At 33.1% G+C, this 69,192-nt stretch overlaps 10 protein-coding genes, 1 non-coding gene and 4 pseudogenes across 14 annotated transcripts; 6 read left to right on the plus strand and 9 right to left on the minus strand.

Moving 5' to 3' along the window:
- Positions 1–1,584: 1,584 nt before the first annotated feature.
- On the minus strand, positions 1,585–3,107 carry LOC147924148 (uncharacterized). Its single transcript, XM_087496644.1, has 7 exons — positions 2,970–3,107; positions 2,576–2,840; positions 2,375–2,492; positions 2,120–2,241; positions 1,926–2,013; positions 1,754–1,831; positions 1,585–1,654 (listed from the first exon to the last, which is right to left on the minus strand). Exons 1-7 carry the CDS (start codon positions 3,105–3,107, stop codon positions 1,585–1,587), a joined length of 879 nt encoding a protein of 292 aa, XP_087352770.1.
- A 5,605-nt stretch (positions 3,108–8,712) lies between these two features.
- Positions 8,713–10,064, minus strand: LOC147924149 (uncharacterized). The gene is made up of 6 exons (XM_087496645.1): positions 9,930–10,064; positions 9,589–9,859; positions 9,390–9,504; positions 9,124–9,266; positions 8,956–9,040; positions 8,713–8,861 (listed from the first exon to the last, which is right to left on the minus strand). Exons 1-6 carry the CDS (start codon positions 10,062–10,064, stop codon positions 8,780–8,782), a joined length of 831 nt encoding a protein of 276 aa, XP_087352771.1. The 3' UTR covers positions 8,713–8,779.
- Positions 10,065–15,561: 5,497 nt separating this feature from the next.
- On the minus strand, positions 15,562–16,718 carry LOC104759574 (putative F-box protein At5g42430 pseudogene; annotated as a pseudogene).
- A 5,277-nt stretch (positions 16,719–21,995) lies between these two features.
- Positions 21,996–23,603, plus strand: LOC104757490 (protein UNUSUAL FLORAL ORGANS). The gene has a single exon (XM_010480236.2). It carries the CDS (start codon positions 22,130–22,132, stop codon positions 23,459–23,461), a length of 1,332 nt encoding a protein of 443 aa, XP_010478538.2. The 5' UTR covers positions 21,996–22,129; the 3' UTR covers positions 23,462–23,603.
- On the minus strand, positions 23,530–25,999 carry LOC104757491 (GTP-binding protein ERG). The gene is made up of 7 exons (XM_010480237.3): positions 25,352–25,999; positions 25,102–25,191; positions 24,848–24,993; positions 24,389–24,547; positions 24,121–24,295; positions 23,887–24,026; positions 23,530–23,785 (listed from the first exon to the last, which is right to left on the minus strand). The coding sequence occupies exons 1-7, from the start codon at positions 25,886–25,888 to the stop codon at positions 23,701–23,703; spliced, it is 1,332 nt and encodes a 443-aa protein (XP_010478539.2). The 5' UTR covers positions 25,889–25,999; the 3' UTR covers positions 23,530–23,700.
- A 241-nt stretch (positions 26,000–26,240) lies between these two features.
- LOC104757492 (protein SUPPRESSOR OF FRI 4) lies at positions 26,241–29,660 on the minus strand. 2 transcript variants are annotated; one of them, XM_010480239.3, is made up of 7 exons: positions 29,238–29,660; positions 28,541–28,641; positions 28,182–28,305; positions 27,538–27,944; positions 27,320–27,462; positions 27,164–27,217; positions 26,241–26,638 (listed from the first exon to the last, which is right to left on the minus strand). In XM_010480239.3, exons 1-7 carry the CDS (start codon positions 29,429–29,431, stop codon positions 26,567–26,569), a joined length of 1,095 nt encoding a protein of 364 aa, XP_010478541.1. In that variant the 5' UTR covers positions 29,432–29,660; the 3' UTR covers positions 26,241–26,566. The 2 variants fall into 2 exon arrangements, with proteins under 2 accessions (XP_010478541.1, XP_010478540.1); XM_010480238.3 differs by having other exon boundaries at positions 26,241–27,217; positions 29,238–29,657.
- Positions 29,661–29,804: 144 nt separating this feature from the next.
- On the plus strand, positions 29,805–29,888 carry TRNAL-CAA (transfer RNA leucine (anticodon CAA)). Its single transcript has one exon. It is a non-coding gene; the product is annotated as a tRNA-Leu (tRNA).
- A 1,525-nt stretch (positions 29,889–31,413) lies between these two features.
- On the plus strand, positions 31,414–31,939 carry LOC104757493 (uncharacterized). The gene is made up of 2 exons (XM_010480240.2): positions 31,414–31,667; positions 31,784–31,939. Exon 1 carries the CDS (start codon positions 31,469–31,471, stop codon positions 31,664–31,666), a length of 198 nt encoding a protein of 65 aa, XP_010478542.1. The 5' UTR covers positions 31,414–31,468; the 3' UTR covers position 31,667; positions 31,784–31,939.
- A 170-nt stretch (positions 31,940–32,109) lies between these two features.
- LOC109129909 (putative F-box protein At1g31000) lies at positions 32,110–33,395 on the minus strand (annotated as a pseudogene).
- An 11-nt stretch (positions 33,396–33,406) lies between these two features.
- On the minus strand, positions 33,407–35,566 carry LOC104757494 (protein OSB4, chloroplastic). 2 transcript variants are annotated; one of them, XR_015586202.1, is made up of 6 exons: positions 35,098–35,499; positions 34,498–34,769; positions 34,301–34,404; positions 34,068–34,203; positions 33,860–33,981; positions 33,407–33,759 (listed from the first exon to the last, which is right to left on the minus strand). XR_015586202.1 is itself a non-coding variant. In XM_010480242.3 (6 exons), exons 1-6 carry the CDS (start codon positions 35,421–35,423, stop codon positions 33,649–33,651), a joined length of 1,017 nt encoding a protein of 338 aa, XP_010478544.1. In that variant the 5' UTR covers positions 35,424–35,566; the 3' UTR covers positions 33,407–33,648. The 2 variants fall into 2 exon arrangements, 1 of the variants encoding a protein (XP_010478544.1); XM_010480242.3 differs by having other exon boundaries at positions 33,860–33,927; positions 35,098–35,566.
- An 88-nt stretch (positions 35,567–35,654) lies between these two features.
- On the plus strand, positions 35,655–37,594 carry LOC104757495 (thioredoxin O2, mitochondrial-like). The gene is made up of 7 exons (XM_010480243.3): positions 35,655–35,889; positions 35,989–36,097; positions 36,342–36,407; positions 36,518–36,568; positions 36,672–36,751; positions 37,130–37,174; positions 37,293–37,594. Exons 1-7 carry the CDS (start codon positions 35,860–35,862, stop codon positions 37,389–37,391), a joined length of 480 nt encoding a protein of 159 aa, XP_010478545.1. The 5' UTR covers positions 35,655–35,859; the 3' UTR covers positions 37,392–37,594.
- Positions 37,595–43,769: 6,175 nt separating this feature from the next.
- LOC147924150 (uncharacterized) lies at positions 43,770–46,099 on the plus strand. Its single transcript, XM_087496646.1, has 5 exons — positions 43,770–43,923; positions 44,044–44,775; positions 44,889–44,933; positions 45,039–45,466; positions 45,518–46,099. The coding sequence occupies exons 1-5, from the start codon at positions 43,770–43,772 to the stop codon at positions 46,097–46,099; spliced, it is 1,941 nt and encodes a 646-aa protein (XP_087352772.1).
- A 2,404-nt stretch (positions 46,100–48,503) lies between these two features.
- On the minus strand, positions 48,504–49,309 carry LOC147924151 (uncharacterized; annotated as a pseudogene).
- A 9,919-nt stretch (positions 49,310–59,228) lies between these two features.
- LOC104757496 (protein RGF1 INDUCIBLE TRANSCRIPTION FACTOR 1-like) lies at positions 59,229–62,318 on the minus strand. The gene is made up of 4 exons (XM_010480244.3): positions 61,861–62,318; positions 60,549–60,623; positions 60,335–60,472; positions 59,229–59,797 (listed from the first exon to the last, which is right to left on the minus strand). The coding sequence occupies exons 1-4, from the start codon at positions 62,074–62,076 to the stop codon at positions 59,486–59,488; spliced, it is 741 nt and encodes a 246-aa protein (XP_010478546.1). The 5' UTR covers positions 62,077–62,318; the 3' UTR covers positions 59,229–59,485.
- A 1,764-nt stretch (positions 62,319–64,082) lies between these two features.
- Positions 64,083–65,624, plus strand: LOC104757497 (F-box only protein 12 pseudogene; annotated as a pseudogene). Its single transcript, XR_015586204.1, has one exon. The product of XR_015586204.1 is annotated as an F-box only protein 12 pseudogene (transcript).
- The last annotated feature ends 3,568 nt before the right edge of the window (positions 65,625–69,192 follow it).

The raw sequence follows: 69,192 nt of genomic DNA on the forward strand, positions 1-69,192 counted from the left end.
ACCCCTAGACGTCACGAAGCTTCCCACAAAATTTCAGCACGATCAGACACTACACGAGACCACGATCTCAGTTACAATCTCCGATGGTCCCAACTCGCGTCTGAGAAAACGTGTCTCACGAAACTGCCAATAACTCATCGAGTTTAAATCCAAATCTACTTCTGTAAAAAGGCGAATGACGATGAAAGACTTGGGAATAAAACCACCAAATTTTATTACCTTTGAGAACGATTTGATATGCCGAAACTGTTTCCTCTCAAACCCTAACGATTCTGATCTTTCTCCTTTAATCTCCTTCAACCACAATAGGCTCTCTCCTCTCTCTCTAACTCTGAAAACGGCGACCACACACCCTAAAACCCTTCGTTTGTCGCTTCTCCACTTATATACTCGGTTTAGTTAACTAAACCAAACCAACCAAACCAAAATTGCGAATTAAAACAAACCCGACGAACCCAGACAAAGGGGTGTCGATCGATGCCACAAGGGTGTCGATCGACACTCCTTCCAAAAATCACAGAATCTGGTTCGCGGATGTTACAAGATTACTTGCATATAAGAACTTACCAACACAAGAGTTCTTCTCTTCTGGTGAAAAATTCTGCATCATTGATGAATCAATAAGACGGTAGAAATTGTCACTGCTTCTTGGAGGTATTGGAACCATGTCTGTTTGGTTCATGAACTTGATTTGAAACGGATGGTTAGAGTTTCTAAGTGATTGTTGGCCTTTAATTACTCTAACATCTGATAGCACGTACCAGTCTCCTTCCTTAATCTTACCAAGAAACTTTTTTATATATAGAGAAACTTCTATTTTGGCATCAATCCTTGCTCCCTAAAATTAAATTTATCATTATTTCATGTCATAATTGAATTATTGTTATATATGAAAAGAGTTAGAAAGATACCTTCTCGTCTACCAGAATTAAACATTCATAAAAATGTTGCCCATCATTTAAATCCGGTAGCCATTTTCTAAGTATTTTGACAGCAACACTCAGATTATGTACTGTAGGATTCAAATCTCTTACGTACACGACCATTGTTTCTTTTGAAGAATTAGAGATACAACAGAGAAAGGAAAGGAAATGGTTAAGAAATTTTCATATTTCATATATTTATTCAAAAACAAAAGAAGCGGATAGTATTATATTTTTAAATTTGTGTGGCTTGAATTAAGTCTTGTGTATTACACAGGGAAAGCTGCATGCGTTACTGATTGATAAGAATGAACAATATTTTGTTGGTTTTCAAGATTTCTGTAATTGGTGTGTTGAAAATATGATGTTTATATCGAGGCAATATGTTTGGAATCTTCTGCTTGGATGCTGACCTTTATTAGTTTAATTCATTGAGTTAATGCATAAACATTTGCAATCAACATCCAAATAAAAATATGTCTTTTTAAAATAAAACAAAAAATAACGACTGAAACCATAAAATAACAACTGTTATTTAGAAATATTTCTTAAGTAAAAATTAAAACTAATATTTAAGTTCATGTCTTTTGATCCCAAAGAAAAAAATACTAAAAACATGTCTTCGTGCAAAAGCAAATTAACATTAAATAGAACAGAGTAATCAAACGGGGATTCGATGCTTGTCAAAAGAGTCCTCAGCAGCAGGATGAATAAAGGATCCGAGTGTGTCACTATAGACAATAAAAAGTTATAATCAGTTCTATTCAAGTTATAATCAGTTCTATTCATCAATTAGATACTTAAATTGATAAGTTTTATTTCTTATTCACCTCAAGTCCATAACGAAACGAATGTCGGTATCATTCAAATCCTGAATCCTTGACTCTCCATGTTCAATGAAATTGTACCTAAACGTTATTCGAAATTCAAATATAACTTTATATATGTGCACATGCTTTTTTTTTTTTTTTAAATGAAAACGATCGATAGAATTTAACTTACATGTACATGTACTCTGTAAATTCTACACCCTTTGGATCCTCAATTATGTCCGAACATCCATCACCGTTGGTTAGAAGAACATTATCATCTAACGTTACCAATTATAGTTAAACGAATATAAATCGTTAATAATTTCTCAATCACAATTAACAACTTTAAGTTTAAACGGACAATATATTCACAAATGTCATTACCTCCACATTTGATTCCTTTCCACATTTTGAACAGACAAATCCTCTTCCCGGTACCCACCTTGAACAGTTTGAACATGTGATTTGCATAACATCCTGTTGCAAAGCAGTCAAGTACATTTCCCCTAGGACAAAAATAAAAGGTGATTCAACGTATTATGCCAAGTACATATAAATTTTTATAACGATTTTGCATCCAATTTCCAAAGATTCTTCTATATTAAAGTTACTCGTGCATGCAATGATATTTTTACTTACTCAATTGACATGATTCTGAACCTAATGTAGCGGTCCATCAGACTCCAACGATCACCAGTGTCTTCTTGTTTAAAACTCTTGATTTCCCCCATATTAGTGATGCATCCGATCAAATTAACTGCATAATAAATCACAAAAATGTATTATAAGAAGCATAATTTTAAAATTAACTTAAACAATACATTCTAAACTAAAACTTACAGTAAGGCCAACGTCCATGAAATTCATTATCATAAATACGTTTAAAACCAAAGTTAGTAAACGGTTTGCAAATTATAGGGTCGCTTGCAAGACGTATGATAGTCTTGTCCGTGAAAAGAATCCGATAACCAAGATTAGTTTTGTGGATCTGCTCTTTATCCTCCTCGACTTCGAACCACTCTATAACATAACTCTGATTCTCGGTCATTACAAAAGACGGAAGCCCATTGAGTGCTGCCGGAATCATATCATGTCCAAAAGATCCCTAATTCACAGTGTAAGTGTAGTTAAAATTTTGAATACATCATGATTTTATGCCAATCCGTTTTGACAACGCATATAATCTTTGAACATGTAACTATTATAAGATTTTCTAAAAAATAGAAAACAATACCTCTTCGTCGACCAAGATTAGTTCTTTCGAAACATCATTGGAACAATTTTTAACTTTCCACGAATGAAACACCTTGACACAAATCATCCACTGCATGGTCGAAGGATTCAACTTCTTAAGAAACACAAAATTCGCCATTTTTTAAAAAAAATTGAAGAGAGATGGCAAATAGATAATTTTGTGAAAAGGGTAAAAGATGAGGAAGTTGTAAAGATAATATTTCAGTTTTATGTTATATATTTCGTCTTTAAAAATTTTAGGGTGTGTTTAAAGGGTGCATTGAAAGTTTCGACTCGAATCGTTGTTTCCAGTCACATCTATTAAGTAAAGCATTGAAAATACATAAAAATATATACATCGAATGTAGAATTAAAGTTCTATTAAGAATATTAGTTAGGTGATTTCGCAAATATAAATATAAAACGAAGACATAACATAAAACCATAAACTAATCTTGAAAGATTAATAATTTTATGTAATATAAACCGTTCATACGGTTTTACATTTTTGAATCTCAAAATATAGATAGTTGAATATAATCATGGTGATAATGACAACGCACATAACAATGCCATCTTCAATTTCAATTGAACATTAAGATAAATTACATTATTAATATAATAAGTAAACAGTATTTTTTTTTTTTTGTATTGTATACAAATCTCACTCTTCTCATTCAATATCAAAATAAAGTTGATGTTGGACGTAAATAAAGCTTTCAACATATCAAATCTAAAAATCAAAATAAATATCTTTTGATCAGAAATTTAAATCTGATATAATGACACATATCCAAATCTATAGAGCACGAAAGGACACCTATGAAAGATGATAAAGATATAAAGTAATGATGTTGGATAGAATTATGAATTCATGTGTAGTAAGCATTGTAGTTCCAAGAAGTGTACTCATATCTAAATTAACTATAATAATTCAAAACCAAAATTCATAAATAAAAGAAGAAACCAAAAAAAACATAAAATCATAAAGTAAAACCATAAACTAATCTTCAGAACCTTCAAAGTGAGTTTGCATATTCAAAACTTCAAGACATGGATAGTTGAATAGAATCTGTGTACAGGTGCATGCGGTAGTAATCATTGTACGACCTGAAAACATAACATAACATTAGTATTTACTCTCACAAAGTTACCATAATAGTTTAATTTTTCACTCACCTTCAACATTATTAATTTGACCGAATCTGACTATGCATATGATGATGCCTTCATCAATTTGACGGAGTCTATCGTAAAAATACTCCAAATACCCTCTTCTCAGATGACATCTCAAACGTATACCACTTTAATAGGAACAGGAAATTAGTAAAAAATAATAAGAATATGAAAGACTTAAATATTGTTTGTATAAATAATTAAGAAATCTTACTCTTCGTTTTCAAGTTAAAAAAAAAGGCCGGTGTGCACGTTGTTAGCAAAAATGTATTCAGATTTTTCCACACGCAAAAGACGTCCAATTAAATCTAAATGAGAATAATTACTAACTAATCACTTTGAAATATTGAATTAAAAATATGTAAGACAACTAAAATAATTGATACACTACTTACCAATACACATATTCGGATTTATCGAGCCAGAAAGGACATTTATGAAAGTTACGAATGAAAAATAATCTTTTTCATTCAAAGAGGGTATCAGCTGCGCTGAAGTCATGCCACTTGAGACTATTTTGAATTGATGTGTAGTAGGCATAAAAGTTCCAACAACGGGTGTTATATCAAAATTAGATAAGATCAACCAATTCCCTTCGTTAAAAAACGGTTTGAAGCGTTGAACCAAACTCCTTTCAAAAGATCCATGTATCTTTGAACCCTAGTGTGAAAACATATCAAATATTAACATATCAAATATTATTATAATTGCTTATCATTCGAAATAGATGTTTGTATTATTACCTGCTCATGGGATAGCACAAACTTGATAACGTTATTTAACGCAGTACTGCAAACAAATCTTCTGATAACCTTTACCTTGATCCTTCTTTGGATGAGTAAAGGATGTAAGTCGGCAATATAAACACAGGAATTAGGATCAGTGGTCATGTTTCGGCGTGTCAAAAGAAATTATAATGCTCTCAAAGCATCTAATGAACACACACATATATATATATATATACAAAATAAAAATACATATAAAATATAGGGAGTTTATCATTAGAAACATTTTAAGAATTAAAATATTATCTTGTGAGATAACGATTGATTATATTGTATTTTATCCAATTTTAGTTTAAGAACATTATAGTAACATATATCACTGCAATATTTAAATAAATTATTAAGTGTGAAAATATATTTTTTAGATTTGCTGTTTGAGAATCATATCTTTTTGTATATTTCTTTAGCATATATTTGTTTAGTTAAGTCCGTTTATCTAAATTCGTTTTCAATTATATTTCTAAATTTAATTTCGTGATTTTATTATTTTCCATTTCACAAAAAACTCAATATCTTTTAATATAAACACGTTTAGTAAATTATTCCAGATTCGTTAGATCTATTATAAAGATATATGGTAATTGTATTAAGTAAATATTTTACTCGAATTTTAAAAATGTTTAAACTGAAATTACAAAGATTGTTAACCACTAAATGGAATACGAAGTTTATCCCAATGAATTTCAGGCACAACACAATCTTTTACATCTTTCTCAAGAATATCCTTAACCCCTTCCAGCCTCTTACACTCTTCAATCAAATCGATGCGCCCTTCCAAAATATCATTCATTAGCGTCAGTTGAGCATCGACGGTTTCAAGTTGACAGGTGAGTTCGGTCGATTCTTCTTTCTTCTTCATGTGCTCTTTCACCATGTCGATAATCGCAGTGAATCGTTTCGACGTTTCCTTCTGTGAATCATCTCTAGATTTCTGAAACGCCTTCTTAACGATGTCGATTGCTTCGTCCTCCCATTGATAATCGGACATGGGTTCTTTGCGTTTTCTAGAACTTTCACCTTCCATCGCGGAATTCGAACCTATAAAATTTTAAAATAGATTTGGTTTGCAAGTTAAAATCTGAATAAACATAAAACTTAATAAATCTCTGATAACATACCTGAAAGTTACGGATGATAATAGGTGGATAAAGAAGTTTAAAAGACTTTTTTGGTTAAGAAGAGACAACGAAAGGTCTGGAACTCACAATATAGGAGAGACGTAAGTGCTTAAATATATGTCCAAAGAGTCGCGAGGCCTGTGCATGTTGGCGTCTCATGAGATTAGGCCCATTTAAGTTTATTAACACATACTGTTTGTGCGTTTTTACTTACGTAAAGAAGAATTCAAACCTTATGAAGTCATATACATTAATATATCACTGGAATTTATTTTTTAAATATTATATAATATAACAGATAATTTTATAAATTTAAATAATATAAAATATAAAAATATGAGCATTCTTGACCATAGTAACAATAATCCAGTATTGAAATTTGAAGATTCGAAACTAAAGGTGAATAATTTAAAACATAGAGACGTAGACATAATAAAAAAAAACACATGTTGATGTCTTTTTTGGCTTTGTTCTTGGTGCAAGATGACTTCCAGGTATTCTTACAACAATTCAATCATTTTTTTGTGCGTGCTCTCTTCCTGGTGTTCCTATAACACAAATCATAAATTAAAAATATATCTTCAGAACATTAATATAAGAAACTAACAATAAAGTGTAACATACGATCGTCTAAATATTTCAACTTCTGGAATATCCGGGTTAAGTCTGACTTGAGTACATATAGTGTTCGATACAGACCTCCTTCCTACAACACATTTGATTTAGAATTCTGATTAGTTATGTATTATCAAATATAATTTAAAACATTCTAAACGAATGAATAGAGTATATACCTTGGAAGACATCAATTACACCCCATCGAGGCTCTCACCTATAGAATCTTTGTAAGTCTTATAGAAATCGTCAGCCGCTATTCCGGTTAACTCACACCGCAAAAGCATACCACTAAATAAAAATATTTAAAATATCAAACGTTAATATATTTAAGGAGTGTCCATTGGATAATATGTTTAAAACCAAATACCTGGAATCACGAAGGTCAAAGGAAATTCTATGGTACATAGAGTACTCTAGTGTTTCGTTCCCTTTTGGAGAAGAAACTTGCTTCTTATACTCTTCTTCTTCAGTCTCAGCATCTACACTTGTTTCAGAATCATATTCGTCGTCTTCAATATCATCTGTGTCATCCTCATAATCGCCTTCATCTTCTTTACCTTCCTGTTCTTCACAATAATCCTCATCAGAACAATTTCCGTCATCATATTCAATTTCGGATACATCAGAGTCGACATCATCCGAGTCAGTGTCATCTAAATCATCCACATCGTTTGAAAAAGTATCTCGGCAGCACATCTTTAGCAACTTACGAATATGATCACTTTGTGATCTAAGCTCATACTTTTTGCCATCATTCGGACCCATCGAGTCTTTTTTATCATTCCAAGTATCCATTTTACCAACATTGGTAACTTCTCCAATGACATCTTAAAATATAAGACGCAAACTCATATCAAAATAATATATAATATATAAAGATACCAATTATAAAAGTTTCTAAAGTAGATAAATAAAATAACTCACCGATCAAGTAATCATCACAATAATAACCATTTAATATTCGATTATAATCGATGAATTCAAAATATTCTTCACCTCCAACAATCGAAGTCTTACTAATCTTGGTCTTATACAAAATAATAATCTTGTATCGATGCGTGGTAGCTCTGCATGACCCATATTGATCGACAACTTTAAAATTTTCAAGCTCAATCCAATCGCCAAGATGAAATTTGGACACAAATCTGTCATAAACATCACCACGAAAACTACACTGGATCTTTATACCCTATTTAAATAAAACAAATATAATTAAATTTCTATCAAAATTTGGAAAACCTGATTACCTAACAATTTAAACAATTAGCAAACCTGATTATCACTTAGGACCATCTCTAGGGTTGAACCAAGACGAAGAGATTTTTCTTCCCATAAACACAAAATCCTAACACGAATTTTCCATTCGTATTTTGAAGGATTCAAACGTGAAACACGATCAGTCGGACAATTCGTAGCCATAATTTAACCTGCAATAAACTAAATCAATTATTATATACAAATTATGATTTTGAAACATCACTAAAGAATTATGTGTACAAAGTTTTAAAGAACCTTGGAATATTCAAGAGTTTTGGATATTGTACTTAAGATCTGTCAAACGTCTCTGTATATATATAACCTTAGAAATTACTATATTTTCCTAAATACTAAAATAAAATATTATGAGATTCGTGTATTTATAATTAATAATAGATATATACAAAAATATCAGATATATATCTATTATAAATTTTTATTTACTTATTTAGACAATATTTACTTGCATCATAATCTCTATATTATGTAAAATCTAATTAATATATTTCATTTCCAAAATATAATTATTTTCATGTTTATCACTCTAAGTTTTCAATAATTATTATCATTCAGATAATGATCCGTATGAAAAGAATATATATAACATATTATAAAGATATATATGTCATTCATCTGATTATATAAATGGCATGCATCTGTCATTCATGAAAGGTACTCTGTCAAAAGTATCTTTAAAAGACATATTTGAACATAAATTAAAAATCCCATAAGAGTTATTCGCATAATATGCGAAAATATAGGTCCAATATTAAAACAACAAACAGCTTAAGTTAATTCAATAGTAAGTAAACGAAAGTTTTTTACGAAATTTAGGAATAGGCGAACAAATCTTAACATTAGATCGAATCATTAGAATCACTCTCATCTTCTTCTGAGCCGTTGTAATCTTCATCGTCTGATGATTCATGGAAACAAAGACTGCGAAAGATAAAGGAACATAATAACTAAAACATCTTATAATAAAGATTCCATATTAATAATCTGTCATAGTATAGGAAATTTAAGAACTTACAGTGCAGGATCTGTAGTGAATGCTCTTGCTTCATTGCCAAGTAAAAATTTAGAACATCTTATTTGAGACATTAGACAACGCCGACCTTTTACAAAAATAAGTAAGTTCCAAATCTTTAATTTGATATATTGGCTTATCTAAAACAAATGCTTATATATTGCTTAATACCTCCAAAGACAGAGATTCTCCAAAACGTAAGCAGACACAATATTGGTTCACTGGCATAGGAAGGACTTGCAACATGTTGTTCCCATTTTTCACGAAATTCCGAACATGTATCACCGACGGCAATACATTCAACCTGTTTGTTACTTTGCATTTAAAAAAACAACATTTGACAACTTCAGTCTTAATAATTATGTACTATTTTCATTGGCAAAAATAAATCAAATGAGGTAGTACTTGTTTTTAAAATTTTAAAACTATAAACTTACTTGATGTCAATTACAGTAAAGGGAAGAACCTCTTTCAGACCATTGAATCCAACTTCATTTTCTAGGAAAACAATTTTACGACCTTGCCTTACCCTTACCACCGTTCCACAAAAATCTGAAAAAATCAAAAAACTATGAATCTAAGGAAATAATGTTTTATAAAAACAGTAAGTTAAACAGTATATTTAAATTAATTTACCAACACAACAATTACTCTCATCTTCTGCAGTATTTTCCACTGTTAGTGCATCTATTAGATGAAAAAAATTGTCTCCACATCTAGGTGGGATCGGAGTGATGCGAGTTTGGCGAGTGATCAATATTTCAAAAGAATTGTTACAATTCCTGTAAATATTCTGATTTTCAACAACTTGGAACTTGTAAAGAAGAAACCATCGTCCTTCTTGCAACACGTCTATGTACTCAGCAAAGTAAAGCTGACTTCTGAATTTAGCTTCAATTCTTTTTCCCTAAATTATATGAAAAAACTAATTTCAGATTTAAACTTTAAGGAGATGATGGATATAAATGGATTGTTACCTTCTCATCAACCAAGATCAAACAAATGTAGGTAGGCTGCATTATAATGATTTCGGGTATCCACAGCCTCAGTACTTTAACAGCAACACTCAACCTATCTGTTGATGGATTCAAATCTTCTATGTATGCAACCATCTCCTTGTTTGGTACTTGGTTATTTTTTAGAAAGAGGAAAGGTGAGAGGTTACACGTTAGAAAGAAGAAAGGAGAATAGGAAGAGTGATTGGAAGTTACGTAAAACAATTATGTCAATTTGGTAATGTCAGTTCGAAATTGTTTTAACCAATGCGAAGACTTTGAAAATAACAAAAAACTTTTTTATTTGGACTTGCATCCATACATGCATTCGTTCATATTCTCGGTTTGAATTTTGTTGTTGCTTGAATTAAAGTTGTTACTAATCGCATATACCATAATTTTTTCAACGATCTCAATTTCTATTGAAATAAAAATATGAGAAATATGACGATAACAGCTTTATATTGTCTTCCATATAATAGCTTTATGACGATAAGTATTTTATATGTATTGAGAAGACTGTATATCATACAAAACTCATTAAAGTGAAATAATTTCAAAAAGATGAAAGATAAATATAATAAATTTAAGACTACTGTTACATTTAAAGAAATTTCAAATTAATTTAACGAAACAAATATTATAGGAATATTGTATGGCGATTGAAATTGTCTTCTCCTTGATTTTCTCTTCCATATCATATCTCTAGGACACCAAACAAATGGTTTTGGAATTTCAGAATAAGTAATTCCTTTGGCTTGAGCAACTTGTGTATTGAATATAATCCATTCCGAGAATTTAGCTGTCGTAGCCATCGGACGATTCATACCATTATCCTCAGGACCATCTTCATTGTAGCATTCCCTAGGTGATACCTGTTCAATATTTTAGTTAAAAGTAAATCAAAATTATCAAATAAAACATGTTTATATAACGTTTTAAAAATAGTTAAAACATGGTAGAATTTAAGTTACACATAAAATTACATAACACGATTTTTTTAAAAAACGAAATACCCGTAAATCGAATCCATGGATATCTACGATCATAATAGTCCTGAAACATGGCAATCCAAGTTTAGACAAAACTACTATTTATTATTATAAACTATAAATAATTTTTAAAAGGAAAATACAATCATGATAAGAATTATAATTATAAGAAATTATACCTGATATTATTAAGTATCAAATTCTCCTCCACAATACCTAAATCAAAAAATTATTATTATTATATTATTATATATGAAATAACCATACAAACAGGTTAATACAATTACTCTGTAGATCTGTAGTGAAACTAATATATAGTAAAATATAGTAATATATAATCTCTGGCTCGCAACCAATATAATTTTGAGATCATGACAAAAGAAACTAATGTAAATCATCATTCAAAATAGTAAAATATTATACCCTTTTTAAAAGGTGAACCAACAATAACCGAAGCTTGGTGAGTTTCGAATCTTGGTTCCCAAGAAACCACTACACAATCAGGAAAACACATTAAATTAGGTGAATAATACAAAACAGTAAGATTTGAAATTTTGCTTTCCAAGAAACAGCTACACGAACAGGAAAATAAAAGTGAATCATAAGAAACAACAAAATCAGAATACAAATTAGAAATTGAGAATATGAACGAATCTATAAAACTCAACAAAAAAAAAAAACGATTTTATACCTTGACTAGAAGATGAACCAACAACAACCAAAGCTTTATGATTTGTGGATCTTGCTTTCCAAGAAACCACTATACGAACAGGAAAATAAAAGGGATCAGTCGATGTATCATTTAAAACAGCAAGATCGGAATACAAATATGAATTTGAGAACATAATAAAAGAATTATTAAAATTCAAGAGAAGAATGCTTTTTTCGGGTTGTGTTGGTGATATCACCGTTATTCTCAATTTCTATACAAAACAGTAAGATTTGAAATTTTGCTTTCCAAGAAACAGCTACACGAACAGGAAAATAAAAGTGAATCATAAGAAACAACAAAATAAGAATACAAATTAGAAATTGAGAATATGAACGAATCTATAAAACTCAACAAAAAAAAACGATTTTATACCTTGATTAGAAGATGAACCAACAACAACCAAAGCTTTATGATTTGTGGATCTTGCTTTCCAAGAAACCACTATACGAAAAGGAAAATAAAAGGGATCAGTCGATGTATCGTTTAAAACAGCAAGATCGGAATACAAATATAAATTTGAGAACATAATAAAAGAATTATTAAAATTCAAGAGAAGAATGCTTTTTTCGGGTTATGGTGAAAGCATACGAAAATTATTGTATTTATAGTTGTAAAGCATCTATATTTCTAGGGTTTCTAGGTTTTTAGGGTTTACAGAAAGACGGTCTTTTCTCATCGGGCTTTTTTCATGCATAAACCCATAATTTTTATCTACGTGGATCTTTAAAAAATCTAACCTAAGCCCATTAATTACCCAATTTATGCGTGTTATATTATGTCATGTATCCTTTGATTAAGCGTGAAAGAGATCTTATTCATAAAATTTAGGGATTAATTTAGCAAATTCTATTTGTGCAATTAACTTTTTATGCAATTAGATTATTTCTAATCCGATTTTTGATTTATTTTTAATGCGAAAAATAGGTAATTTTACGTCCAGGGGCAAAATATTACAACGTGAAGGGCAATTTCATTAATGGTATAATGGTAAAATTTTGCTGAGATTGAATGTGGGACGTTTTCACTTCTCGTTTAATATAATTGATTATATTTATGGGTAATTGAAATATTTAAAATTCGATTGTATAGTATATATATATATATAAAAAAAATTTATAATAATTAAATTTAACACGTGAGAGTTATTATAATATTAATTTTATATTATTATATCATATGAACAAAGGGTTCTTAATATTCATTTTAAAGATTTTATGAAAATATAATTTTAGAATAATAGAATGGTAAATAAATGTAAATATTTTTAAAAGCTGATGACAAATAAAGGAAAAAGTGTCATGAGCTCTGTAATGCTGAAACCTTAGCTTTTTTGCCAAAATGTTCCTCTATTAATATATAGGGGATATTATAAAAAACAATAAACCAATAGAAATCTTAAGAAGTTTAATTGATTTTTTTCAAATTTTTAAGGAAATCATAATCAAATTGTTAATGTAATCGATTTGAAATCCCATATTTTACTTATTGTTTTCTTGTGCAATTGTTTAGGGATCAACATTGCAAAATAACAATTTAAATAAGTACAAATAAAAGGGTATAACCCAAAATGTACTTAAAAATGTATATATAGATTCTACCAATTCAACTGATCAATCATCCCCTATATATTAATAGAGAATGACATTTAAAAAAAACCTGATGTGTTGCCGCCAAAGAGCTCAGGACACTTTTTAGCAAAATACCCTTAAATTTTCTAATTAATTACAGCTCTATGTCATTGTATCCCCTATATATTAATAGAGAAACACACTTTTAAAAATGCTGATGTGTCACCGCCAGAGAGATCGAGACAAATTTAGCTATTTAACCTCAATTAAATTTATTATTTACAACTATATGTCATTGTATTTTTGAAAAAAAAAACTGTCTTATTCTTAAAAACTTTATCACATAACTTTATTAATACTAATTAAGTTTAAGCTTTAAATATATTTTATATATTAGAAAAAATGATTTATTGAAATGCATTTGTAACCCACGTGGATCTCAGAAATTCAAGTGAGACAGATGCAAAGATATTTTTGGCTCAAAATAGTTAAACATGTTGTGGGATGGCTTAGCGGACGGGTTTGACCGGGTTAATAATTTTATTTAAATTATCCAGTTCATGTAGTTTTAGTTTTTTTTGTGATTTTTATCTGATTTGATAATTCAAGATTTTGATAAAAATCTAACGATCACTAATTCGGTTCACATTCTATCCAGACCCACCATCATGTCAATCTAAAATTTATGGTGAAACGATTACTATTTTAATCTTTCATAAACTTGATGAATTCAAACCAATATAAGTTTAAATGTTATACTAAATAAATATATTTATAAATGTAATAACTCAAACAAAAGTTTGACTCCGTGCGACAGCACGGGTTATTACCTAGTTGACCATTATTGACGCAATGGTTTCTTAGCAACCACGTTATTGGATACACAAACACTTAGGCCAAACAATATAACATTTGTCACAATTAAAGCAAGTCTCTTTCCAGACCGTTTCAAGGATGTGCAGAGAAGTGATTGTTTCCAACAAATAGATTTGGATATTTGGTTCAAGATGCTATATTTACTACGGAAGAGTTTGAAACAAAGGCTGGGGTAAGTAATAAGACCATGCATGCCACAATGTATCTCTGCTTCTTCAATTCTGGTTCCCTCCGACGTACACACGGCAAGAAACACTTTTGATCTCAATGATGGTGACAAGGCAGCTACTATATTTTCCAAGTACATTAAGCAAATAAATTCTGAAGTTACCACCTATTTACAAGACTACCTTTAGCATTAATTATTAATTTGTTTTTCATTTTACTATTAATTAATATTAAGTTTCTATTTTTGAAAACAAGATTTCCCATCCTAAATAAATTTCCAAAACAATATGAACCACTCCCTTTAACATTAAGTATTAAGTTTATAATTGATTTAATTAATATTAAGTTTTCAGTTTTACAAAACAATATTTTCTCCATACACAAATTTCCTAAACAATCGGCCTAACCAAGAAATAAATGGATTTTCGATCTTCGAGAAGGATCCGTGGCCGAGATTTTTGATCTCAACGCATTGATTTCCTCCTAAAATATATGTTCAAAATCAAATATAAAATATATCATTCAAAAAAACTAACGGTATGATTTTAAAAGGTAACAAACATATTTACCATTCAATTTGATATCTTATTCAAAAAATAATAATAAAATATAAAAGATATTGCTTGCTCACAGATTTATTTTTATTTTGTATTACGTATTTAAAAATAATTTTTACTTTCACAGGTTTCATATGATGAGTTTTCACTGGTTTCTTTCACGGGTTTCCCGCCTAGTATGGCGGGTTTGGAATATAGAACCAACACTAAAATTATTAGTTTATCTCATATATACTATAGATTTGTAATCATAGTTTTAATACACATAAAAAGATACACTAACATATAGGCATATACCTCTGTTTAATTCTAGAAAACAAAACAAATCTAGAATTTTATATTCTATCTAATAACTAATTTAATGTAATTAGGTTATAAACTTTATAAAACGTAAGAAGAAAAAAAAAATCTAAACAAAATTTTAAATTAATTAGACAAAAAGTTAATTAATTGAAAATTTGAAAACTAAATAAATTAAAAATTATTATTTAAAATACAATAATTTATAATTTAGTCCCGCGCTTGAAATCCTAGTTAAATTTAAAACTGAAGAGAGATGAAAATATAGAATAAAATTAATTTTGTTTTAAAAACCTGATTAATAAGAAAAGTTGAAAAAGGTATATGCAGTGAGTAATTCTCACAAAAGATTTGATTCTCTAAAGAACATAAACGCATAGATCGAGCACAGATGACATGCCCATTTGTTTTCACCTATCTCTTCTCTCACTGTCTCTTATCTCTCTACATCTTCCCTACTGTGTGAAGCTTGACTTGAGTTGCTCTGAATCGTCAAAACTAAGATTTTCTACATGGTCTGAAAAAGCGTAATAAACTCTATGTTGATTAAACCATTCTTTGTATTCTCCAACACCTTGGATTTCAACACTTTTGAGAGTGTTCCTTTCGTGGTTGAAGTAGTATACATAACTAGGTTTATGTGTATACTTTTCAGATAAAACAATCTCACCTGTAGCAGTCACCCCAACAACGTAAATATTCCAGGGCCAGGGTTCAATGACTTTCTCACGCATACGAGATATAAAATGGACTCGTTTAGACCATTCTTGTTTCTCGACATCCTCTAGAACACAAATACGTAACTCAAAGACATCAGACTTGTCATATGTCATACTAATCCCACCTAATTTACCCTTATAGTTGACCAATATAGTATTATGCCCATCGGTAAAGCACTCTCCATCAATAAACGTGAATTTCTCAAACCTAACATCAAAGCAAACTATCACACCTACACTACCGTACTTATACCTTTCATCAGGTAGTCCAGCTAAGTAATACAAAACCCCATTGATGCATATCCTTTTACACGTATGATAAACATAATGGGTAAAGGGACACTGGATCATCCTCCACCTCATTATTCCACTTCCTAGTGTCAGAATATGATAAGCCCTTTCATCATCACCTATTTTATTGATAAGCAATACCTTGTATTGCTTGTCAATCGGATCAAACCCAAAAAAACTTCTCAACTCTCTGTCCGCTTTAGGTAATATCGCATGTTGTCCTGTGATAGGATTGCATATCACTTGGCTCTTCGTACCAGAGAAATAGATCAAACCAGAAGTATACTCACATCTGTAGTAGCCTTCGTCTAAACGTAACTTTATATGAAAATCGGCAGCTAGTGCAAGAGATGACTTCTCATACGGATTCTGAGTTTGAGGCGACGAGAAGAAGAGCCACTCACCGTATCGTTGGACAGCAAATAAGAGACGTGGACGGGTCGAGGACCTGGTCAGAAACAGTTCGGTGAAATCTTGACGGTCAAGTATGGACGCCCATTGCTTCGAAACGCAACAAAACTTCCCGATTGACTTCGCAGGCAATCTCGTGAAGATCTCGTGAAAGAGATCGATTGGGATGGAATTCATATCGTTGTATTTGCTTCTCGGACGGAGACAAATAAACAAATGAATTACAAAATGACATAAACCCCCCTTACAACCCCCGTTAATCATGCCCTAATGAGATGATACAAATTAATCTTGGAACTTATTCGAGGTCGGCGCTAACTTAGGCCCAAGATGCATGGGCTTTCTTAACCACCCCGAGTTATATAACTTTAATTTACACTTTTTTTTTTATGAACAAGCAATGGTTTCTTAACAACGAAGTTATTGGATACATAACGACTTACGCGAAACAATATAACATTTGTCACAAATTAAGCAAGTCTCTTTCCTAGTACATAAAATCTCACTCTCGTGTCGTTACATTTAAAGTTAAACAAGAACCAAAAGTAGGTTTTTCTTAGTTCAGTCTTACAGGGAAGGAAGGACACACGACATAATATATAAAATGGAGGAAAGATTCATGATGTTCCAGAGATGGATACTTGGTCGATCTCTTTAACACAACAACATTGATTAATCCAATTTCCAATGATTCATATTTTTTTCATTCTACTCCTATATTTTCTCTTACTTGTGTTGTGTCTATGTATATTTCTATTAGCTTTCCCCATGAAGATCGAGAGAGATGAAACAGAATCCAGAATCCGAGAAATTTTACTTTTTTCAAGTGTAAAATGAGATACTCCCTCCGTTTCAAAATATAGGATGTTTTAACCAAAGCACGCAAATTAATAAATTTTTACTTTTAAAATGTTCAACCATTCAGAAACAATACTGCATAATATAAAATACTAAACTAATCTAAAAGTTGCATTGAAATTTGAAAGCATACTATATTATGAAACAAAAAACTTCTCCAAAACATCCTATATTTTGAAACGGAGGGAGTACTAATTAAGGCTAAATACAAGTGAAACTAAACTACTATGCTAACCGAATTATACAAGAGAGATATACCAAGGTAAACCAACTATATACATTCTCTAATAGTTTCCTTGTCGCTCCTAAGACTCCTATATTCAATCACCATTTACTACAATGTTTTTACAGTATCACATTTTCCCGCTGTTTGAAAAAATAAAGGAAAAGTCCCATAATTTTTTTAGAAAATGTAGCTCTCATTCCCAATTTCAATTTCGAAAGGTTTTTCAGACTTGGATGTAACATACTTATAGAAGAAAACTCTAAATCTCATACCTTAGTCCTAGACGTTAATAAAACCAACAAATTAGTTAACGCAACAAAAATAAGTTTACTCAATCTCGTACTCAAGTGCGGAGAATGGCTAGTTGTCGTTTATGGTTGTTAGCGGAGAAATGACAAACGTATACGTTTTCCGAATACCCTTCAACATGCGAGTCACTTATTAGGCCATACCGTTTCAACTATCAAGGATGTGTAGGGGAAGAGCCGAAGAAGTGAGATTGTTTCCAACAAATAGAAGTCCAAATTTCATCAAAAGTCTAGTCCACAATATTTACCCTTGAATTCTTTATATACTTTTATTTATTATATTTGATATACATTGTTAGATTTCATCTATGAAGTAAAAGTAAGGGCCAGCTGAGTTACTACTGATCTAGGTGAAAAGTTAAAATAAGTGTCAAAGGGTGAAAAAACAAAATAAGGTTTGCTTGAAGAGTGAAGACAACCCAAAACTACCAACTTCGAAAAAGTTTTTAACTTTTTTCCATAAGTGGCGGTTTCTTGAAGGTTAATATTTACTTTGAGTTCTAGAATTTGATAGCTACAATGTTTTTACCCCCTCATTTCCATAGATTTTAGAGCTAGATAGAATTTGATGAACAGACAATACATTAGCATCCATCTACTTTACTTACATATGAACGTCTGCATGCATCTTTATCTTCTAAGTCTGTAAGATCACATTGACTCACCGTATTTTAGTTTCTTATGTGTTCCTTGATCAAATAAGTTAATAGCTTTAGTACATATAAAATTAACTGAAAATTAGAACAAAAAATCAGAGAGTTTCAAGAGAACAAATATTGTAATAATCCTCTCTATATAAGTCCTAGACATCTATTTACAAAATCAGTTTCCTCTTTGGGTCGGAAATTTATATCCATGACTGTTATATATATCACATAATATGTATACTTACGTACCAATTAACACATGTGTGTAAATACACAATGGCAGGAGACTAAAGTTTAGAATTAGTTAATGTGTGCGACAAAAAAAAAAAAAAAATGATTATGCTTTATGATAAATCTATTGTAATAAGTTATTTAAGTTATTTAAAACAGAGAGTATTAACTATGGGTACGACTTGTAAGCGTAATTAAAAGTAAAAAACCTAGTTGCGAAATGGGAAGATAGATGATTTGATAAAAACAAGACACTGTTTGGTTTCAGAGACTTCCTTTAGCATCAAAACACAAACAAAAGCGAAGCCTCTTGAGTTACTGCAAATAGAGAATATTATTACCCTTTTGCGACTTGTCAGCTTCAGATATTCGCACTTGTATATATTATTTTCACGGTAAACAATGCCTTAAATAAGAAACCCTGATTGGACTTTTGATCTGACTCTACTCTTCACTCTCTTTCTTCTTCTTTTATTTTCAGTCATGATGTCTTCTCTAACCCTAATCTCAATAACTCCAAACTCCTTTTTTTTAAAAAAAAAATTCTTTCTAAACATTGTTAAATTCTTTCTTTCTAAACCTGATTATAGCTAGTAATGATTAATAACAAAAAAACATAAGAGATGAAGTATGAAGATGTCTTGTAATGTCAATCTGATGTTTGCATATTATAATTGAACTGAATTACGATTTTATTTTTTAAAGTTAGTTTTATCGAATATTGGAACTTTCTAGTTAAGAAGTTGAGGGTCTTTTGGCTTAGAGATTTCGGGGTCACAAAATGTTTACGATTTATAATATAAAATTAATCACTATATATAATGAATGGTTACATATAAACATGAAACAACATTAAAATCAGGGCATTAAAAAAAAATGCTTAACCAAAAAAAAACTATGTGATATTTCTGCTATGAAGTTAGGAGCATACTGCAGAACCGTACAAATGTGCATCTTAATTAATTGTACATATCTATTTCTCATGTTTAGAAATAACATTTTGTGTGTGTTTTATATTTTTCCAATTTTTCATCCTCGATGGAAGTTTCATTGTTGGACACTATTAGACCGAAGACATTGCCAAAAATTTTGTTGGGGTCCGAATAAGGTAATCTAGTTTACTCCAACAAGAAAAAAAATATTCCATTAAGGATCCGATTAATATTACACAATCCAAACATGTCGTACCAAATTACTTGTTTCCACTTCTCCGAGATTAGAAAACGAACTAATTATTTAGAATGAATCACAAATATTCACAAACAAAGTATTCCTAATTAAACCAATTGTGTGATCTTGTAATCTCTGGTTGTCTTGGGTTGATCTCCATCCAGTACAATTTGTCTGACCACCATAAAAAAATGAGAAGCGTGCATGTAGTTTAAATTAAAAGTTGTGTATTACAAAATTAGAGATAAAAATGAAAAAAGAAGATGAAGATGTGATCAAGTGTGAAAAGTATTTGGAGTAGTCTCCGAATTAATAATTTCGGTGCTGGGCATTGACAAGATAACTCTAGAAGCTCTCAACTTTAAGAACCATCACTTCTTCTGCCACCATTTTCACGTTTACCCACACACACATATACAAACAAAATTTTGTTAGCCAATTATTATCACCAAACTGTGCTAATTGGTTTTAACTTATAACTCATAACAAGGCTTTTGGATGTTCTAGGTTTGCTTTGCCTTTACTTAATTACTGTGATATATCTGTGATACGAACTTCGAATTATTACAAAGTACATTCGGTAACCTATCTATAAAACACACTTTGGAGTTTATAAAATGATATCCAAACTTCTTGAGAAGTTTAGACTATTTGGAGTTAATCCTAATTTTCTTCTCTTGGCCACTTGACCGGTTTAGTCTTTTTTTTTTCCTTCAATATGTAAATATCACAACATATCAACTGATTTTTTCCCTATATCCTACTATATTAATTGAGAAGTACAAATATGAAATTAACCTTTAAATGTGTAAAAAATTACATTCAATTGCCATTAGAAAAAATTAATTAAGCTTAATTAACTAATTTAAATAAATATAATTAAATTAAAAATAAAAAAACACTCATATATCAAATATTAAAAAATCTAAAAAAATCTAAAAATATATTTTCTCTCTCTAATAAATTATGGACGAAATTACTAATTATTTTTAAATATATATATAAGCCAATCAGAATTTTAAAAACTAAAATTTTATATCCAAGTATACAATACAATTATTTTTAATAACTAAATTTGAAGATTTTGTTAAGATTTCAAATTATGATTCTCCTATCATCTTTATTTTATTTTATTTACAAATTGTTTAGAACTTTCATATAATACTTATAATTAATAAAATGCATATTTTCTGCATATGTTGTGATTTGAATTTTTTAAAACGAAGATATATTACTCAATATGAAAAAATGTGTGTTTTAATTTCAACGGCGGGTTGGTAAAACTAAATTTATATAGATGATATATTAATAATTTTTATTTACTCACAATTATAATATTAAAATTACTATTTTATATTTTACAAAATATGATGCAAATACAACAAATAAATAATATAAAACTGTTATAATACGTCAAAAATAAAATACTATAATATTCTAAAATAATTAGTATTCAAATAGACTAATAGATTTACATAGCAATTAAAAATAAATATTATCTCAAACAAAATAATTTTTTAAAAAATAAAACAATAATTTTTATTATTATATTATAAATTTTTTTAAAAATGTTGATCCGTGCTTAAAGCACGGGATATATCCTAGTATATATTTTATTTTGTTAACACACAAACCAAAAATATGTGTAAGAAGGCTACCAACGTTAGAAAAAAAACAATATTATTATAAAAGATTAAAGAGTTTTAGTTAATATAATATAAACATTTATTTCTAATGCTAAAAAGTATATATATAGAAGGAAAAATATATTTATTTATGTACTTGTTGGTGTGACACGTTTTCTTTTTCTTTTTCTCAATCAAAATATGTGTTTTTTGTTTGTTTTTTTATATACCAAAGGTTCTATATATATATAAGTTATATATCATATGCCACTTAACTCTATTGAAGTCAAGAACATATCAAAAACCCATGCAAGAAGCACAGAGAAAGACCAAACACTTTTGTCTCCTTTGTATCTTCTTTCTTCAAAACCTATACATATGATCTTTGCCTCTTTTCCTACAATGGGTTTTGCATAACTTTTACAGATTAAAATCTCCCCTTTCACATATTCCCAACACAAGAACAAAACCCCAGATCCAATTGTCACCTAATCTTTTCACTTTTCAAACTCTAAACGCTAAAATGGATACAAATGTGTTCATCAATAACCCATCTTTGACCTTACCATTCTCTTACACCTTCACCAGTAGCAGCAACAGTAGCACAACCACGAGCACCACCACAGACTCGAGCTCCGGTCAATGGATGGACGGTCGGATTTGGAGCAAGCTACCACCTCCTCTTCTTGACCGCATCATCGCTTTTCTTCCACCTCCGGCGTTTTTCCGGACACGTTGCGTCTGCAAGAGATTCTACAGTCTACTCTTCTCCAACGCTTTCCTCGAGATATATCTACAACTGCTTCCTCTCCGACACAACTGTTTCCTCTTCTTCAAACACAAAACCCTAAAGAGCCACGTTTACAAGAGAGGAGGAGGCGGAAGAAACGATGATGATTCCAATAAAGCTGAAGGCTTTTTGTTTGATCCTAATGAAATCAGATGGTACCGTCTCTCTTTTGCTTATATCCCTTCAGGGTTTTATCCTTCAGGATCATCAGGAGGGTTAGTGAGTTGGGTCTCTGAAGAAGCTGGTCTTAAAACTATTCTCTTATGCAACCCTCTTGTTGGATCCGTGAGTCAGTTGCCACCAATTTCAAGGCCAAGGCTTTTCCCTTCTATAGGTCTCTCAGTAACTCCGACTTCTATTGATGTTACTGTCGCCGGAGATGATCTCATATCTCCTTACGCCGTGAAAAACCTCTCCTCGGAGAGTTTCCATGTTGACGCCGGCGGATTCTTCTCCCTCTGGGCGATGACTTCTTCTTTACCACGGCTTTGTAGCTTGGAATCTGGTAAGATGGTTTACGTGCAAGGCAAGTTTTACTGTATGAACTATAGCCCTTTCAGTGTTTTGTGCTATGAGGTTACTGGAAACCGGTGGATCAAGATTCAAGCTCCGATGAGGAGGTTTCTCCGATCGCCAAGCTTGTTAGAGAGCCAAGGGAGGCTTATTCTCGTAGCAGCCGTTGAGAAGAGCAAGCTTAACGTTCCCAAAAGCCTTAGGCTTTGGAGTTTGCAGCAAGACAACGCCACGTGGGTCGAGATCGAACGGATGCCTCAGCCGCTCTACACACAGTTTGCAGCCGAAGAAGGTGGAAAAGGATTCGAGTGTGTTGGAAATCAAGAGTTTGTAATGATTGTGTTAAAAGGAACCTCGTTGCAGCTTCTGTTTGATATGGTGAGAAAAAGCTGGTTGTGGGTCCCTCCGTGTCCTTACTCCGGCGGTGGTAGCAGTGGTTCAGGCGGTTCAGACGGAGAGGTGTTGCAGGGTTTAGCTTATGACCCGGTACTTACTACACCGGTGGTTAGTCTTCTTGATCAGTTAACACTTCGGTATCCAGGAGTCTGTTAGGACTTTCTAGTTTTTAGTTATAAGAGACTACGTGTCATTTCCACTTCTGGCGTTAAGACTGCTTGTTGTTTACTCAAAACTCTGTTGCTTTTATCTTATTGCTGTCTGTTTGTAGTAAGTTTATATTTCTAATGTCAAATGTTTGATCTTTGACAACACCATATACAGACAGATATCTAATTGCGTACAAACCAATCCTAAATCCATCAAACTCAAAAACATGTCTTGGAGGAATGGTTTCACTTGAGCTTTACCTGGAGAATGAGATGAACTTTGCGGTTCATTATTCTCCTGAGCTCTTCATTGGCTTCTATTCCTATCCTCCTGCAAGATTTAACATCATCACAAAAATTTCATCCTCAAGTCATCGATTAACCAAAAGAATGAATTATAAACCAAATCCTGTGATCTTTGTATGCTCTTACCCGATTTTGGCACCACCTTTGCCTACAAGAATCTTGCGTTGGCTAAGTTTAGGAGTGATGAGATGCTGTTCAATCCTGAGAGACCCATCACGCAGCTCTTTCCAATCCACTAGACGGTGCTCCACGCCATATGGGATTTCCTACAATTTGTTTCAATCAATTCTGTAATTGGTCATCTTTGGAATAGACAGAAACCGATACAGAAGATTACACTAGTCGAGGTTGTATTATTACCTGATGAACATGGTCTAGTAATCTCTCCCTAACAACTTCAAGAGAAATGTTCTTCAAGACTTCTTCACTCATGGTGAATGCATCTTCTTCCCATGGTTTTTTAACTGCCTGATCCATTAAATACTGGGTGAGATCTTTAACTCCAGATCCCTTAAGTCCCGATATCATGAAGTACCTAGAACACCAAACAGAGAAAAAAAGCACATTTGTTTTCAGTCAATTCATTAGACTATCCCTTTCATTGTTTTTAAAAGGTGTATATATATACCTTTCATATGCCGGAAGCTCTTGGAACTCCTCAGCAACCTTTAATAGATCTTTTTTCTTCTCGACCAGATCAACTTTATTCATACATAAAACGCGCTTTTGTTTCGGATTTTCTTCTTCGCCCATGAATTTGATCAAACGTACAACTCTTGAATCGGGACTATATACATCAAACAGAAAACAGAATTCACAAACTACAAAATAAGTCTGAGAGAACTCTATTCCTACTTTTGTCAGTAATGCAACACCACGTTCACGAGTCCTTTATCTAACGAAAGAAATAGATTCATGTTTCCATCGATTTACGGTTCTCAAGCTTATGGATGATGAACAAGATATCGAAACAGAGAAGCTAGTAACAATAAGATACCCCACTTGATGATGCTCCTAATTATACTACTCTCAGTTACGAGATTTATTCTGTGAAGCTAATAAAGAACACAACGAGTAAATGACTAACCTCATGAGATGCCTGTGGACATCAAACATAACAATGAGGACATCAAACAGGTCAACAGAAGTCCAAGCATTTTGCACACGAGCCTTGATGTCTTTATAACCATATCCGCTTTTCTTCAGCATCAGACCCGGAGTATCGAAGAAACACTACAAGGTTCATAAAATATCAAATATTTCAATCAACAAATGGTTGCAACAATACATACGTTATCCTCCAAACTTAACCATAACGAGTAGTGATAAGAGAAAACTTACGACTTGTGTATCCCCTTTTGTCAATACTCCTAACACTTCATGAGTCGTTGTGTTAGTCTTCCGTGAAGAAGCAGCAACCTTTGTTCCAACCTGCACTTACACATAATGAAACAGTAAGCAAGATTCTCAACAAGAGGGCAATAGAAAGATACAACCAACTATAAAAATCTCAACTTTAGGATCCAGAATGTAAAACATATAACATGATGTCTCAATCGATTCATAAAAGATCCAATCAGAAATGTCTAACCATGAAATTAGTAAGCGAAGATTTCCCTGCGTTTGGTGGACCGATGATGCCGACATTAAGCGACTTCTGATCTTCTTCTCTAACCTCACCTTCACCAAGCTCTTCATCAGGTGACTCCAACGCAGCCTCTAAGAGAGCCTTGGCTAGAATCCTCGAACTATCAACACTATCCTCATCATCATCATCATCATCATCTTCTTCAGAACTCTCTTCTTCTGCAACTTTCACTTTACCTTTCTCTGCCAAGTTTTCAAAGAAGGCTTTGTTGACTCTTTCCCTGTACCCTTTATCCCAAGTAGCTTGCTTGGGCTTTTTCACTGAGTCTCCAGGTGAATCGTCGATTGGGTATTGGCTGCTATCGAAAACAGAGTCGCTGCTTGATCCGTCTTCGTTGACGGAAGTGGGTTCGTCTAGATTCGGCTGCGCTGAGTATAACCGGCGGAGAAAGTTCTGAGATTGATGGGGTTTACAAGGTGTTGTCGTCGTCGTCGTTCGTGAGATGGAAATTAGTAGTCGTAGAGATCTAAAAGCTTTCATTTTTGCAACAATGGCGAAGCAAGCAGCGATCTCGAATAAGTATACAGATTTGAAGAGAGAGGCTTCGAGGGTTTTAGAGGTTTTGATGTTTTGGGGAAAATGAAAAGGAAATGGGTACAGGGAAAGAGTAGAAACTAACTAAATATTTACAGATAGACCCCTTCATTTTGACAAATCCCACTTTTAACCCCTAACGTTTGTATTCGATAAATTTTGAGGTATTCCCTATTTTGAGGTTTCATCTGTATGTTTGTAATACACAGACTTCCATTTTCATCGTCTGTTACAGAGGCTTGCATATACCGTTAATGGAATGAGTTTTACTTTGTATACTAAAATACGATGCAAACACTTTTGGAGAATCTGTATTATATAATAATTTATCAATTCAGATTTCAGAACAAAAAGAGACCAAGGTTCTTGAAGTCTCCCAAGGACATAAAAAGAAAGAAAGACTCGAAACTTTTGGAGAGAAACATCTCTGCGATCCCCTATAACAATGCAATGGTAAACTAACTCACCTTAGCTAAAGAATACAACAGAAAGTAACAGCTTTAAGTCAGATCATAAATTCAGCTTCTGAAAATCTGAACAAAAGTGAGTGAAGAGCTGTAGTAACAAAGCCCCTTCATTATCGCCTATCTTCCCCACAGGTTTGGTTTTGTTTGGTGCTGAAATCTAAAACGCCATCCGCCCAGCAAGCCTACTCTCTGAGATTCGTCTGTCTATGGCTGCATTTATCGAGTTCATCTGCAACAATTACCAAACTTGGTTCTGAGTAAAAAAGTTGGATGCTTTATTATAACAGACTTAAACAAGTTTTTTTCTTCTATGGTCTCCCAAGGTCGTGATTGTGCAAAGGTACCAAGCTTTGCAAAGTTAAAAATATAAAAAGAGCTGACCTGGGTTTGAAACCAAACCTGTAGAGTATGATCTTGTGGAACCAATCACCACATTTTTTTATACAATACAAGAGACAGGAGATATATAATAAAACACAAACAGATACAAAGGTGATTTTCTTTACTACCTATTGCTAGTACTATTGGAAGCTACTAATGATACCTTTTGAACATTAATGATTCGAAATGCTCAAGTTTCTTGCCTAAGTTATATTCTAAGGGAATAAAATTATAAACTGAATGATATGGTGGTACCTCTTAGCACAGAAACAATAGAATCTGGAATGGAGAAGCATAAATAAAGCCTACCGATTGGGTTAGACGTGCAAAAGCAAACTCTTCTTAACTTTAAAAAGGGCAAATCAGAACTTACCTGGCTGGTTTCGTCGTGCACTTTGTATTTCGGTAAGGACATTCTTCTTTCCTCCTGCAGATACAGACACATTGCGTCAGATCAAAAACAAATCATTCATTACTCGCAATTTTCCAATTGATACCATTCCAACATGATGTAAAGAAATAAACTAACCATAGACATCGCTTCATCATCCCATACAAGATAGACCTCATTAGGCTGATTGCTAGGAGCTTTATTTGCAATTACTGGAGGTGGACCAATTGAAGGACCACTGGTGTTTGGACCAGAGGCATAAGAATGAGAATTAGTCCCACCTATTAACATGATAAAGATATTAGCTGGTGTTCTAAACCAAATGTAAGCCAATGACTAAGAACTTAAGATTGAACCTGGGATAGAATTGTTAGGCGGATAAGCATTTACTGATCCTAAAGCATCTGCATGAGACGGTTGCTGAGCCCCACCAACGGGCAGAGGAGTAGAAAATGGTGAAGCTTGAGAAGGAATGCTGTTATTCACAACAGGGAACAGAGGTTGAGGAACCGGCATTGCAGGTGATGATGAAGGAATCCCAGGAGGTGTAACTCCAGGCATTGGTGAAGGTTGTACTACAGGAGCTGAGGTTGGCAGAGTCATCCCCATATTTTGAACAGGAAAAAGTGGTTGTGGTCGATACCCTAAGTGGGCAGCTGGAGGTACAGAAGCCGCTGGATTTTGCGGATACCACTGTTGTGGGCGAGGAGGCGGCATAGGCCATACAGGACCAGGAGGACGCATAGTAGCACCGGGATAATACCTGCTGACACGAAATTATATATCATGGTCAGTAGCTATACATATTACATATCTTAGATAATGAAGTATTTATAATAAAAAAAAAAACTGTTTTTACAGGACGCCAAAAGGAGCAATAGAACTAAAGGATAAATATTTCCCCATCATTTAGCATGGATTGGATTTTGAAAACAAAGACAGCATCTACAAAATCAACAAGTAACAACGATAGAGAGAGACTAGCATTAATAGTACATACATTGGTCGCACAACACCAGGCATTTGTTGAGGCGGATATACCATTCCATATGGTCTAGGAACTACACCACCAAGAGGGGTAGAAGGAATTTCGACTTTCGCAGCTTTTGCTGGAGGCTCTTCCTCTGCAGAAAACATGAGTTCAGTTCAAAAGGTACCATATGTCCATATGAAATAAACCAGCACAATAAAAAAAAATTAATAACTTTAAAAAGGCGAAAATCCGCATCAAAATAAGAACGAGTTTATGACCATTAGATGCAATGAACCCATAGCACTTGACGAAGTGACAGACATACTACTTACATTACTTCTCTAAATCGATGGCCAATAATGTAAACAATCATCTCAGCTCCTTACCTTCTTCTCCGTAATGAGCAGCCAAGACATCGGGTGGAATTCCTTGCATTCCATATATTTCAATATCGGTTGAATCTCGACCGGTTTTAGCATTAGGAACCCTGGTGTGAAAAATGTAAAAGATATCAAAGTTAGTTGTGTCATGGAATCAAACAAAGAGGGACCTATATAATAGTGCATCTCTGCAAACACAAGGTATGGAACTGAAAGGGTTCCCTAATCAAATCAGACGAAAAACAACATTGACAGGAACTGAGTTGATAATACCCAGGTCTCAAAATTCAACTAAACGAACCAAAGGGAAAAAAAAAAAACCAAATCAAATTCCAAATTCAACATGCAAACACATTAAAAGACCCTTCAGTTAGACCTAGACAACCTATCAAGCAAAAGATTGTTCCTTTCTTAGACAGAAACCAGGGTTTATGACCAGCAGACATGGATGACATTAACCAAACCCCTTCAAGACCTAATCCAAAAAAGATTCAAATTCACTAATTTCCCAATAAACATTCACATTCAACCGATTCAAATCACAAAGCAGCAGTCAATTAGGACAATTAACATCAACCAAAAGATGATCACACAGAACAAGATCATAGAGGCATCAACTCCTAATATCCAAATCAACCCAATACACAAAAAGGAGCCATAAGGGGAAAGGGTAAAAACCAAAAAAAAAAAAAAAGGCACATACTTTGTAACATTCTCTTTATGAACCTGAAGAACATGAATCACCATGCCACTAGCTGTAGAAAGCTTCTTATGACAGACATGGCACTTAAAGTGCTTAGCTTTCTGATGCTGCACCAGAATCTTCTCGTCATCAAACTCTCTATCGCAGTAATAGCACCACACCTTCTCCGTCGCTCTCTTCTTCTTCTTACCCATCACTAAACCTTTCTCCTATGTTTTTTTTTGATTTCACGAGATTGATGATCTCAAATCTAATCGAAATCGAAATCGAAATCGAAATCGAAATCGAAAGCTCCCGTCTCTCAAAGTCTCGTTCTTTGTCTCCTTCGTCCCTCCTCCGCTCGCTAGGGTTTCTATTGGCACCTCAAGCGTTTTTGTTTTCTCGATTCCTTTCTTCTGCGATCTTCTCTGTTTTATTTTTATCTTTAAGGTTTACTCTTTTGTATATTTATAAGAAAAGGAACTTTCTTCTGAAATATTTCGCTAAAGCCCCAGAGTTTTGCTTAATTACATAGTTTTCGTAACTAGTTACTATTATCTGTTTTCATTCATGAAGGATAACAAGTATGTCAGGATGGCCGAGTGGTCTAAGGCGCCAGACTCAAGTTCTGGTCCTCGTAAGAGGGCGTGGGTTCAAACCCCACTTCTGACAATATTCCTTTTTTTTTTTTGTTAATGATATTCCTTTTTGTTATGTTTTCGTTTTTCAAACCCTTTTGGTAATGATATTCCTTTTTGTTATGTTTTCGTTTTTCAAACCCCACTTTTGATAATATTCGTTTTTGTCGAGTTGTTAGAAGTTTAATTTTATTAGTGGTATATTACAAAATATGTCACTGCATTTTATTTAATTTAATAACCAACCAAAGAAAAGCTTATATTGGTTTATAAAATAATAAAATAATATTTGAAACTATTTAACATATTCCATTAATTGTTTCAGAAATCCTAGGAAATAATAACAAATTATTTAGAATAATTATAAAACTTAATTTTATTTCTAAAATTAAATATATGCATCCCTAAATCGTTTAATAATGACATACGTGTTTTAAAACTAAGATACAATATTGATTATATTTTAACATTAAAAATATAAATATTATATCTAATTTATTAAATATCTTTTTCACTCCACAACAACATAATGACATCTTATTAAAAACTAAGAAATCACAAATGTTATATTTTATTCAATATAGTATATACAACTAAAAAAAATTGATTTCAATACAGGTTTTATTTTCTTTTCTGGATTTTACCAAATTTATATGATTCACGGATTTAAACATTGTATCATCTACCTAAGACGGGTTGAAACCAAAATATGAAATTAAGTAAATTAAATATAAAAGATTATAAAATATATAGAATAAATCAAATAAAACTTTTATTATTATTTTATAATTAACAAATTACAGTGAAGTTTAAGCAAATATTTTTCCATGCTATATAACACGCAGTGCCGGTCCAGTATAATTGGATGCCCTACGCATAACACAGTTTGGAGGCTTTAGAACAAATTTTTTTTTACACTCTTATACTAAAGAAAAAAATTTGGATCATTTTTAATAGATTCAGACCAAAAATTAAATTTTTTTGAAACAAATTCATACTAAAATCTGACTTTTTGGTACAAAATTTATTTATTCTCTATAAAATTGAGCATTTTTTCTAGATATTTAATCAAATAAAACTAAAAAAGGGTTTAATTACTAAAGAAAAAAATGAAAAAAACTGGGACCCCAATCCTTTGCTTGGATTATTTCCCCTATGGGCCGGCACTGATATCACGGGTAACTATCTAGTTATTAACAGAAATAAAAATAAAATAAAGAAAAGATTTGTTGTTATTAACAGAAATAAATAAGAATAAAAGAAACTTTGACCAAGAAAATATTCTGCGACAAAGAAAAGATTCATTTTAATTTTTAGTTATATTTTCATTTTCCATTTTTCCCAAAGTCTCACATTGAATCCGAGTAAGAAAAAAACGTATATAAGAAATTTGTTGTTATTAACAGAAATAAGATATTAGAGAAACTTTGACCCAAAAAAAAAATATATTAGAGAAACTTTGACCAATAAAAGATTCTGCGACAAAGAAAAATAAACTGAGAAGAGGTAATAGTTTCAGAAAATATTATAAATAATAGAGGATAGCTAAATATTAAACTATTCATTAACGTATTAACGAAAACAAAAAACAGGCAGCAAAAAAAAGTAAAAGATATGGGAGCGAATTGGAATTCGATGATTGTGATTGTGTTTGTGATGACAATGGTAATGGTAATGGCAATGGAAATTGTCAATGGAGAGACGTTGGCTCAATGCCGTGAAGATTGCATTCAAGAGTGTGCCACCACCGGTGCACTTCCGATCAAATGCCTTCAGAGTTGCTTCCGTAGATGTCACGGCAAACTTCTTTGAGGTATATATTTTTTATATATTCCTCAGGTTTAAGAAAAAAAATTGGAAAGACCTAAAATATTGTAAAAATAAAGGTTAATGGATGATTTCTACATTGTATGCATGGTGGAAGCGCAGGCATAGAAGAGATGAAGAATAAAAGACTTGAAGTCATGAATCAGTGTTGGACTCTTGAGACTTTTACTTCCTTTTATCCTTATAAGTTATAACATCAAATTGTAACACAGTAATTAATAAAAATTTATAAAATCAAATTTGTCTTCACGTTACAAATCTGTCTTTCACTTGAAACTGATTCTGTTAATTTAAAATTTCACCATGCATATGTCTCTGGTCTAGACTCTTTTTGTTTTAATTTATACACATAAGTACTACCACGTTTCTCATATCCGTAGAAGGCAAAATTGGCCCTCACTTGTTTTGCTTTTGCAATAATGATCTCCTTACAAGAGCATAGCAATCTCTATATAATCAAAAAAAGGTATCATTATAGAAATATGTGGGAACAGAGTTCCTAAATCAAATGCAACATTTCTCAACCTAAGCTTACTCTTCTTGAGATCGTAATAGACAACATAAGTCATAGCGTATCTTACATCGCATTCGTAAGATACAAAATAATCTCACCCGTATGAATATTGCCTCTAACGAGTAACGCACGCAGCGTCGCCTAGTCCAAATGCAGGCCCGGCACTGGGGTGGTGCAAGAGGTGCTTTTGCACCATGTCAAATTATTTTTGAAAAAAAATTACAAGATTTGAGGCCCTCAACATTTGATATTTTGACAAAAAACACCCCAAATTTCTGAAAACTACAAATAAGACCTTTAAATTGAAAAGAAAAAAAAAAAATTTGCACAAGGTCCAAGGAAAACTTGAGCCGGCCCTGTCCAAATGAATACATCGAATGACGATTCGAGAAACGTATCTTCGACCATTTGTCAGCATCTTCCACAACCCATGTGCACATGTCAAATGTATGAAATGAAGTTTCAAAGACTAAGGCTACTTTCGTTTAATCTTGAAAGGAGATCCAACTTATCGGTCCTCACATCGAATCTCATTAAGCACCATTCCAACATATCTTCCCCCGTAAAAGCGCCATCTTAGAAAACCCCATCATGCACACACCGTTAGTTATATGGAGCGGTGAAGAGTGTTACATTCAATCATCTTCCACGATTGTAATTCAACTGTTTATACTCCTCCCAATTTGAAAACTTGATGTTCAGAAGACGCAACGTTCAAGTAATCATTCATTCTTTCCGAATTCCGACATGCACAATACTTTATATTTGCCCATTATATTGACCGGCTCGTATCCGAAAAAGCTTTGAATTATCTTGTTTCTTGATTTCACTTTGGGTAAGTAAATGGACTTACCCGTGCTAGGATTAGTTATGAGTTGTTGCTGACCATATCCGAAGCATATCATACCATTAACCATTGACATAATGAATATCGCAGCTACGGTGATTCGGGATTTGGCCTTTGGAACGAGAGAGAGAGAGAAGAGATATTAAGATATTTTCTTCTCTGAGAGAGTTGATGACGACAAGCAGAAGAACCACTTTGTGGTGTCCTTTTTTGTTATCTAAGCTATTGACAGCAAATAGCAGATGTGGCTGCGATGGCTGAATTGATGGGAACAATAACGGGAACGATCTGATGAAGTATGGACTTCGGATGATTTGTTGACGAAAACTTGGACACAAGGAGAAACCTCGATATTACGCTAGTATTTTAACGAATCGAATTGGACTAAGGCCCATAACTTCATTAAATAAATGAGCCGAGGAGAACTAGAACATCTCTGTTTCTTTCTGCTTGAAGACAGAATCTCTATGTTCTACTAATATATGCACATAAGATGAAACGCCTATGACCAACAATTCAACTATCCATAGAAGCCAAAAAAAAAATAGAAAGACGCAACATGAACATTGGTCAAAACATCTCTAGTTCTCCGTAGATGTTGTCACTTCATGTGCTCTTTGGAGGAGGCAGTCTTTCTAACACCCAGCTCGGAGAATCATTCAGCCAGAGACCTACACCGGTTTCTTTGTGCTTAAAATCCGGAGCTTTTGGGTTTCTCTACAGGGGTTTGAGTTTTTGAATGATTGGTATGTTATTATAGTAGATGTAGAAAGGATTTGATTAAAAAGGTAAAGGTTTTTCTTTTTGTTTTGTTTACCTTGTTCAATCTATTGTCCCACCAATTACTCATGTTTCCCACCAAGTCCTTCCATGATTCCTCTCCGGCTTCACATGTTTTACAGAAGCAAGATTGTTAAACAAAATTCGATATTGCATCTTCTGAGTCAGAGACAAAGAAGTTTAGCTGTCATTCCAATTCACAGAAATATTTAGAGAGTCAATGGTAAGAAAACTGTTTCCTTTACCCTTTGGTTGTTTCAAGTAATTTGGAATATCAAACTTCACGTCTTGGAGCTCGGACAAAATCTCTTTGGGAGCTCTGTCAAGCCAAAGCGCTTCACTCCCGTCTCTCTTCTTGAAATCAGGGTGTTTAGGATGTACCTGTAGACAGAGAGATATCAAGAAATAAAGGAAAGTTTTTTTGACAAATGGATCACGGCATTGTAACAAATAGAACCACTAGGACAAGTTCAATTACCGATCCATTCTGTTTGCTTTCTCGGTAATCAAACCATTCATTCGGATAATCAACAAGATCAGTCCAACGATTACTTCCAAATTCTCTTACTTTTTTAACGCTAGCTAAGAACAAAGAAGACCAAATATTCATGGTTAGAGCCATCATCGGTTTTAGATACCCAAACCCGTTAGGAGATATCAGTAAAAGAAGCTTACCAGAATGCTTAAGCACACCTTCATTTTGGTCCAACGTTGGCAAAGCTTTTGGTAAAGGTTTAGAACCTTCAATGTAGTGGAGATCACGAACCATTACTTGATGTGAAAAGCTACCATGGAAACTTTTAAACATCTGAACATAGGCTTGCTCAGAATTGGCTCCAGATTGAATCACATCTCCTAATATCTGTCCTGTAATATGAACCCGATCGTTTTTCTTCAAATAAGAGTTAGCAGTATGAGCTAAATCCCCTTCAAACAGTAACGGAATCCTGAATGGTTCACAGAATCCAACAAAATGTCGTATCAATACAACATACCAATACATAATCATAACAAATATCATTGCAAATCTCGTTTATAAGCAGAGTGTAGAAATGGTTAGGCAAAAGATTGACACGAATCACGGCTTATTAAAGTCTTAAACTTTACAAAACCCCAATCTACAAGACAATAAAACATAGTTGAAAACTCAAAAATGCAATTCAAAATCATGGCTTAAAGTCTTAAACTTTGAACTCAGTTCTGAGACCCAACATATGCAAAAACTCTCAAAACACCAAAAAAAAGAAACAATTTTTTTTTTGAAAAAAGACTAACCAGAAATTAGTAGATGAATCAGAATCGGATTTGGAATCAGAAGAAGGTTGATGGGAAATGACTGTTCCAGCCCAGAACTTTCCATCGGTTGTAGAGTCGCACTGAACTGGCTGATGAACGTACCCAATCAAATCAATAGAATTCGCGATTTTGGGTTGGTAAGGTACCTCCGCCGGTCTCGGCCACTCAGCTCCGCGAGTACGGCTACTACTTCCCGTAGAAAAAGTTGAGTGACATCGCTGAGAAAGAACCCACGATTGTCTAGTAGCAGTTGATATCAACGAAGGTCTTATCGATTTCGATAGTGACCTCGCAAGAAACTGCATTTCGAGTAGAAGAAGATTCAAAGTTCTAGGGTTTATGTTCTTGTGGGGTTTGTTTGACGACAAAAGACAAAGAAAGACTTCGCCTTTTTTAGACTCTTCGGGTTCGTCATAAAACGGTGCCGTTTTTTGCACAAAGTCGTTTCGCGGGCAAATAAAACTAGAACGACGTCGTTTGGTTATAATGGTGTCATATTTTTTGTATTATGTTTTGACGGGGCTAATTTAGAAATTGTAGCTTTTTTTTTGGATCATTTTGTAATTTATTTATTTGTTTAGTTTCGCAACTTCGCCGTGCGCGGCGGGAGAGAGAACGTTGTGGTGGAGGAAAAAGAAAAAAAAAAAAATAAACCTTTACAAATCGGAAAAGTCGAGAAACCCTAAATCGACGAAAAAGGAGGGATCTTTGAAATCAGAAGCTTGGTTGTGTGTTCATACGATGAAGAATCAATGGTCTAATTTTCATCAGGTTTGTTTTTATCAACTTCTCTCTTTGTGTTAAGGACATCTTTATATCGAGACCATCTCTGATTCTATTCCCAAACCTCGTTTTTTTTTTTTTTTGCAGATTGGGAGAAACTCTTTCTTAGCTGCTTCCACTATTTATGTTTCGACTGAATTCAACTTCTTAAACACTCCTCTTCCTGATCGAAGTAGCTTTTGCTTTGCAGCAAAAGGTAAATTTAATTTGGTTCTGTGGTTATTCTTTTATAGATACATGAATTAGTGTTAGCATCGATGATATGGGTCTAGGTGATTGTTTTATTTGTTGAGAAATGAGATTGAATTGGTTAAAAAAAAAAAATGAGCTTTAGCTTGAGGGTAATGGAGTGGAGTCGGCTAATCATATTGCTTGTAATGAGTATACCTTGTTTCTATTTGTGTAAGATTTTGCTGATCCTTGCTACTTGAAATTGTTAGATAGATCCAGCTTTGTAGTGTTGAAATCGGAGGCGGAGTTCAATAGTGCATTGAGCAAAGCTAGAGGTAAATAAATTGTCCTGTGTTTCTTCTTTGTTAACTACTTCAGGAACTATATGAGTGGTTTAGTATGATGAAGCTGCTTTATCTTCTCTTTTGATGTATACATATTTCAGATGGATCTTTGCCATCAGTTTTCTATTTCACTGCTGCTTGGTGTGGTCCTTGTAAGTTTTTAGTTTCCTTCCTGAAAGCAAGTTTTTTGTTCTGCATTAACATCGTACATACGAGTGGTGGTATTAATTTGTGTAATAAGTGGTTTGACTATAGGCAGGCTTCTCGCTCCTGTAATATTGGAACTTAGTAATAAGTATCCGGATGTTACAACGTATAAGGTCGACATTGACGAGGTATTTTTATATTTGAATATATATGCTCACTAGAATGGCTTTTGTAAGTCTATACGAGTAGCATCGTGCGATCAAAGCCACCATTGTGTATAGTCCAAGGCTTTTAAAGTTTCTGCTATCTAAAGCCATTTTGATTAGTCGATATGTGGAAACAAATGAATATCTCAACTAATGGAATGTCTGACAGAAATTGCTACACTCTGCTTGCTATAACTACTGGTTACTGATGTCACATACTCACATCCTTAAAAACGGCATAATGTTAAGTCGCTTAGTAGAGAAATTTTGTTGTTGGGTCACGCAGAAATAAGCTCTCTTTCATATGAATATCATTGTAAGTTCCAATTTACCAAGATATCTTTTCTTGCATCTTTGTAGGGCGGTCTTACAAATGCTATTGGGAAGCAAAATGTCTCTGCTGTGGTAACATCCTCTGTTCCTTTTAAAGATTACTTTACATTTTAACTAGTTTCGCATCGATATGAGCTCTCTGGTTATCAGTGCTGGGATCCATCTAATGGGAGCATTATGTTGAATGCAGCCAACACTACAATTTTTCAAAGGTGGCGTGAAGAAAGCAGAGATTGTAGGTGTGGATGTGATGAAGCTGAGGAATGTCATGGAAAAACTCTACAAGTAACAGAGACTCTTGACTTATGTACACTACACATTGCTTTGAAGTTGTGATTATTTTGTTCGTTTGCTTTTTACGTTATAGATTCTTTCATTCTCGTGTTCCTGCAATTCATAAGGGTGGCTAAGTTTGGTTTCTGTTAAACAAATGGGTGTACAAGTTGTTTTTATTTGGACTCTTCTTCATACTAAAAGTGTTGTTACTTAAAAGAATGTGATATGGACTTGTGTTTCCTTCCTGGGCCAATGGATGAAATGAAACAGAGTCGGGCTGGTTCTTAAGAAGAAGATTCATGTGGTTGCCCTCGTCCAGAAATACATTATATAAACCTGGACATCTTAGATTTGGCTAAATCAAACCGAGAAAATGACAGGACAGTTGTGAAGATCAGTATGTGAGTGATAAAAGAAGAGAAGAAGAAACAAATACAAAGGGAGTTGGATGAGAATGAGTAGGACCGGATTTGACTGGTATAGTACAATCTGTTTTTACAACTCCATTCAGAGACTTTAACAATCATTAATGAATGAGAACGAACTTGTTATTATTATACACAACTCTTTTATTTCTATCCTTTTATTTCTTGTCCTTCTGCTCTTTGTACACTACCACTTGATCGTACCTCAAATAAGCATAAACAAATTCTTTACATTGATATTCAATACTGAATTGTTGATTGTAACTAGTAGTTTTATAAGTCATCAGATCATTATTGTAATTTCGTTGATTTTTTTTTGGCCAAGTTCGTAAAACATTGCACAATCGAATTGTATACCTTTTTTGTTTTTGTTAAATAAATTCACAAGTAATGATTCCTCCAAATTTTGAGAATTCTTTTGAATAATTTGAAAATTTTTCATAAAATTTTCAGTTATGCATTAATATATCCGAATACTTAACACCAACGAGCATTTATCGACAAAAAATCATCAACAACATCGATATGTATTTTTGCCTAATTTTTTAAAAAAATATATAATCAGAAAATGTTATTTGGATAATGTAAAACAAAATAAATCACGATTGTTTATTGTGAAAGTGTATGTTTATTTGGATAACCTTGAATGTGGTGTAGATAAAACTGCCTATCACGATTGTTTATTGTGAAAGTGTATGTAAAAATCGTTAGTCGTATTTTATTTTGCTGCATGAAACCATATTTGTTTATTGTGATGAGTAATAAGACCATCATCATCAATAATAAAACTATTTTCTAATTGATGATGATGTAATGCACACCAAAAAAGAACTAAGCTACCCTATTTTTACAGATACTTTTATGGTTATAACCTCGAACGTAACAAATCTATATATGACTCAATTCTGATTAAACATGAAACTTCACTGGAATACGTGATAAATTTACAGATTTATGATAGAAAACAGAAATGTTAGATTTGTCACACTCACAAATATTCAATGTTATATATAAAAATCCCAAAAAAAAAAAATTATAATACTTTTTGTGGTCTTCTTTTACTTCAATTCTTCTTTTGGTTTTATCGAAAGGAAGTATATAATAGTTCTTCTAACAATAATGAAAAGAAAAATAAATGGAGATGAAAGAGAGAGAGAGAGAGAGAGAGAGAGAGAGAGAGAGAGAGAGAGAGAGAGAGAGAGAGAGAGAGAGAGAGAGAGAGAGAGAGAGAGAGAGGAGGGTGGGGAATGGTCAAAGGAGAAGGACAATGATTTGGCCCTATTTTGTTTCTTCAGTACTTTTATCTCAGTCTCCTTTTTTTTTCCAAATTTTATCTCTAAACTTATCATCTTTTTTGCTATTCATAGCAAAAACACAATCCATATTTATGCTTAAACAGACTTGATAACTAAAAGATGAATTGTGTGGTAAAGTTCTATACAATTATGTAATTAGAAACTTAAATATTAATCCGAGAAAAGTTAGAATTCGATCCTCAAACTTTTGTGTAGGGTTTATATGAAAGGTTCACAAGTATTGATCACTAGGTAAGTAGAAGCTATATGGGTCAAAATGTTTCTATTTGGTTCAATCACAGCATATATTTTGTCATTTTATATAATTATATATTAGTGCAACTAAGATTGAAGAGATACCATCCTATGTCTTGTCATATCAAATAAGATTATGTCATTCCCAAAAATATATATTTGATAAGAGAATAATACACTCGGTTTGTCTTCGACTAGATTGTGATATATTTAAATTTATTGCAATGAGTTCTGATATTTATACATTTAGAAATGAAAACATATCATATATCCTCAAATTTGATACATCCAGATCCGACTTACAAATTTGATATACATATACGTATACATTAAGATATATTAGCTTCCACATATCCGTCCAAAAATATGAATCAAATACGCAAAAAAACATATAATTTTTTTACTGATTAAAAAATAAACATATATTTTTTTTGATTGATTAACACATAAACATGTAAAATACTAAAGTTCTTATTAGTTAAATTATCTATATGATATGCTAAATATAATCTAATATCCTTACATTGAAATTTATTATAATTTATATGTTAAATTAAATTTAATATATCAAAAATAGCAAAATCTGTATTTATACATCAAAGAGTTACAAAGCATATGTAAAAAAAATTTATTATAAATATCCTGACATTGAAATTATTATACTCGAATCGAGGTCCAATTTTCACAGATCCAAAATTTTTCACATTTCAAGTTCAAAATTTTGAATCGAATTTTGCATTCTGGATAATAATTTCATCTAGATATATGAACGTATATATGAAGAAAATTTTTGCCTAAAAAACCCCAAAGAAAATATAAAAGTTTTTAGAGAAATAAATCACTTGACTTAATTTCCATCAAATTTCTACTGTTTTTAATACAACTGAGATGTAAACGAATTGTCTGTAATTAAACTGGAGTTTCTGATAATTAATTGCCACCCATCTGAACTCTATAATCAAGAAGACAAAACAAGATCGGTAGGAGGTCCTCAGAGGCCAAAAGGACTGACAAGTGTTTTCAATAATGAGAGTGATCTTTTGGAGCAGTGAGTCAGATCCATCTAATGGAGAAGACTATTCTCTCTCTTCTCTCTTTCTCTCACAAAGAAGGTCCCATCTAAAGAAAGGCTAATAGATTGCCAGATTCTGCAGGGAGTAAATTGGCCAGCTAGTTTTTTCTTTCTATGGCCTCTCTGCACCACCACCTTCATCATTTTCAACCCTCCTTTTTATTCACATTTATATTACTATTATTTAACGTATATATATATATATATATATAACTTTAGTCGAGAGATACATGCACATAAATGGTTAATGTTATACTGTGACATTGTGACACACAAACGAAATGGTTTATAAATGATTACTTGATATTTTCAATCGGCATACTTGATATTAAAGGAGTGAGCGACAATGCATTGTTTACATTTTACAATCAAATACCTTTATTTGCCACTGCAAATTGTTACTCCTTGAAATAATTTTGCTTTCTTCTTGAAAGCTTTTTGTATCTCTTTTATTATGTCTCAAAAATAGGGGTTTGTAGTTTATATAACTAAGGTGGATAGTCACTGTCATGTGCATAGAGGGGACATCCTAAGAAAACTCAATAAAAATAAAATATAATACATTGAATTGCTCATTTCTTGTATATATCTTTCTAAAATAATTACGTGGGTCCTTTAGGGAGTGAAGCCTACACATTACAAAAATATCGACATCATGTAGGTTCCATTTACATAAATGATTGAGTAAATGGTCAAAAGCTTCTATCATACCATATGCCTTAAATCTTTCTCTCTTTCTTTTTCTTCGAACAAATATTCCAAATGAAACTCATTATATTGTCTTAACTTTCTGATAATTAAAAACCCCTATTACAGTTATAAAGATTCCATTTAACAAGTATACGAGTTTTGCGGAAATAAGCAGGCTAATACGACATACCTAAACAAGAAAACATCATCGCACAATTAACAACTGTAATGCATAATGTTGGAATCTATAAATACACGACCTTTCAAATATATACAATCAATTTCTACTTATAACTTCATCAGATTGCACCTTCTACCACTTAAAAGTTAACATCAAATTTTTGAGCTAGATGACGATCCAATATTGTAATTTAATCTTTAACAAAAGGAAAAAAAAAGTTGGTATATCTAAAAAAAATATATATCACAAATTCCATATTACTAGATATAAAATTATAAACAAATATCTATTTATTAAATAAAAATATTTCTTTGACTTGTCAATTTGTTGAGATAAAATACGAGAATGTGTAAACTAGTTATGTTTTTGGTCTATTTACTATTGTAACACCCGTGAACCGGATTTTCGGTTCATGCATCAATCGATGCCAAGGGAGGGCATCGATCGATGCAACCATGCAGTTTATGCTTGGGTTAGTTCTAATTTCTCTGGTTTGATGTGAAAACCTAAGGCTCGTGTATAAAAGGGAAAACTCGATGCCCTAGAGTGAGTTTTTGGTCATTGTCATTTCTGAAAGTGTGAGAAGTAGATTTTTCTCTCTGAAAAGTTTATGTGAGCGTTTTTGAGGAGTTTTAATCTGTTTCTTGTGAGATCTGTTCGTGGGAGTGAAGATTCGAGGCAATGTTCGTGGAAGAAGCTTGATGTGGTGTGTTTCTTGTCGTTTTGATTCAGAATCTTCTTGTTAAGAGGTAAGTGCGGGATCATGGCTTATCTAAGCGATTAGATGTGTGTTTTGTATGTTTTTGGGTGATTGATTTCTTGTGTGCTTGTTGTGCTTGGTTGTCGTGGTGGTTGTGGCTTGCTGAGGTCGGAGTTGGCATCACGAACGATGTGGCGTTGGTTAGATCCAAGAGAAGTCGAGAGAGAGATTGTGTTCGGCGATGATTCGTGCGACTACATCGATCGATGCAAGGAGTGCGTCGGTCGATGGAGCTAGAGATTTGGAGGAGACGCGAGGTTGCGTTGATTGATGCATCGGTCAATGCAAGGTCGTATAGTCACACATTTGTTCAGAGTTGCCTGGTTTGCTTGCTTTTGTGTATTGCTTGTGTTTGTCTATTCGCTTTTGTGTATAGCCCAATAGATGAGAGGATCACCTTACAGAGTATTTATGGTAATACTCACACATCTCAATTGTTTTTTGTGGTGCAGGTACGTGACGTGAAATCATGGTGATGAAGAGGAGGATGATCTAGGGTCTCGATTGTGTGTTGATGGTTATATGTTGTTATGTTGTTGGAACCTGGTTAGTACCATGCTAGGTTTTTGGATAGAATGGTTATTGATGATATTGTAGTAATGATATATATTGGAGATGATTATTTTTATATGTTCCGCTATGCATGTTAATTGTATTTACTAGATGCTGGTTTATTGGTATTATTGTTAGTTAATGTTGTTTAGGCTGTTGGTTTAATTAAGTAATATAGAATGCTTAGTTAATTATATTTATTACAACTGCTTTCTTGATTAATTGAACACCAACACATGTATTACTCCCTTCGATCTGAAATAAGTGTCATTTTAGGAGTGATTTTTATTTTTTATTAAGTGTCGTTCTCTCTTTTGAATGTGATAATACTAATTAAATTACTAATATAACCATAACTAAATTAACACAAATTATTAAAACTGAAAATAACAAATCTTTAAAATACAACACTGACAGGGGATATATCAAGAGATATAATATGAAGAGTTATCGATGAATATATATTGGGTTAGCATAAACCTGAAAAGCAGCAAAATGAAAAATCATCTACAGGTAGAAGAAAATCAAAATAAGCAAACTAATGTCAAGGTGGTGCACACCTTTATTGACAAGTGATCATGCTAGTCCAAACAAGTATTGGTCGTCCGTACAACTATGCTAAGAGCGTCCGTACAATTATGCTATAAGGCCGAGTCATCTACGAATATATGGAGTAGTGAGGAGGCCTGGTTGCATTGAAGCCCATGAGAAGGTTCGAGATCCTCCTTGTAGCCGTTAGAGAAGAAGAGAGAGAAGAGTCACGGGTTGTGCTTCGTTTAAGGAAACAAGGAGGGATCACTTTCACTCTTGGGAAGAACTAATTCTCTTTCCTTATCTCTTATGCGATCGGCTGTAAAGGGTGTAGCCCTAGTTTTGTTTAGTATAAATAGACTTTTGTAAACCTTTGTAAGATATACTTATGGAATATAACTTTTCTCTTATTCTTCTTGCCGACAATTCTCTTCTTCTCAACCTCTTCCGCTTAAATCCCAACATGGTATCAGAGCAATTTTTCAATCTTTGATTCTCTAAACCTACTCTTATTCTTCTTTATACTCTATTCTCTTCTCAATCTTTCTCTCTATTCTCGGTATACTCTTGTTTTATACTCTCTACTCGACATATTTAGTCCTTTCTCTCTATCTCTCGCAAATCTTGCTCATGGACACTACCAGACCTATTGTTACTCCGGTGGTCTTAAAGGGGGCCAACTATTTGTTGTGGAAAAGAACCACAAAGACCGCGTTGAGTGGACGGGGACTATGGATTCACGTTGAAACGAACCAGCTCCCCAAGAAAGCCACCAAGAACGACGGTAAAGAAGAAAAGGAAGAAGACAAGGAGGCTGAACTCGAGAAAGAAATCAAATGGTTCCAAGAAGATAAGACCGTGCTTGCCATTCTTCAGAATTTGCTTGATGCACCGATCCTTGAAGCATACTCTTACTGTGAGACGGCCAAGGAACTATGGGAGACACTTGCGAACGTATATGGGAATGTGACTAACTTGACCAGGGTGTTTGAAGTCAAAAAGACTATCAACTGTCTTCACCAAGAAGACTTGGAGTTCACGAAGCACTTCGGCAAGTTTAGGTCTCTTTGGGCCGAACTAGAGATGCTTCGGCCAAGCACCATAGATCCAGCCATCCTCAACGAGAGAAAGGAACAAGACAAGGTCTTCGGTCTCCTTCTCACTCTGAATCCGGCGTTCAACGACCTTATCAAGCACATCCTCCGTGGTGACAAGCTTCTGACCCTTGAAGATGTGTGTTCTCAAGTTCAAAAGGAGCAAGAGTCGATAGGCCTGTTTAGCGGTAAGGAGGACTTGGCTACAGCTAACAAGGGAGTGTACAAGCATGAGGACCGGAAAATGATGGTATGCGACCATTGTAAGAAGAGGGGCCATCTGAAAGACAAATGTTGGATCCTTCACCCACATCTCAAGCCGGCAAAGTTCAAGGCTAACCTATCGCAAGGAGGACCAAGTGGACAAGGCACCAGAGCAGCGAATCAAGGAGACGCAGCAGCCACGGCCATGGAAGCTTCCCTTGGAGACCTGGTGAGAAAATCGGACTTGGAGGCCCTCATCAAGTCCATTGCCGCACTAAAGGACTCCGGTACCACTTCCTTTGCTTCAAAACCTAGTACTTCGCTTGTTGTTGACTCGGGTGCTTCTCACCATATGATTAGTAACCCTACTTTTATACACAACATAAAACCGGCTCGAGGTGTGTTTGTTTTGATCACTTACGCGTGTTCGGGTGTGTTTGTTTTGTTTTAGTGCCCGGAGAACAAAGGAATAAACTTGAGGCCAAAAGCACTAGAAGTATGTTCATTGGCTACTCAACAAGTCAAAAGGGGTACTAGTGTTACGATCCGATCACTGGCTGCACACTAGTATCTAAAGATGTGAAGTTTCTTGAACAACAAGGGTATTATGATAAGAAGGACTGGGAAGGCCTAAAAGACTTATCTCAATCCAATACTGACCGGGCGGCCAACTTGCGGTTCCTCCTTGACCATTTGGGCGTCACCAAACCACCATATCACGAGGCGTCTCTACCAAAACTACCCTCCGATGGGCCTACAATATTACCGGAACCTCCGGGAACTCATGATGCTTCTCCTTCCCGTTCGGAGGACACTATTCAGGAGCCAAGAGAGACACAATCCGCAGGAGCCTTGACTACACCACCTGATCTTTCACCTGACAATAGTAAAGCTGAGACAGGCCAGCCCACACCATCTCCACCACCACTTCGGCACAGTGAACGTTTAAAACAACCACGGCGTAGTGAAAGGTTAAAGAATCAACAAGTCTACTACAACAAACAGGCTGTCGCCCACCCTCTTCAGGCCGTGTGTTAGCTTGACCTTATCTCCTCGGATCACGCTGCCTTCCTTGGTAAGCTTGATGAGCACTTTGTTCCTCAAACCTACGAGGAAGCTAAGCAATATAAGGAGTGGCTTGATGCGGAGGACGATGAAACGGCGGCTATGATCCGGAATCGAACTTGGGACGAGGCTGATCTCCCTAAAGGTAAGAAGGCTGTCAGCTCCAAGTGGGTGTTCACTATTAAATATCTTAGCACTGGAGAGATCGAGCGCTACAAAGCCCGCTTGGTCGCACGCGGCTTCACTCAAACCTATGGACTAGACTATACGGACACCTTTGCTCCGGTGGCCAAACTCCATACAGTTCGGGTCGTCTTGTCCTTGGCCACTAACCTCTCTTGGGAGCTCTGTCAAATAGACGTCAAGAACGCCTTTCTTCAGGGGGAGCTGACCGAGGAAGTCTACATGCATCCTCCACCGGGTTTAGAGCACATTGTTGCTCCGGGTAAAGTTTTCCGGCTCCACAAAGCGATCTACGGTCTCAAGAAATCTCCGAGGGCGTGGTACCACAAGCTCAGCTCTACCCTACGCATGAATGGTTTCAAGCGCTCTGAGGCTGATCATACGCTGTTCACTCTCCGCACCAACGGTGGCTGAGTCATCGTTCTCGTCTATGTCGATGACATTATTATCACCGGTGATGATAAGGAGGGTATTTGTGCCACTAAGGCTCTTCTTAACTCTACCTTTGATATTAAAGATTTGGGTGAACTTAAATACTTCTTTGGGATAGAAATCTCTCGCTCTCCGGAGGGATTGTTTCTTTCTCAAAGGAAGTATACACTTGATCTTTTACATGAGACAGGTAAGATGGGAGCCAAACCGGTGTCGACGCCACTTGAGGAAGGTTACCAGGTCAAGCGAAAGGGGGAGAAGCCAACACCCGGTGCTCCAGTTAGCAAGCCGCACGAGCCATATGAAGATGTTGGATGCTACCGTAGGTTGGTGGGAAACTTATCTATCTCACGATCACAAGGCCGGACATATGCTATGCGGTAAACCAAGTTAGCCAACACATGAAGGCTCCAACGAACTTTGACTGGCAAACACTCGAGCGGATCCTATGTTATCTCAAGGGCAGTCTGGGGTGAGGCATTTGGATGGGAAAGAACGATAACACTTAACTTGTTGGTTACTATGACACGGACTACGCGGGTGATACGATTGATAGGAGGTGCACAACAGGGTATTGCACATTTGTCGGAGGCAACCTAGTAACCTGGATGTCGAAGAAACAGAAGGTTGTATCTCAATCAAGTGCCGAGTCGGAATATAGGGCTATGAAGAAGCTAACCAACGAGCTCACATGGCTCAAAGGCCTCCTCAAGGATCTTGGAGTGGAGTCTGATCAACCAATCACTATGCATTGTGACAATAAGGCAGCAATTCACATAGCAACCAACTCGGTCTTCCATGAAAGGACTAAGCACATTGAGGTAGATTGCCATAAAGTGCGAGAAAAGATTGAGGAAGGTGTAGTCTTGCCGTGTTACACTCCAAGCAAAGACCAACTGGCGGACATCTTCACCAAAGCTACTAGTCCTCAGATTTGCGAATACATTTCCAGCAAGCTTGGACTAGTAGATCCAACACATCCGTGAGAAACTCTTCTAACCTATGGAGATCACACTCTTTTCCTTAGCATAGTTTTGTCCCATGTGGTTTTCTATGTTAAGGTTTTTAATGAGGTGATCTCCCATGGGTTCCAAGCCTAGCCGCTTTACCTGGCTAGGCTTGAGGGGGAGTATTGACAAGTGATCATGCTAGTCCGAACAAGTATTGGTCGTCCGTACAACTATGCTAAGAGCGTCCGTACAATTATGCTATAAGGCCGAGTCATCTACGAATATATGGAGTAGTGAGGAGGTCTGGTTGCATTAAAGCCCATGAGAAGGTTCGAGATCCTCCTTATAGCCATTAGAGAAGAAGAGAGAGAAGAGTCACGGGTTGTGCTTTATTTAAGGAAACAAGGAGGGGTCGCTTTCACTCTTGGGAAGAACTAATTCTCTTTCCTTATCTCTTATGCGATCGGCTGTAAAGGGTGTAGCCCTAGTTTCGTTTAGTATAAATAGACTTTTGTAAACCTTTGTAAGATATACTTATGGAATATAACTTTTCTCTTATTCTTCTTGTCGACAATTCTCTTCTTCTCAACCTCTTCCGCTTAAATCCCAACAACCTTTAATCTCAACAAAGTCCCTGAGGAAGAAGAAGACTTTCATTTGAGGAAGGAGAAAACTGATGTCAAGCCAAAAGTGGTGCATGAATTTGATCTCAACAAACACTTCTATGGGGAAGGAGAACTTCATCCTGAAAAAGAGATTCAAGACCTGATATTGATGATGCTTAAAATTTATTGTCCAAAAGGTTTTTAGATTTTGCTGTTGAATTTTCTACTAGTGGTCTCTTCTTCATATAATCACCAATAATTTTTTCTATGGTTTGTTCTCCAATTAATAAAAAAAATTCCAGTTTCTAAATATCAAAGGTTCACATCTCCATACATAAACAAGCAACAAAAAACAGAAAAATTAAAGCAATATAATCTGACCTTAATACATGTAAAATATGACCCATTCAATCTAGATATGATCGATATCCAAGCCATCTCCTTGGAGAATATAGAGCATCAATGACATGGCTGCAATAAAACCATACTTTGCATATGTCTACACGTATCTTTAAGATCTGCAAGTACCTACAAAATTTAATTTTCAATTCCTGTTCCAGGTTTAGACAAACTTGTAAACTAGATAGCATTTGTAGAATATAAACTTGCGGCAAACATCTAGAGACTTAAAGAAAATCTATGCATTCAGCTTGAGGCTATGAATTTGTCTCATGAAACAAGTAACATCCAAAAAAATGTTGACACCATATCAATGAGACAAAAACTAGAGTATAAACCTATAGCGAATACATAGAGACTTTAAGAGAACCTATGTATTCATCTAGTTAAGGAATTACAAACTAGAGTATAAACCTGTAGCGAAAGCAAACCTTACTTTTTAAGCTGATTTCTCTTATTTTCTACTATATTAGAATTAAATTTTATTTTCTTAGGAAGTTGACCATCTCGCTCCAACGCTTCTTTCCTCATGTGTGGGATTTTATAACTATTATATCCTCCAATTCTCATTGTTTCTTGCATGCAAAGTTGCAGAGTTAAGAAAATTTGGTTTATCCTTCTCGCTGGATAATCTTCATAAGGCGTTTTCACAGCGTGAATAAGCTCTTAAACATTCTTTGGACATACCTTATGTTGTAATGCTTGGATAGCACTAAAAATCCAAGATCAAGAACATTCAAGTCTGGAGAGTTTGGCGGTTGACACATCAATCGAATATCAAAACCATTATGTGAAGCCGCTGCTTTGAATTCTATACCGCTTGATCCACATGCGTTCTTGCATTATCTTGTTGAATGTAGATAACTTTATCTACATCCTCATGAGGCCATTTCTCATGAATATTGGGAAGAAATTCTTCTATCAACATTCTTCTCACATTATCTCTCTTAACTAATGTAATTGGTTTTATTTCCATTGTCCCAGCTTCTCTATTTTTACTGTCTTCTTGCAGGTTGAATTGTAACAAAAGGCCAAACCCCAATCTTTCCCGAGAAAGTTTTGTTTCCATCAATATCGAATCTCGGACAAGCCATTGCAACTAAAACCATAAATTTTCCAATGAAGTTCTTACTTTGGCATGTCCGTGTGGGATCATCTTCTTCACGAAGTAGATAGTAATTCTCAGTTCTTTTGGTCATATAGAACCACTTTTTATCAATATGTACAATGTTGTACATATCAATAAATTATTGTTCATGACTCAAACTCTGAGGATCCAACATTTTAAGGAAAAAGTGTAACCTTGCTACCTTATTTTTTTCTCTAAGATGTGATTTTAATGCGTTTGAATTACGTCACATGAGACCTTCTTTCACACGTCTGTATAGTGCTGAATAACTAATTCCAGGGGCTTCAGCCGACGTCTTCAAAGTCGTTCGTCAATGTAGAGGTGTATTGATGATTTGTTGTATGTCTAGTGGAATTTTCTTACGTCCACATTTTTTTGTCCTTCTTTGAGACACATCAACAGATTCACCAACAAGAGTATCTTTAGCTCGTTTCCATATCCTTTGAACCATCCGAATATGCACTGAAAGTAAATCTGAGACCTCTTGTGTGGTATGTTTACTCAGATTTTCTCTCACACTCCTTTTAAGTAAAGCGTTATAGACTGCCCACCTTTGCCCATTAGTAAAGTTCTTTTTTTTTTCCAGTTGTGGTATTACCATTTGCGTTAGATCCTGCTCTAAGCGGTTATTGATTTACAAATTAGCAGATGCATCATCAAATCACAATGCAAAATCAGTATATATAAAAAAGTTTACGAGAGCACTTACCTTGGTCTTCAACCAAGTTGTCATTATGTCCTGCTCCAAATTGTAGAAACATAGATCAACAATTGTAATCGAAAGTGTACGTGCAACGCTACAGACTAGTTTTAAATCACAATCACGAGCTATTCAAGTTAACAAGAAGACTAACCTTGTTCTCCAACAAAGTGATCTTAAGTTTCTTCATTTTCGTTTGCTCCTGTTCCAAAATGGAGAACACATATTGACATCAATAACAGTACATAGAACAAAAAAAAAAGATTCAATTTACCTTGGTCTCCGATATAATCTTCAATTTCTTCATACAATTCATCGGCATGTAGCTCCAAAATCAGAAATTGATCCTCCTGTTCGATTGACATTGAGATTGATTACGATGGTACTTTCAGATGATGCTATAATCCTTACAACTGGTTCTACATCTTCTTCCATTGTTTCCTCACCCGCATGAGCATATTCACCGTTATTTCTTAAACCTCCATATTCAAAATCATGATCATCACTATTCGCTGGAATGGTATTCAAATCGAATAAATGGTTTGTATTTTCTGAAGGTGTAAAGTTTATATCGAAGTTGGCCATGGAAGATGATCAACCAAATTCCATGTTACTCCAAATATAAAGAAACGTGAAAATATTTGAATTTGAATCCCATTAGATTTCTTCTTCTACTTCTATTCTTTTTCTTTCCCCATGAATTTTTTTTTTCTCTCCACTTCTATTTTCATCATCGTAGTCAAAAACGTGTATACTCTATTGAATTGGAGTATTTCATTTAGTTAAAGTTGTTAATTGAAATTGGGAAGAATACTAAAAGGCCAAATTGCAAAATCAAAAATTTGAGTGTATGTGAAGCTGCTGAGATGCATGTGAAGGTTGCAAACGGTATCTCAAGAGATAACCGTCAGAGAATGTGTATCGGTGGTCGGAATCCGCAACGGAATTTTGATTTTGCGATAGGAAAAGAGGAAGCTTTGTTTCTCCATGATGAGGGCGAAAGAAATTGATCGGAAAAGTTTGTTTTTAAAAAAAACTCGGAGGAGTTGAGTTCGTGACGGAGGTGATCGGAGAAAAAGGAGATAATTGGAGAAAAGCTGAAATTAATTTATTGAATAAAAGAGAAACAAAAATAAAATTATAAATTAGTTTTAATCATGAGGTCAAAATAGTCAAATTGTACACTTTCTTAATCTAAGAGAATTTTTCCAGAACGTCATTTATTTCAGATTGGAGGGAGTAACTGATAAAACTTCATTTGACATACTAAATAAGGAACTTCCTAATTTTTCTTTTCTAAGAGTGTTTGGTTGTTTATGTTATGCTTCTACACATTCACATGATAGGCATAAGTTTACTGAAAGAGTTAGAGCTTGTGCATTTCTTGGTTATGAACCTGGTTTTAAAGGACACAAAGTTTTAGATCTTGAATCAAATGTTTGTTCTATTACTCGTAAGGTTGTGTTTCATGAAACTATCTTTCCTTTTATTACTAATTCGGTTTCACCAGGTCTTACTTTCTTTGATGATGTGATGCACTTTAATACTGAAAATAAACATAATTCTTACATATATGATGATTTCTCTGTTACATGCTTGAAGTTAGTCTTGTCTTTGAGTCATCAACTGTTCTAGTGCACACACAATCACAACCCTCTACTCTATTAAACACTTCGAATCCTATAGCTGATCAAACTCGAGATGACATGGATAACACTCAGGCCACGTAGAGAGACACATGCTCCTAGCTATCTTTCATAGTACCATTGCTCTAATGTTACAACAAAGCATTCTTCTTCTTCATATTTTCATGGTATTGTTCATCCTCTCTCCGCTTCTTTGTCATACGATAAACTCTCTCATGAGTATCGTCTGTTCTGTTTTGCCATTATTGCTAAAAAAAACCTAATACCTTTAAAAATGCAGTGATGTTGCAACATTGGCTTGCTACGATGAACATGAAATTGGATGCTCTTGTGAGTACATCAACTTGGGTGATATGTTCTTTACCTGATGGCAAACATGTCATTGGTTGTAAATGGGAATATAAAATCAAATATAAATGTGATGGCTCCATTAAACGCTATAAAGCTAGGTTAGTTGCCAAGAGTTATACACAACAAGAAGGAGTTGACTATCTTGATACTTTTAGTCATGTGACTAAGCTTACTATTGTCAAGTTAATTTATTAATCTTGGCTTTAGCAGATATTCATAATTATAGCATTAATCAGATGGATGTTACAAATGTCTTTCTTCATGGTGATCTAGAGGAAGAAATCTATATGACTTTGCCTCAGGGATACACTCCAAAACAGGGGGAGTCTCTATCAGAGAGACATGTTTGACGACTTGTTAATTCTTTGTATGATCTTAAACAGGCTTCTCGCCAATGGTTTCTCAAATTTTCCGGTGTTGTCCTTCAACATGGTTTCACCCAATCACCATTTGACCCTATGTTGTTTGTGAAATCTGATTCAGAAGGTTTTCCTGCTCTCCTTGTCTATGTGAATGATATATTGTTAGTGAGTAACATAGATTTAACGGTATTGGCTGTCAAAACCTTTCTTGTTAAGGAATTCAAGCTCAAAGACTTAGGTCAGATGCGTTATTTTTTTGGATTAGAGATTACTCGCTCCAAATAAGACATTTCTATCTCTCAGCATAAATATGCTCTGGAGTTACTTGAAGAATTTGGAATATCTTGATTCTTAGTTGCAAACCTTTTCCAACATCTTTGGAGCTGAATCTGAAGTTGAGTGAAGAAACAAGAGAATTGCTTCCTGATCCATCTTATTATAGGAGGTTAATTGGCAAAATGGTTTATTTGACAGTTACAAGACCAGATCTATGTTTTGCAGTTAACAAGCTGAGTCAATATGTTAAGGCTCTAAGAAAGCCTCATTTAGATACTGTTCAATGTATACTTGGTTACTTGAAGAATAATCCAGGTCAGAATTTATTATATCCGGCCGACTCCACTCTTAATCTTCGTGCAATTGCTGATGCTGACTGGAGAAACTAAAAGCACTTAAAATTAGTACTTAACATTAGTTGACTGACCTGCTCACTAGACCTCTTTATGAACGGAAATTCACCTATCTATTGTCCAAGATGAGATTATACTCCTTCCGTTTCAAAATATAAGATGTTTTAGAGAAGTTTGTTGTTTCATAATATAGGATGCTTTCAAATTTCAATGTAACTTTTAGATTAGTTTAGTATTTTATATTATGCAGTACTGTTTCTGATTGGTTGAACTTGTTAAAAGTAAAAACTTCTTAATCTGCGTGCTTTGCTTAAAACATCCTATATTTTGAAACGGAGGGAGTATCATTTATACTCTCCATCTTGAGGGAGAATATCAGAATGTATAAACCGGTTATGTTGTTTAGTTTAATTACTATTTTGGGTTACTATTAAAACTTAATTTTGTGATAGTATTTAAGTTGTAATCTCTTGTTATTAACATTTTAATGAAGCATTTTATAAAGATATAAGAAAGTTTATTACATCTGAAATAAAACTCTTTGCAACTTTGTATGATATCAAGTTATCAACAAAATATAAAATGAATAATCAATTTGCATATAAAATGAATAATCAACCGTCGTCATATCTCTCTTTTTTGTGTAGCCGGTATGAGCCATGTGTGTGCCTGGCGGTTGATTAATAATTTAATACATTACTATAGGAAATTTATAAGACTTGTTTAATTAGTTTTATCTATCACCAGTGACCCATTTAGGCATTTATTTTGAGGTTTTATCATCATTCACATCATACGAGACTTATGAGTTGTAGGAAACTTGGTTTGAGGCTTAATTGTGTGGCTATATTATTAGAAGCCACTTATACTGAAGAGATGGGGAGTTCGAACTTAACCTATATATATATATATATATATATTGTTGTTTTAAAATCAGTAATGAATGGATAACAAAAGCAAATCTTGTTTGATTCCCAAACCTCTAAACCCTCTAAAGCAACTTATGGTTCATAATGGTTATGTCAAATAGTAACACTTTATTCCAAGCATGAAGATGCTTAGTATTGAGATTTTTTTTTTTGGGGTCAAATAGTAGTGAAATTATTTCAATAGAAGTTCCCAACAAGTCAAATGTACTTCATTGATATAATCATACAACTTATAGAATTGTTCCAAAATTTTCAAACATTCACTATTATTCAAAATTTGGAGTGAAAATGGAGAACATAGAGACCAAGTAATTCAAGAAGATTTATTTACTCCAAACCTCTAAACACTTAACTACGAATATTTTATGCAAGTTTTACAAACTCATTTAATCGTATCGAGTATCGACTCCAACTTAAGACATACCTTGATATTAATTAATTTCTAATACTCCCTCGAGCACAAAGGACTCTCTCACAGAAACAAAAATTTCCAAGCTATCGCCTTTCTTTAAATCCTCAAAATTTAACACGGTACACATATATGAGACAATATGCACTATTCTTCATCTAATACGTATATGTTCAAAAGTCAAAGCGTACGTGCGTATCTTAAATCTTTCTGTGTAACTTCAAGTAAAACATAAATTTAGGTATTATATATCAAAACACTAAATGGCTAAATTTTGGGCCAAACTTAACTAAAAAAGACTACAAGGTAGAAATTATAGTTTCTTCTCTCAAGTATATTTGCAAAATACTTACGGGGCTAATTAGGTTTATAACCTACTTCTGTGTAAAGATTAAATAACTAACTGACGTTGCGTCAGTTTTCTTTACAAACTATAATAATTTTTTAGATAGGCAAAGGGAAGGCTAAGTACTAAATTATCATTTTAAGTTATAGTGATTACAAGATTGCTAGATAAATATCATCTAGTTACCACAACGATGATATTGGGTAGATATGGGGGAGAAGGTGATCGCTCTGAAAATGTAGTATACGCAAAAAAATAATGAAGTGTACAAATTTGTTATAAGTTTTATTTGTTCCACGTACAGCGTGACGTCAATGTCGCACTAATGATAATTTTTACTTTATGTTTGTGCTCAGTACATTCAATATTGTATAGAACGTATTATGTATACATATATATGAGGGGGAGGGAGAGTATATAAATAATATTATATAGAAATTTTTTTCCGACGATAGAGAAAGAGATCTTAGTGGACTTCTGCAACTTAAGGCTGTATATGTGACACACACACGTCCTATTGTTTCCTATCTGTCCGACTACCTCGAACCTCTTGTGCCTTGAAGCACAGGCTGTCCAGGTGATACATATCCATTATCATATTTACATCTAAATATATATATATATATATATATATTACATAGTGATGCATTAGTGTATGAAATCATACTGTATTACTCTAATGTATTTTTATATGTGTTGCAAATTTTGTTTTTAATCGTATGAAATCATACTGTATTACTCTAATGTATTTTTATATGTGTTGCAAATTTTGTTTTTAATCATTTATAGGATAAAAGTAAATTAAAAAATAATAATATGAATTTTGCAGTGAAAATTAAAATACTGATAATAAAGTTTTACTTACTATAGTTTATTGCTATTGTTTTTCGTGTGCATCCTAAATACTTAATGAGATCATATTATATTATATTATGAAATTGTTCTAGTTTTTTTTTATCAAAAAAAGAAAAGAAAAAAAAACGAACGTCAGGAGTCAGGTGGCAATTGGCATGGTTCTTGAGAAAGTCTGAATTGGTGAATGGGAACCCATCTCTCCGCCTTATGCCTCTTTTTCCGATAAACAAATAAAAAGATCCATATTTCTTCCCTTTTCTCTATTATTTTGTAAAAGAAAAAAAAATCATATAGATCCTCACCAAAAAATGGTGAAAAAAAATCAGATATACCATCTATCTATTTGTATTCCTAAAATATTTCCTCCTTTCTTTTATTAATTGTTTATTTTGTTTCATGTTTTCTATATATCCCGAATTTAATTAATATAGTAAGTTAAAACTATACTTAAACTAGTCATGATATTATTAAATTAAAAATTATTGATAACCAATTATAATATTTTCTTATATAATTTTTTTACTAGAAATTAATCATCGATAAAACAAAAGGATCAGTATATAAGATACTAATAAAATTGTGTTTGCTTCCAATAACCAAAAAAGATATCAATTACTGATACATTTAGCTATTTTAGCCTTACTAAGTTAGGGATTCTAATTTTATTATTATCGTAAGAACAAACAAAATATTCAGACCAAAGCCATTGCATTTGCATGTGGGGGAGAAGAGAAAAGAACATGAAGGCATTCTTGGCAGAGAAATACACGTGTCAAAAGCCCGTATTGCCACCTACTGTATGTACGCCAATGGCCTTATGCTACAACTGTTGCATAGATTGTTACAAATATGGAAACCTAATACAAAGAAGTACTGGACCGACCATGTGCTTTATATCCTCATCAATCTCTGAAAATATATTCCCCTTTTATTTCTAATAAATTAAAAAAAATTAGATAGATGTGTTGATTTTTTTTATTAATAAATTTATTTATATATTTATTCCTTAATATTTTCAGTAAATCTTATACGCACACGTGAGTGACATTTTCTTAAATTATATTCCTTCAGATATTTGGTTAAAACCATAATTGGTGTTGTTAAATATATACGGATTCATGTTCATCTGTCTAAATATCATCAATTAGAATCAAGTCATCTTTTTGTTCAAAAAAAAAAAAAGAATCAAGTCATCAACATGAAATTCTGATGGTTAAGTGTAACGTTAAAGTTTCGACTGACAACTGAATACAATATACTAATAATCATATTTTATGAATTTGTATTTCGTCGGTAATTTTTAATGACCGGTTTGGAGTTTTATGGTGTAAGAAAGATCCTGACATCGTCTTTTTAAAAACGATTTAATTTGCTTTCATAATTGTCCTTTCAAATGTTTTTATAACCCGTAATAGTTCATTTTATTCATAAGAAACACTTAACAAAATTCCCCGACCATGAGGTGGGTTTTAATTCCCGATGAAAGGATCCTAAGATGCAATTGCATAGTATAAAACTATAAACTATAAAGTAGTATAAAACAAACATAGAGTTCCTACATTTTAATTGAATAGATCATTATAAATTTATAATTAAGCGTTTTTCAGAACCACACTAATTGGATTGTGAAAACTAAAGAGCAATAGTTAAAAAACCAATGTTTTATTTCTTTCTTTTATATTTCTTTAATATGTGTAGTCACTACACATGACCTACTGTGACAAACTTTAAAAAAAATTCCATAAAATAAAAGACCCTAATTGTTGAAACCCCACGTTTAGGTTCCAAGTTCTAGTTAGCGTTACTTTGCGTTATCAAATTTGCCTATGCATCCGATTTTGTTAATGACGTAATATAAAATCACTACTAATTAATTAGTTATACTAGATTTGGATCCGTGCTATAGCATGGGTTAAAGTTTCTTTTATTTATATTATAATTTCAAAATAAAATATAACTTATAAGATGTTTAGCATTGTAAACTAAGAAACGATTATTATAATTATTTTTTGTATGAATATGAGAGATGTATTTTGGTGAATGGAGATCTGAATGATTTATATCAATGTTTTTTAACCAAGACCGGACCGTCCGGTCGGTTCGATCCAACCACAACCCGATAGGTATTTCGGTCCGGGTAACCTCTAAAAACCTAACAAATAAAACCCGCAAAAAACCATAAAAATCCACTAAAATCCCGTGAACCGGTGGTTGAACTGGCGGATCGGATCGGGTTGTCGGTCTCAAATTAAAATATTTTATTTTGGTCACACTTTAAACTTAAACCAAATTATAAATAAATGTTGTTATTTATAAAAGAATCAGTTAGTTATTTTATCTAATCATTTAAAAGTTTAATTTTAGTTGTTTAGTACTTAATTATGTATGTTTTATTCATATATTTATAGAAAAGTAGATGTTATATTCATAAAATGTAATCAAACTAATAAACTAATTGACCCGTAATTCAATTTGTCCGACTTGTTGATCCAGTGGCCCGAAAGACTTCCGGTTCACCTTCCGGTCCAGTTTTAAAGACATTGATTTATAGTAAAAGCTTGGAAGGATGTTAGGTCAGATTTGGAATATCCCGTTTAAGATTTTCGGTTACGATTAAGGTTTTATTTGTTACCATTAATATATGAACTATCAACTTGTAACCAATTAATATTTGGATTAATTTATAACTTATGTATAACCTATTTGTAACCATTTATAACCATTTATTAAAATTATAAAGTCTACCAAAATAATGTTGTGTACTTCCCTTTTATCAAAAAGGAGATAGTACTAATTAATTACTTAATACTTTATTGATTGCATCCTACTAAATCAACGTTGAATTGTTGTAGTAATTCCGAAGTCATAAATTTACCCTTTATTTCCTCAATACTATAGTACTGTTTTTTTTTCAAGCAATTCTATAGTGTACTATAACAAGCTAATTATAAAAACAAAACATAAAAGCATAGTACTAGCTAGTTAGTACTTAGTAGTTACGCTCTAGTTAATGGCAAGGCACAGAGCGTATGGTAACGCTTCCGTGCTTGATTCCATATCGTACGCCTAATGCTAACCACGAAGCATAACGTAAACGTCGATACACAGAGACTTTCCAATCTCATAATCGGTGCACTAATTGTTGGTATTTAAAATTAAAATCTTAGTTCCTCCTTTTTTTGTTATGTAATTTAATAATTATTGGTATTATTTATTAATCTAAGTCGCCTGTCGTCTTTTTTTTTGTTATGTATTACTCATGTATTGCTTATAGTTTAGTTCTTATACGTATAATTCGAACACATGTGATGTTAAGACAATAAACACAAAAGCAAAAATTGTGTGTTTTTACTTGGTACTTTCGACATGTGTCCGAAGTTTTAATGATGTAGGCATGTAGCATATGTTATGTTAAATTAGTTTTTAAAAATAACTCTTGAGTCTTGACTAATGATATTATTGATATTTATATAACTATCCAATTCTAAGAAACATCAAGCAATATATAGAATAAAATTACACGAACTCGAATTTGTGCGGGAATTCAATTTTGTAAGATACATCCTGAGTAAATTGATAACAATAATAAAATAAATAAAAAGGGATATCCGAGCAACCAATGAATTGGTAAAGCAGAAAAAAAACGGTGTTGGTGTAATTGATGACGCAGCTGATGATACTTTTCAGCTGTCCCCGTGAAAACCTGTTGTCGTCTCTTGCCTCTCCCAATGAAAATTACCCAAACTACGAGTCCTCTTCATTATTTGTTTTATTACTCACTTATTCTTTTATAAAGTAGTAACTAAAATCACATACACCTTTTTTTATTATTCAAGAAGAGACCAATAATTCATCAAAAAAATAAAAGTTACAGAAAAAAGTGATTTCGACCCACAAAAGAAATTAAAAAAAACCCATAAAAGTAAACACATTTTCATGATAAAAGAGTACTAATTATCGTACCCGTTACAACATGTACCTAACAGAAGAAACACGATACATATTATATATAGAATGCTTATTTTTCAAAATTATTTTTGCCTATAGTTTTTTTATATTTATGAAAAAGGAGCCCTATGAGGAGCACCTTTCCTTCTATTACCAAGTGATGAAAGAACCATCCCACGCAAGTAATGGCTCTCTTGCTTATTGTTCTTGTTCTTCTTCTTCTTCTCTCTCTTACTACTACTGTTGTTACCTTGCTCCGATTGATCGGAAATGACCATCATATCCTCTGAATCCTCCATCGTCGACATCTCTTCGAGCTGATCATGTCCGTCCATTCTCAAACCCTCGAACGTGAAATCCGATTCATCAATTCTATAGAGAATGCTTGATAAATCATCTCCTTGATATGATAAGTAATCCACCTGCATTCAAAATTTTTTAATCATTGTTAGGTAACATAATTGTGTCCTACTATAATAATAACAATACATATGACTAATATTGGACATGATAGTTCATAACCTAGGAAAGTGCCCACTTTGTACTTGCACATGTGTTTAAGAATATTAAACAAATGAACACATAATCCAAGAATTTTTTTAGCATGATTATAAAGCATGGAGAAAGAAAAAAAACAGCTGTTTCCCAAAGTTTTGTTATTTCAACTTGAGAGTAATGATTTATTAAAAAATAAACTTTACTAGTATTTCATATGGTTAAAAGTTGAAGCAATCATTCTATTCTATTATTATTTCTAATTTTTACTAGAATAAAAACAATAAACAAGAGAATCTCAAGAATTATTGGGTCTCACTTTTGATATTCATGAGTCAACTATGCCAACAACTTAACTAAATTTACATGTTTTTATTGCGCTAGTAAGAAAATAAATTCAAATTAAAAGGTTTAATTTATCTTCATATTCAACTAAAAGAATGAATATGTAATATATTATTTACCTTGCAGGACAGTGAACAAAAGTGGAATGGTTCTTGAAGGATTCTATCACAAGTGAAGCAAACATTTGAAGACACCTTAGCTCTTGATTGTGGTCTTTGGTTTATGAATATCACTTTGGCTCCATTAATTGTATATGGCTGACGTACAAATTGTCAATCAGTACAACAAATTAAACTTACATCAAAGCCCTGAAAAAAAAAATATAGTATTCACCTGAACATATGAACAATCTATGAGCTTCTCAAGATCACTCAGCCGTACGACGTCATGGTATACGTATCGTCTCACCTGCCAATTCATAAACGAAAGGGCTTAATTGATAGAATGTAAATTAGGGTAAACATCATAGTTACTGCAAAAAAATTTCTCTCCCAAAAATAAAATCAAACCAAGGATGGATTTACTTGCACCAATAATGTTTTTGGGGAATAGTGGATAATGATTAAAAATTTGAAATTGATAAAAACAAAAACCTGTGGGAAAGAAGTAAAGGGAAGTGAAGGAAAAGGAATTTGGTCAAAGCTTTGATGTTCTTTGAAAGCAACAGCTCAAGAGAAGTTGAGCAGAGAAGACAATAAATTTTAAAGGAACCAAGCAAATTGAAAAGAAGAAAGAATAAATAAAAGATGTGAAAAGATACATACTATATATAGAAACAAACCAAATCCACACAATAGACAATTCAAGTCCAATTACTATCATCACATACATAAAATATGTATACATGCTTTCAAACATCTACAATTTACAACATAAATTAGAGAACTGATCATATGTTTAGACTTTAATTAGAGTACAACTCAAACCAAATCTTAGTAGATGGCTTAAAGGGTCTTTTAAGAAGATGAACATTATTATTAAAAGAAACATATTTTTGGGGAGAAGAAAAAGTTTATGATAATGAAAGGTCCATTAAAATAAAATAAAAAGTTTTTATAGTACAATTTCCAAAAGCTCTATAATTTTCAATTACAAAGATTACTACTATGTGCATGTGAATTCCAATTAAACTCAAATCCGAGGCCAGAGTAAAAACAAAACCCATCAATTCATTTTTTCTATGGAATTGAGAAAATTTCTGGGAAAATAACCAAAAAAAAAAAAAAAAATCCACAAAAACAAGGGTTTTGGAAAATTTAGGCTTAAATTTGCTAACGTGGTTGTGAGTAATATAAGATGGGTGCAAGTTACCAAGTAAACTGTCTTACTACAATCCAAACATATTTTTTCATGATTGTTTTTTTAATCGGAGTAACAGTATAAAACATACGTACGTAGTTACGTACGCAGTGATTCTAGTTTGCGTAGGTGTGATAAGTGTAAGTAAGTACAAGTTTTCATCAAATTAAAAACAAACAAAATCAATAATCACAAAAAAAAAAAAAAAACATGGGTATTGAAATTGTCTCGAGATCGAATCAAGGGTCATCGAAATTTTCTCAAATTTGTCATTAGATCAACGAGAAAATTTCAATTAAAATTTGAGAAAATTAGTGAAAATTTTTGTTGGAAGTGAGTTTAGTACCTGAAGAAGAGGATGAGAGCGATGGGAAGGGAGACAGTGAGGACAAACACTGAGACAACAGAGTAAGCAGAAGACGTTCTTCTCGCTTTTACGGCGAGTTTCGTGGATTCCACAGCTCGAGAAGAATGTTTCAGCCAGTAGTCCTTCAAGCCATGCAGGTTTCGTTGCCACCATCATCATCATCTCTTCTTCTTCCTCCTCACCTTCTCTAACCATTTATGTTAATTAAAAAGAGTTCGAAAATTTTCACTCAATTTCAATATATAACCCTATTGATGAAGAAACAAGAACCCTAAGAAAGATTGAGATTTTGATTGGGAGCTTTGGACCTTAAATTTGGAGAGTGTGTGTGTGTGTGTAAAGAAGAAGAGAGTGTAAATGTTTATATAATATCTAATGCTATATGTATACGTGTGTGTATATATATATGTATATTGCTTATTTGTTTTGTAATGTAGAGGAGGTTCCAGAATTATTGTCGCTACGTATAGAAAGAGAAAGTGTTGGTTGGGTGGGAGAGAGAGAGAGAGAGAGAGAGAGAGAGAGAGAGAGAGAGAGAGAGAGAGAGAGAGAGAGAGAGAGAGAGAGAGAGAGAGAGAGAATGTCTTTATTGAGAAAACGAATTGTTCCCAAAAAGATCAAATCTTCTCTCCATTGGCGAAATATCAAAATTTTTGTGTGACAAAAAGTGTCATCATACATTATATTGAAGTTTAAATCTTGATTTTTCCATGGGACAATAACACAACTCAACATTCTTAAGTTTTTGATTACCTTTACATGGAACAAAAAGATTCGAGGAGATCCTCCGGAGGGGTTTTATCTTGTTTCCTTTTGAAACTTTACTTGAAACAATATTACTAGTAGAGTATATTACTGGTGTGTATACAATGTATATCTCTTTATTTTCTTCTTGTTGTTGTTGTTGTGTGCATTTATTAGGATATATACTTATAATTTTGTGAAGGACAAGTGTCCGAGAAGATTAGTTTGTTTGGACGGATCTCTAAGGCTAAATTACCTTTTTAGGATATGATATATGAGTCATGTTTTTACCGTCGTTCCACACTAGCAAGTAGCAACAAAAGAAAAGGTAATTTTTATCTGGTTAAAGATTTTACTAGCTAGAATTCACCTTTAAAAGATATTTGTAAATCTTATGGAGGTGTAAAGATATGGAGTGAATCACACGACGTTAAGAATATATGATTATGGATCTTAACATTAAAATAAAACGATTGTGACTAGTACATCTCCTCAAACCTAAAACCAAAACAAATTTTATTTGATTTCATTTCAAAAGCTACTTAAATCAGTAACTTTTAGGCTTTGTCGTGAGTTCTATACCAGTTGAGTTATTGTTTTTTTGATAAATTTTCTAAATTAATAAATAATAAGGTATAATGTACTATTATAAATACTATAATTTAGATATATGCCAAAAACATTAGTCTGGTTAGTATATATGATATGTTTATTAATTTAATAAACAAGAACGAACAAAACACACACAAGAGAGAGTGTGTATGGATGGCAGAGCCAGGGACGTTGGCCTTGGCAAGAGTGCTACTCTTTTCTTTTGTTTAAAACTTTTGAGTACTCTTCTCTTTTCTCCTCACCTCGGTTTCGTATAAAGCTTTCTCATATTCTTTGTTCTCTTTGTATCTTGACTAGTTAAATCTGCTCTATAAAAATGTGTTCCTTAGTTCGTATATAATTTTGGTTATTAGAATTAGTTGTGCATGGTTTCTGAGATTGTGGAAGACTAACCGTTGAGCATGCATCACAACTCACAAGAATAGGATCGAAGTTACATTTTGAAATTTCATTTTACATGCGATTCCAAGTTGGTCTAGCATAGATGATTTAAATATTTTTTTTTTAAAAAGGAAAATGAAATTTCAAATTAATTCTAATATTATAACTTATTTGTTCTTTGTTTTTAGAAAACTTAACATCGATATACTATTGGTGGTGTCACGTAACAAACTAGTTTGTTCTAATAAAATTCAAAATCCGTTGTCGAGAAAACACCTGAAATAATATAACAAATAGAATTGTAAATCGAAACTAATTTATAATTTTTGAGATAATATACAGATTTTGATGTTTAAAAGCCCATATACTTATTGGGCTTCAATAGGTTCAATTTCAAATCCACCAAAGGCCCTTTAACATCATCTACTTAGGTCGAAGGAGATATTTCACATACTCTCGCCGTCCGATTCCGATCAACAAAACACGACGGAGCAAAAATGGAGAACTCGATTCCGACTGATCTCATCGTCGAGATAGTCTCGAGATTGCCAGCAAAATCAGCAGCGAGGTGTCGCTGCGTGTCGAAGCTATGGAGAACCATCCTCCGGCGTCAGGATTTCACCGACTTGTTTCTAACCAGGTCCAAAGCTCGTCCACAACTCTTACTTGCGGTTAAACAACTACAAGACGGTGAGTGAGCTTTTACTCAGCTCCTCAGCCTCAGAATCCATGTAAGAAGTCGTCTCTTGTAGTATCCGCCGCTGATTTTCATATCAAGTTCTCTAAAGGAACAAGCGGATACGACTGCAGCTATGCCTCTGGTTTGATCTATTTCCATAAGATGTGTATCCCAAGGGAAGATGAAGATCTAAAGCATGTGATATGTAACCCTCTCACAGGACAGTATGTGATCTTACCTGAACTCAGAGGTGAATCGTATAGCTATCTAGGGTTTGATCCGGTTAATAAGGAATTCAAGGTATTGTTCATGTCTACCTGTTTCTATATAGCTTATAATGATACAGATCATTATATCTTAACACTGGGAACTGGGGAATTGAGGTGGAGGAAGATCAAATGTCCTTTTACTCATGAGCCTTTTTGGGAAAGGATTTGCATCGATGGTGTTTTGTATTACTCAGCTCAAGTTGATGATGATGATGGAGGAAGGTCTAATGTGATAGTTTGCTTTGATGTTAGGTCTGAGAAATTCAAGTTCATAGCCGCACAACGGTATTATAATCATTTGGTAAGCTATAAGGGGAAATTAGGTGTGATTAAGTTGGAGTATGCTTATAGTTGTGTTGAGTTGAGTATGTGTGTTCTTGAGGATGTTGAGAAACAGGAATGGTCTAAACATGCCTATACTTTGAGGCCTGCGAGTCGAGTTGTTAAGTTTAGTCGCGATCGATCCGTTGTTTGGGTGACTGCTTCAGGTGAGATTGTTTTGTCGACGGATTATGCATCTTATCCATTTTATGTTATCTACTTCAATCCCGAAAGGAACACTCTCCAAATTGTTGAAATGCAAGGTGTTGGAGGAGCTAATTGTGATTGCGGCCTATACCCCTTTGTAGACTATGTAGAGGATCTTAGTCTCAACGATGCAATGCCACTCATGCCAAGCCCTTTAGAACTAGGGCGAAATATAGTTCCCGAGATGCCTAAACCACGACAACGTCGGCATACATCACCTGACCTCTCCAAGTCTTCTCAATCTGTGAAGAACAAAGAGCAGAACAAGTATGGATTATCATCAGCTAACCTGCTCTATCGCTCCGTTGGCTTAGCGATTTCATCTGCTGTTTTATTTAGTTTGTTTTTCGTTTTCTTTTTAAAGTTCTATCATTCTGCTGGCTAAGCTTAGCTAAACTTGTCACACATGGGACATAAGATCAAACCGCTTAATCAGTAGTATGTTTTAAAGGTACATTAATAGACGATGTCTGTTGCATTGTAGTATATCTAAATTAAACTCCAAAATTATTGTATTCTTTCTATGACCATATCACAATGTTTAAGGTTGTAAGTTAGGAACAATTGCATATCATTGACTGTTGTTAAAATCCATATATTATCTATACACATACTACTACTCTTCCGTTCTACTGCCGAATCACCAAAATGGTTTATCACTACCATAAATTTAATGAGGTTTTGATTGGGAGCTTTGGACCTTAAATTTGGAGAGTGTGCGTGTGAAGAAGAAGAGAGTGTAAATGTTTATATAATGTTAATATTATTAAAAGTGGAGTACATTTTGAAAATGTCTACAATTTCACTATATTATTACCAAATGTGTCATTGCTTTTAAAGACTAAAAAGTCAGCTCGTTAAGAATAAACTCGGTTTAACATTATTTTATTTATCCATGTATCTCTCAATTAATTTTTTTATATACATTTTGCAAGTACATTTTGTAAAAGAAAGCTTGAAGTTCTATACTATTTACAATCCTATGTCATTGACATTTATCGTTTGTTAAGAAAATTAGAAACTAATATTATTATATTTAACAAAATTTCCTAAAATCATTCCTTAATATATCCAATTACAATTTTCCAATTTTTTTTCTCTCCTTTCATCCTTATATGATTTTATTTCTTTTAAATATTATTTTATTACATAAAATATATAATAAAAATACAAGTTATTTTGCATATGTTGCAATGAATTTTTTAAAACAGATGTATATTACTCAATCAAAAAAGTGTATGTATTATGTTCCACATCGGGTATAAAATTTTAGACAATGGTTCAAGTTTATTATAAACTAGATACGGACCCGCACATACGTGCAGGGATATTTTCATAAGTTTTTTTTTTATTTCTAAAAGAATTTGTTATGTTTTTGTTAATTACAAATTTGTTTTGTGGGTTTGTTGAGAGTTTTTTTGTAAAAATATTGTATTACAAATATTATGCATAGTTGTAAAATAAAAAAAATAGTATGCATAGTTGTAAAATAGCTTCCGGGGATAAATTTTCGGATCAATTTTAACATAAAGTTTTTTTAGTCCTTCATACATAGTACAATTACGTTTGGCAAAGCTAATGGTTGTTGTAAGTCTTCTAGATTCAGACCCGCACGTACGTGCAAAATTGATTTCAAAAACTAAGTTTACTATCCTATATGCATTATATTATATACATGTGAGGTAATACTTGTAAACATATTTTTTAGGAATCAACATTCATAGTCCAAACTTGTACCTGTTTAGTAATAGATTTGTTTTTAGTTCAGTTTATACAAACAGAATAATTAAATTCGTTTTTGTTATAAGTAAAGACAAAAAAAAAAAAAGGTGGTATGTCTATTTCTAGATCTCAGATTCGTCTCATCCCATATATATCATGTTTTCTCATTCATAACTATAGTTTAAATAATAATTTACTGATTTAAAATATTATATTTTATTCCAACAGATCAAAACATAACTAAAAGATTTGGTATAACATTTATAACCCGAACATATATCAGTTGGGCATTTGGTACAAATTATTTCATATCTATTACAAATTATTATAAGATTTTAATACTATAGATTAGATAATATATACCTGAAAATTTATAGATTATATTTACTTATTTGGTTTATCATTGTAAGCTCACAAGTAACCTGAAAAGCTGCGGGTTCACTGGAAAATTAAATAAATCTCGTCCTGTTTTCTTTCTCCCAAAATTTTATTTTGAATTTTAGTTGTCCAACCTTAATTAGTGATGTAAGTATGCATGCTTTGAATTAATTTTGTGCCAAATAGGTAATATAAAAATGAGTTTGGAGCATATTTAGAGTTTTTTTTCTTAAGAACAATTCTTCTAAACATTTCAGTAATTTATATTACTGAAATTACTGTTGGGTTTTAAACGGCCCAAGGAAAAAAATTCTGTCAAGAACTTTACTTTTTTTTCCGTCAATTTCGAGAACCAAAAATTAGAAAGAGAAAGTTTCTCTGAAAGCAATTGGTGAAGACGCATGCGGTTCTTCATCCTTCCTCTATCAGTCAAAGCAAGGCTCATCAGTCATCAACGTTGATCAGGTTCTTACAATTTTATTATTCTCTTGTTTTGTGTATGTTATTAAAGTTTTGAATCGAAGTGTGTTTTTAATTGTTTAGTTTTCTGTAAATTGTTTGTCCAACAAAAAAAAAAAGAAAAGAAAAAGTTTTCTGTAAATTGTTCTCAAACTATAACTATGAGAAACTGAATGACTCAGTGACTTCAACATCTTGATTTTTATTGTTTTCGCAGAATATCATTGTCACCATCACAACTCTTATTTTCTACGATTATTGATCTAGAATACCAAGTCTAGTAAATGATTAAAATTTAATATAAACTTTTTCTTGCAAATCCGATTATGGGTTTTAGGCATAATATTAAAGTGATGCTCGATTTTGTTAAAACTATTCTGATAATAGATAATTTGAATGACCTTTCTAATATACTTTTTTTTGCCGTCAAATATACTCTCTTACATTGGAAAGAAAGACAAAATCAGTTTCTTTTTTGTCATGTTAATAAGTTAGACAAAAAGCTAAGCAATATGGATCTAGGCAAGAGAAGCATATGCAAGCACCTGCCATTCCATAGAAATAAGAGGTTAGTAATTTAATCCTCGTAACTTCTCATTTGAAAACTAATCAGAATAGATTTGAATTAATACTAAATAAACTTCGACAAAGTAAATTTTGAAAATATAACTCCTACATGTAAACCTTGTAAACTTTATAGTTATATGTACACTGTAGATGGTATCCTTTTCAACATAGAGAATTGATTGAAAATAGCTTCCAAGTTCCAACTATGATCATGATAGCATGCATCTGCCATTGCCTCTTAAATCTGTAATCAAAGAGAAACTTGCAAATCAGAAACATAATTCTTCTCAATTATTTTCCAATCGAGTTTAATCACAAATCTCTCTAATTCTTTGACATTTTTTTTCTTCACTCCATCCTAAAATTGAGAAGTTGTGAACAGACATATAGAAGATTAAAACAAAAACATTTAAAATAAAATTTGTTTCATCTATTATGCTGTTTTTTTTTAACTTAATTTTCTTACACATAAATGATGTATTCTCACATCATCATCATCGAGTATCATCTTCAAGGTTTCTTCTAAGAAAGTTGGATATTGCCTCAAACTGGGTACAATCTTCACTTGTATATTCCAAATCATTGTTTGCAGCCATTTTTTTGTTTTTTTTTTGGAAAAATTTGTAATTTTAGATGGTTTGCAGTATTCGAGATGAGTTACACCTTCATTACGTCTACTGTATTTATAGTTGTAGGGCATGTTTAAAAAGTTATTTTCTAGTATTTAAGATTTAATCATATCGTCTATAATTATAATTGGTAAGTTGCTAAAATTTTATATATAAGAATATTTCGAAATCGTTTAGAATATGGTAATTATCCGAAATTTATGTGTAAATTGTCAAAGATGATATTTTATTAAAGGAATAATTTTTTAAAGGAAAGATATTATAATATTGTAATCTCCTAATTGTAACAATATAATTTGAATTGTTATATGTTACATTAAAGGTTGACATGCTAAATACGTGG

Source organism: Camelina sativa, chromosome 17, assembly GCF_030686135.1.
Source record: "Camelina sativa cultivar CO46 ecotype springtype chromosome 17, ASM3068613v1".
NCBI classification, from domain to species: domain Eukaryota; kingdom Viridiplantae; phylum Streptophyta; class Magnoliopsida; order Brassicales; family Brassicaceae; genus Camelina; species Camelina sativa.

Bases quoted from the DNA above. Each gene is read 5' to 3' on its own strand.
- LOC147924148 (XM_087496644.1), bottom strand. From the start codon at position 3,107: ATGGCGAATTTTGTGTTTCTTAAGAAGTTGAATCCTTCGACCATGCAG. The intron at 1,832-1,925 runs GTAAGTTAAATT...AATAACGTTTAG, and splicing joins TTTACAGAGTACATGTACAT to GTACAATTTCATTGAACATG. The intron at 1,655-1,753 runs GTGAATAAGAAA...TATTGTCTATAG, and splicing joins CGTTTCGTTATGGACTTGAG to TGACACACTCGGATCCTTTA.
- LOC147924149 (XM_087496645.1), bottom strand. From the start codon at position 10,064: ATGGTTGCATACATAGAAGATTTGAATCCATCAACAGATAGGTTGAGT. The intron at 9,860-9,929 runs GTAACAATCCAT...CATATAATTTAG, and splicing joins TGATCTTGGTTGATGAGAAG to GGAAAAAGAATTGAAGCTAA. The intron at 9,041-9,123 runs GTATTAAGCAAT...TTTTTGTAAAAG, and splicing joins GAGAATCTCTGTCTTTGGAG to GTCGGCGTTGTCTAATGTCT.
- LOC104757490 (XM_010480236.2), top strand. From the start codon at position 22,130: ATGGATACAAATGTGTTCATCAATAACCCATCTTTGACCTTACCATTC.
- LOC104757491 (XM_010480237.3), bottom strand. From the start codon at position 25,888: ATGAAAGCTTTTAGATCTCTACGACTACTAATTTCCATCTCACGAACG. The intron at 24,296-24,388 runs GTATATATATAC...TTGGTGTTCTAG, and splicing joins GAGCTTCCGGCATATGAAAG to GTACTTCATGATATCGGGAC. The intron at 23,786-23,886 runs GTAAGAGCATAC...TAAATCTTGCAG, and splicing joins AAAGGTGGTGCCAAAATCGG to GAGGATAGGAATAGAAGCCA.
- LOC104757492 (XM_010480238.3), bottom strand. From the start codon at position 29,431: ATGGGTAAGAAGAAGAAGAGAGCGACGGAGAAGGTGTGGTGCTATTAC. The intron at 28,642-29,237 runs GTATGTGCCTTT...TTTTCACACCAG, and splicing joins CATAAAGAGAATGTTACAAA to GGTTCCTAATGCTAAAACCG. The intron at 27,463-27,537 runs GTTCAATCTTAA...TCATGTTAATAG, and splicing joins GCCTAACAATTCTATCCCAG to GTGGGACTAATTCTCATTCT.
- LOC104757493 (XM_010480240.2), top strand. From the start codon at position 31,469: ATGGGAGCGAATTGGAATTCGATGATTGTGATTGTGTTTGTGATGACA.
- LOC104757494 (XM_010480242.3), bottom strand. From the start codon at position 35,423: ATGCAGTTTCTTGCGAGGTCACTATCGAAATCGATAAGACCTTCGTTG. The intron at 34,770-35,097 runs GTTAGTCTTTTT...TGAACCATTCAG, and splicing joins GATTCATCTACTAATTTCTG to GATTCCGTTACTGTTTGAAG. The intron at 33,760-33,859 runs GTAAACAAAACA...AAACCCCTGTAG, and splicing joins GGGACAATAGATTGAACAAG to AGAAACCCAAAAGCTCCGGA.
- LOC104757495 (XM_010480243.3), top strand. From the start codon at position 35,860: ATGAAGAATCAATGGTCTAATTTTCATCAG. The intron at 36,098-36,341 runs GTAAATTTAATT...TGAAATTGTTAG, and splicing joins CTTTTGCTTTGCAGCAAAAG to ATAGATCCAGCTTTGTAGTG. The intron at 36,752-37,129 runs GTATTTTTATAT...GCATCTTTGTAG, and splicing joins ATAAGGTCGACATTGACGAG to GGCGGTCTTACAAATGCTAT.
- LOC147924150 (XM_087496646.1), top strand. From the start codon at position 43,770: ATGGACACTACCAGACCTATTGTTACTCCGGTGGTCTTAAAGGGGGCC. The intron at 44,934-45,038 runs GTATGTTCATTG...TTGAACAACAAG, and splicing joins TGAGGCCAAAAGCACTAGAA to GGTATTATGATAAGAAGGAC. The intron at 45,467-45,517 runs GTGTGTTAGCTT...TTCCTTGGTAAG, and splicing joins TCGCCCACCCTCTTCAGGCC to CTTGATGAGCACTTTGTTCC.
- LOC104757496 (XM_010480244.3), bottom strand. From the start codon at position 62,076: ATGGTTAGAGAAGGTGAGGAGGAAGAAGAAGAGATGATGATGATGGTG. The intron at 60,473-60,548 runs GTGAATACTATA...TTTGTACGTCAG, and splicing joins TAGATTGTTCATATGTTCAG to CCATATACAATTAATGGAGC. The intron at 59,798-60,334 runs GTAAATAATATA...TTTTGAATGCAG, and splicing joins TTTGTTCACTGTCCTGCAAG to GTGGATTACTTATCATATCA.